Genomic DNA, 70,959 nt, shown 5'->3' with positions numbered 1-70,959 from the left:
GGAGTCACAGCTGGTCAGTGGCCGAGCTGGGCCTGGAACCCCCTGCCCAGGGCTCTCATCCTCATCCCCCAAAGGTTTGCTCAGACCTGGTGGGGTCAGGGGGGTGAGGGGGCAGAGTCTAAGCCCTGGGCCCTTGGAGGCTGCTGGCCTCCGCCTCCTGGCCTCGGCCGGCGGGCCACCGATCCAGCCTCACCTGCTGACAGCCGGTCTCTTCACCCAGGCCGCAGCTATGACGAGAAGGTGGATGTGTTTTCCTTTGGAATCGTCCTGTGCGAGGTAGGTCCAGGGGCGGGCGGCAGTTGGCATGAGGCTTGGTGGCTCCTGTCCACTCCCGGGCTGCAGGCTGCAAGTCTGCAGGGGCCCCAGGTTGGGGGGGGAGCTCCTGGGAACAGGGCTGCCCACAGCAACCTGCACCCCTGGGGGACGTGGTGGTCAGGCGGGTGCCAGATCAAGTGTGACCTGTTCCCAGCCCCAGGGACCCCTCCCCCGCCCCCCACCCCCGTGGGTAACTGCTGGGCCTTGTGCGGGACAGATCATTGGGCGGGTGAATGCGGATCCCGACTACCTGCCCCGCACCATGGACTTTGGCCTCAATGTGCGAGGCTTCCTGGACCGTTACTGCCCCCCAAACTGTCCACCGAGCTTTTTCCCCATCACCGTGCACTGCTGTGATCTGGACCCTGAGAAGAGGTAAGTGCGGTCGGGGCTCCGCCGGGAGCAGCCCTAGGGGTGGGGCCGGTCCCCCCCCCGCGGAGCAGAACCCACCACCCCACCCACGCGTCACCCCAGGCCCTCCTTCGTGAAGCTGGAGCAGTGGCTGGAGACCCTCCGCATGCACTTGGCCGGCCACCTGCCACTGGGCCCGCAGCTAGAGCAGCTGGACAGGGGCTTCTGGGAGACCTACCGGCGCGGCGAGAGCGGACTGCCTGCCCACCCCGAGGTCCCCGACTGAGCCCCGGCCGCCCCCGTCCCCACCGCCGGCACCCACTCTTCTGCGGGTCGTGGCCGGCTGTGGAGCCCTCGGCCAGGCAGCAGGCGCCCAGACTCCTCCCCCAGTGCCAGGCCCCGACTGGCCTCCTCCGTCCCAGGGGCCATGGCCCCTGCCCCATCTCTGCCCCTGGCCCCAGAGCTGGCCTGGCTGCATACACACCATCACCTCGCCCTGCCTTACCTCTGTCTTGGTGGGGCCAACCCCTCTCGCTTCTCCTCGCATGAGCTGGAGGGCCCGCGTGAGTCCCGCCCCATCCTGCACCCCGCCACCCCCAGCCGTCCCATGCACACCCCATTTGTCCGCAGCCCCTCTGAGGCCGGGCTGGTAGACAGCCTTGGCCCGGGCCCACTGACGGCTGGGTACGTAGGGGAGGGCGCGGGGTGGGGGAGAGGCCGCATTGCTGGGGTGCGTCAGCCCCCCGGCGGGGTGTCTCAGTAGCCACAGGTATTGATAATTACCCAAACCCCCAAACACAGAGAGGTCTGCCCCTGTGGAACGGAAGTCCCCGGTCGCTTAGCCACAGGCCTCTCTTGCTTTGGGTCTCCATTTCTTTCTTGAAGCCACTTTAGTGAGAAGCAGGTACCAGGCCTCAGGGTGAAGGGAGGGTCCGCTGGGGGAGAAGGGAGTCGCGTCCCTGGGTCAGAGCTGCCGGGAGGAGCCACAGAGGGACGCTGGGCCGAGCGACGAGGCAGGTGTCCACCAGCATCCCAACCCCCGCAGTTCATCTCAGTACCCCTCCCGGGCTTCTCCCCCAGGCTCCCCCCGCCACCCATGGCCCTCTGTCCTCTGGGTTCTTTCTGTGTAATCTATTTTTTAAGAAGAATTTGTATTATTTTTTCATACGGCTGCAGCAGCTGCTGTCGGGGGGCTTGGGGTTTTATTTTTCTGGCGGGCGGGGGTGGGGGGGCCATTTTGTCACTTTGCCTCAGTTGAGCGTCTAGGAAGTATTAAAACTGTGAAGCCTTCTCAGTGCACTTTGAACCTGGAAAACAATCCAAACAGGCCCATGGGACTACGAGTCCGGGAGGTGGGACGCGTCCCCTCCGTCCAGGAGTCGTGATGTCTAAAGAACAAAACCCAGACTCAGAACAATAAAGTAAATTCCATACTCCCCACCCAGATTCCCCGTTGCCATGTGTGTCTGGGGCCCCCGAGGATCCAGGAACGAGAGCGGCACTTTGTGACTAGAAGCCCGATGGGAAGACAAGAGTGGAGGGCAGGTGGGGACAGGCGCAGGGCGGCGGGGGTGGGGGACCGCCCAGCCACTCGAGTGGAGACTTCTCCAAGGCTGGGCTTGGGAGCGGGGAGATACTAGGGAATGTATTGCTTTCATATAATAGTAAATGTTCTCTTCTTTCTAAAACTTAAGGGATCCAGTCAGGAAAACAAATCGCACTAGCTCTTTGAAATAGAGAGCGTTTGATACAGGGGATTGTTTAACGCAGTGACTGAAAGACCGTGGAAGGGTAGAAAGCAGATACTGGGCTAACCAGAGATGGTGAACTTCGGGAAGCAGCTACCGCGCCCCTGGCAGGGGCATTTAGGAAAAGAGGGGGTTACTTTAGCCATCTGGGGTTGGCATATCAAATCACCCCTTAAACTCAGTGGCTTGAAAGAACAGTGATCGCCCATGACTTTGTCAAGAATTTGGGAGCAGCTTGGGTGAGTGGTTTTGGTCACATACTGTCTGGGCTGCAGTCCTCTGAGGATGTGCCTGGAGCTGGAGGGTCCACTTCCTCCCATGGCTGCAGGTTGATGCTGGCTGCTGACCAGAGGCCTCAGTGCCTGTCAGGGCCTCTCCACAGGGCTCCCTGAGTGTCCCTGCAGCATCCTCTAGAGCAAGCATCCCAACAGAGCCAAGCAGAAGCTCCACTGCCTAGTCTCAGAAGTCCCAGCATTACTTCCACCATATTCCACTGGTCACACGGGCCAACCCTGATTCAGTGTGGGAGGGGACCACACAAGGCCACGAATACCTGTACCAGAAGGGATCATTGGGGCTCATCTGGGAAGCTGGCTAGGACCTTGGAGGGAGGAGCCCTGTGAGACCAGTGCTCGAATTTTTTAAGGTTTTTTTTTTTTTGAGGGGCACCAGGGTGGCTCAGTCGTTAAGCGTCTGCCTTTGGCTCAGGTCATGATTTCAGGGTCCTGGGATCGAGCCCCGCATCGGGCTCCCTGCTCAGCAGGGAGCCTGCTTCTCCCTCTCCCTCTGCCCCCACCCCCCATGCACTCTCTCAAATAATCTTTATTTAAAAAAAAAATTTTTTTTGAGAGGGAGAGCACACACAAGCAGGGGAGGGGCAGAGGGAGAGAGAATCTTAAGCAGGCTCCACACCCAGCAGGGAGCTCACGACCCCGAGATCATGACCTGAGCCAAAATCAAAGAGTCTGACGTTTACCCGACGGAGCCACCCAGGCGCCCCTGCAGTGCTTGGATCTTTGGTGTGTGTTGGGGGGGGAAAGGCTGGATTCTAAGCAGTTGATGCTGGAACTTCTAAGAAGGTGGGTGCAAGAATGGTCATTGCTGGAGCCACAATCTGCCACTGCTGACTAGTGTGGGAGAGCACAAGAACGAGAAAGTCCCTTCGCTTGTTTCACTTCCAGGTCTCCCCCAGCTGCCAGGGAAGCCTGGGAAATGTAGTTTTCAGCTGTCCAGCAACAGCATCACAGAGAATGGAGTAGGTGTGGGCCTGAGACAGAGTAACCAGCACAGTCCACCTCTTTGGCTGCTCGTCACTTGTACACATCTTTCTCCTGTATTCGATTTCCATATGACTCTAACAGCTTTGTGCTTCCCCCCAACTAGGAGTGGGGATTCTTTGTGCACCCATCATTCTCTTCCTAAAAGGGAGGGACAGCAACATGCTTGGGGTCACCATATCCACCACTCGGATTCCCCTTGAGTGTTGTGTAACTTAAATAATGAAGTTCACCATCCTCATCAATACGTTTACATCAAATAAGGGAAGTGGCGGGGTGGGGGGGAAGTTAGTTGATGGACACACAAGCAAAGAAGAAAATATCCAGAGCTGCTGTGTTCCTCACTTCCCCAAACCGGTTCTCATGTCATAATTCGATTTTTTAACCCTTATAATGAGATACAATTCACATGCAAGTCACCTACTTACAAGATAGTTTCTAATATCTTCACAGAGTTCTGCGACCACACCACAGTTTAATTTTAGAACATTTTCATCACTGTCTTGACAGTGTCCTTTGATGCACAGAAGTTTTAAATGGTGATGAGGTGGGCAGATGGCTTAAAAGACACAAATAACCAAAACTCACCAAAGAAAAAATAGAAAATGTGATCGATCGTTTATTTACCAAATGAACTGAATTTATAGTTCAAAACGTTCAGAAAAAGAAACCTTCAGGCCCAGAAGGTGTTACTGGCAAATTTAAAGGAGGAATTCTACACAAGTTCTTCTAGAAAATAGAAGAGAAGGGAGCACTCCTTAATTCATCTTATGAGCTCAGAATTACCCTGACACCAAAATCAGATACAGGATAAAAAGAGAACAATTTCACATCAATATCATTCAGGAATAGAAAAGCAAAAGTCTTCGGCGAAGTATTAGCAAAGAGAATCTAGGGCTGTCTAAAAACAATATACTATGACCACACAGGCTTTATGCCAGGAATGTACTAGCAGTCCCAATATTTTAATCAATCCATGGAAAAACCACAGCGATACACCACTTCACACCCACCAGGATGACCATAATCTTGAAAGAAAGAAAAGGAGTGTGGGAGAGGATGTGGAGAAATTGGAACACATGCTGATGTGAATATAAAATAACGCAGCTACAATGTATAACAATTTGGCAGTTGCTCAAAATGTTAAACACAGAGTTACCATTTGATTCTGCAATTCTCTCAGGTATATGAACAGGAGAAATGAGAACATACGTACACACGGAAACTCGCAGGTGGATGTTCCTAGGAGCCAAAAAGTGGGAACAACCCAAATGTCCATCGGTGGATGAATGCGTAAACATCTGGCATGTCCACACAATGGAATATTACTCTGCCTTAAGAAGGAGTGAAGTACTAATGCACACTACAACAAGGATGAAAACACTAGGCTAAGAGAAAGAAGCCAGACAGAAGAGCTCACATGTTGATTCTGTGTACATGAAGGGTCCAGGCAAATCCACGGAGACAGGAAGTAGATTCATGGGGGAAGACAGGATGGGGAGTGACTGCTAATGCGTATGGCGTTTATTTGGGGGATGAAGAAAATGTTCCAGAATTCGATAGTGGTGATGGTTGCACAACCCTGCAAACATACTAAAAACCACTGAATTATACACTTAAAATGGTAAATTTTAAGGTGTGTGAATTATGTCGCAATTTTTAAAATCATAATATTAGATGATACCAAGTGACGCTGAAAGCATCTGGCAAAAATTCAACATCCGTTCCTGGTTTGGTTTTTTTTTTTAAGATTTTATTTATGTTTTCAACAGAGAACGATCGAGCGGGAGGGAGAGGGAGAAGCAGGCTCCCCGCTGAGCAGGGAGCCCAATGCAGGGCTTGATCCCAGGACCCTGGGATCATGACCTGAGCTGAAGGCAGACGCTTAACCAACTGAGCCACCCAGGCGCCCCCATTCCTGGTTTAAAAAAAAAAAATCTCAGCAAATCAAAAATACGAGGTAACGTCCTTAAATTGATTTAAAGGCTACAGAAAAACCCACAGCTAACATTATACTTAATGGTGAAAGAATGTGTGCTTTCTTTCTGAGATCAGGAAAAAGGCAAGGACGTCCATCCAGCCTCACCACTCCTAGTCACCATTGTTCTGGAAGTCCTGGTCATTGCAGGAAGACAAGGAAGTGAACAAGAAGTAAATGTGTACAGGGCACCTGGCTGGCTCAGTCGGTAGAGCATGTGACTCTTGATCTCAGGGGGTTATGAGTTCAAACCCCACATTTGGTATAGCGATTACTTAAAAATAAAATCTTTTAAAAAATAAGTAAAGGGGGCGCCTGGGTGGCTCAGTCGGTTAAGCGTCTGCCTTCGGCTCAGGTCATGATTTCAGGGTCCTGGGATTGAGTCCCGCATCGGGCTCCCTGCTCAACGGGGGGTCTGCTTCTCCCTCTGCCTGCCACTCCCCCTGCTTGTGCTCTCTCTGTGTGTCAAATAAATAAAATCTTAAAAAAAAAAAAAATAAGGGGCGCCTGGGTGGCTCAGTCGTTAAGCATCTGCCTTCGGCTCAGGTCATGATCTCAAGATCCTAGGATCGAGCCCCGCATCGGGCTCCCTGCTCGGCGGGGAGTCTGCTTCTCCCTCTCCCACTCCCCCTGCTTGTGTTCCCTCTCTCACTGTGTCTCTCCCTGTCAAATAAATAAAATCTTCTAAAAAAATAAGTAAAACTTAAAAAGATGCTTCACATCACTAGTCACAGAGATATGCAAATTAAAGCTGTAATGAAGGGCGCCTGGGTGGCTCAGTCGTTAAGCGCCTGCCTTCGGCTCAGGTCATGATCCTAGGGTCCTGGGATCAAGCCCCGCATCAGGCTCCCTGCTCGGCAGGAAGCCTGCTTCTCCCTCTCCCACTCCCCCTGCTTGTGTTCCCTCTCTCGCTGTGTCTCTCTCTGTCAAATAAATAAAATCTTTAAAAAAAAAAAAAAAAAGCTGTAATGAGGTGCAACTCACACCTGTTAGAATGGCTAGCATTTTTAGAACTGACAATACCAAGTGTCGGTGACTATGTGAAGCAACTGGAACTCTCGCATACTGGTAGCAAGAATGCCAAATAACATGGTCACTCTGTATGCCCACAAAGATTTTTTTTTTAATTTATTTCTTTGACAGAAAGATAGCAAGAGCAGGAACACAAGCAGGGGGAGTGGGAGAGGGAGAGGGAGAAGCAGGCTCCCTGCCGAGCAGGGAGGCCGATGTGGGGATCAATCCCTGGACCCGGATCATGACTTGAGTGGAAGGCAGATGCTTAACGACCGAGCCACCCAGGTGCCCCTATTCCCACAAAGTTAAACATACACTTACCATATACTTCCCATGCAACGCTGCAATCCCACTCCTAGGTATTTACCCTAGAGAAATTAAAAGTTATGTTCACACACTCCCTGTAAGTACATGGATGTTTCTAAAAGCTCTATTCATAATTGCCAAAATCTGGTAACAACCCAACTTCCCTTTAACAAGAAAACGAAGACTGTAATTGGTACATGCAGTAACATGGATAAATCTCAAAAGAACTGTGCTGAGTGAAAGAAGCCAGTCTCAAAAGATCACATACAGTAGACTTCCCTTTATACGACTTTCTAAAGACGATAGGGATGGAAATCAATAGGGGCCAGGGATGAAGGTGAAGCAAGGATTTGACTACAAGGGGCAGCAAGAGGAAGTTTTTTGAGGATGACTGAACTGTTTTGTATCCTATTGCGGTGGTGGTTATATGAATCTAAATGTGTTAAAAACACATAGAGCTGGGGGAGCCTCGCTGGTTCAGTCGGTAGAGCATGTGATTCTTAATCTCAGGATCATGAGTTTGAGCCCCACATTGGGGGTAGAGTTTACCTTAAAAAAAAAAAACACAAAAAAACACACATTGAGCTGTAAGCAGAAAAAGAAGTCAATTTTACTCTATGTAAAGTTTTTAAATAATAGTTTTTAAAAATCTAACCAGAGCAGATGGAAGCCAGAAGAAAATATTTGCAACATATAGAAAATATTTGCAAACAGTGTGACAAAGAATTCTATAATATATAAAGTGTTCCTACCAAAAAAGAGAGAGACTGTCAAACTGGATTTTTAAAAAAATTTATACGCTGTTTATTTTTTTATTTTTTAAAGATTTTATTTATTTATTTGACAGAGAGACACAGTGAGAGAGGGAACACAAGCGGGGTGTGGGGGAGAGGGAGAAGCAGGCTTGCCACTGAGCAGGGAGCCCGATGCGGGGCTCGATCCTAGGATCTTGAGATCATGACCTGAGCCAAAGGCAGACGCTTAACAACTGAGCCACCCAGGTGCCCCTTATATGCTGTTTATAAGAAACAAACTTGAAATTTAATGATAGAGTACGTTAAAAGTAAAAGGATGGAAAAAGACATACCACACAAACACTAATTTTTTTAAGCTGGCTTGGCTATATTTAGATTTGATTCACTTCGATTAATATCAAAGTAGTCTAAAGAACCGTGAAAATGAAAAAAAAAGAACTGTGAAAATGATTAAGGATAAAGAGCGATTTACATAATAATAAGAGCGCCAACTAACCAAGAGGGCATAACTATCTAAAATGTGTGTGCACCTATGGGCACCTGGGTAGCACAGTAGGTTAAGCGACTGACTCTTGGTTTTGGCTCAAGTTGTGATCTCAGGGTCGTGAGATCAAGCCCCACAACCAGCTCCGCACCCCAAGACAGGCATCGGGTTCTGCGCCTCCGCATCAGGCTCCGTGCTGAGCACAGAGTCCACTTCGGGCTTCTCCCTCTCCCTCTGTCCCCCCCTTCAAAAAAATGCGTATGCATCTAAAAACATTTTTTTGAAATACATGAAGCGAAAACTAGAACTAAGAGGAAAAATCAACATCACACCCACTTTCCAGCCATGTGAAGTAGTACCTTTAAATGGATCCTCCAGCCTAGTGAAGCCCTCAGTGGACTGTGAGCCCAGCCAGTCTCGTGACTGCAAACTTAGGAGAGACCCAGAGCCAGAACTGTCCGGATAAGCCACTTCTGAATTCTAGGCCCGATGAAACTGTGAGACAGAAACGTTTAATTATTATGTTCAGCCACTAAATTCTAGAGTCATTTGTTACACAGCAATAGACAACTGATAGAGCCACCAAAAAACCTGTCTGGTTCTTTGACCAGGACTTGAGCTGAGAATTTAAAGCCCCAAGCTAATCCTTTTCTTTCCGAACGGTTTTCCTTAGCCATTTTTTTTTTTTTTAAGATTTTATTTATTTATTTGACAAAGACAGAGACAGCGAGAGCAGGAACACAAGCAGGGGGAGTGGGAGAGGGAGAAGCAGGCCTCCCGCCGAGCAGGGAGCCCGATGTGGGACTCGATCCTAGGACCCTGGGATCATGACCTGAGCCGAAGGCAGTCGCTTAACCAACTGAGCCACCCAGGCGCCCCTTCCTTAGCCATTTGTTTCCACACTACATTGGGTTATCGAACTAGGTTATCTAATTCATTGGGTAGATTATCCGGGCTCTTTATGGTCTCTCTATGCCAGCAGATACCAGAATCCCATTTAAATTGGCAAGATGCTCTGTGTTCAAGGTCGAAAATCTAACCAAATCAATTTCACAATCCCACTTTGAAGGTCCATTTCTCTTTCCTGCTGGTTTCCTTCTAACTTCTGACAGTGGGAGGCACTAAAGGGACCTTGCAAAATGGACAAAGAGGAGAAAGGACTTCCTTCCAGTTTTCCAGGGGTTGTCTGTATTTCTCAAATAGCAGCAACCACTTGGTTCCTGCCCCCAACCACCTGCAGGATGCACAGCCCAAGCTGCCCATAGTTCTCTCTTTAGTGGTCCGAGCACCAGCTGCAGGACACACCACCTCCTCTGTAGTCTGGGCACCAGTCAAGGGCATCCTTTCCTTAGGGTCCTGAATACCACTTAGAGCTCTTAGCCCTGGTAAATCATAAGTTTTTGTTTCCCTTATCCTGACTGGTCCCTGATTGCTACAGTACTTGGTACTGGAATGGGGTTGAAATATTTGCTGGATAAATTAATGAATAAAATAATGTGTAATTGAACTTGAGCAAGATCTAGGACTCTCAGCTGCCATCTTACCTTCAGGATGAAGAGCTGAATTATTCATTCAGTAATTACATCATTCAACATTCACTGTCTACGCTAACCTCTCGACCACTCCATCAAACAAGTCCATCAGCCCCTTTCTATTTCTACTTCTTAGCACTGTAAATTTCAATAAGACTCAGACTTCACAACCCTCTGTTTGAATAAGAAATCCAATAGATTTGGAGTTTTATTAATTTTTTTTGCAGGTGGGGAAAGGAAAAAAAGTGTCAATGATCCTGTCCTGACTTAACAAAAAGAACCTTAATTATTTGTATTTTTATATACATCAAAAGTACATACATCAAATTAACCATCATTACAAGGGCAACAAGTTATTAAATAACTAGAATGCCGACATTTGGGGATTACTGGTTAGAGTTCACAGAATATAGCAAAACACCCTGAAGTCTGCATGTCTTAAAAGACTCATTCAAACAAACTGCACTACTAGAAGGGGATTATACATTTGCGTACTCTCATGTCAGTCAGGAGTGCAGAAATGATACTTTGTGAATGCTCTCAATTTACTACTTTATCAGAAACACTCAATGTCTGCATTTGTGCAGCTGAAGGACAACAGCACATGTTTTATACCTAAGATTTTGTTCTAAGATTTATTTATTTGAGAGAGAAAGGGGGCACAGGGAGGGGCAGAGGGAGAGGGAGAGAAATCCTCAAGCAGACTCCCTGCTGACCACAGAGCCTGAGGCAGGGCTCGATCCCAGGACCCCGAGATCATGACCTGAGCTGAAATCAGGAGTTGGACATTTAACCGACTGAGCCACCCAGGTGCCCCAGATTTTCTTGATTGGCAGCATCTTCAAGCCTACTCCTTAAAATTCTATTAATTAGCACTGGGGAAAAAAAGACCTAATAAGCCTAAAATATAAAATATGGAAAACAAACTGCCAAGATAATTCTTAGGCAAAATTTACACACAGTGACATGCACAAATCTTAAGTGCCCAATTTGAAGAATACATGTATAATAAATGTATACACCCATGTAGCCACCATGCCAATCAAGATAGAGAACATTTCCATAGCTCCAGAAAGTTCCCTTGGGGCTTTTCCTATCAAGCCCCACCATTACCACCCCAGAGGCAACCACTGTTAGGATTTTTATCACCCTAGAACACATTTGCCCGTTCTTGAACTTCAAATAAATGAAAGCAGACAGCATGTACTCTTTTATGTCTGGCCCCTTTTGTTCAACCTAATTCTTTCCAGGTGTATCCATGCTGTTGAGTCCAGTTGTATTTTATTCTTTGCATTGCTTATTTGGATCCCATTGAATGAATATACTACTATTTGTTTCTGCATTCTTCTGTTAGTGGACATGGTGGTTGTTCCTGGGCTTTGGCTATTACACATTCATACACGAATCATTGTAAGGACATATGTTTTCATTTCTATGGAATAAATACCCGGGAGTAGAATTGCTGGGTCCTGTGGTTAAGTGTATGCTTCACTTTATAAGAAACTGCCAAAATGGCTGTAGCCTTGTTTAACTTCCACCAGCAACGTCAGAGTTCTTGTTTCTCTACAATGGCAGGAGGTATCATCCGTCTTTCTAATTTTAGCCACTGGCATCTCATTGTGAATTTAATATGCATTGCTCCAGTGACCCAATTATTTTAAGCATCTTCTTCTTTGCTTATTTGCCACCTATATATTTCATTTGGCCAAGTACCTGTTCAAAAGTTTGCCATTTCCTGTTGGTTTTGTTCTTTGTATTATTGAGTTGTAGGAGTTCTTTAGATATTCTGGGTCCAAGTCCTTAATCCATCTGTTGAAAAGCTACCCTTTCCCTGCTTCTTACATTTTGAAGCTCTGTTATTGGGGACCTACAGATTTAGGATAGCTGTGTCTTCTTAATGAATCGACCTTTTTATCATCATGAAATGTCCTTTATCTCTGATATTAATGTAGCCATTTCCACCTTTCTTGGGATTGGTGGTTACATGGTGTATCTTTCTGTATGCTTTTACTTTCAACCTGTGTCTTTACATTTAAACTGCATCTCTTGCGAACAGCATATGATTTGCTCTTCTTTTGTTACCCAACTTTTCAAACTCTGCCTTTAGTAACATTTTATCCACTTACATTTGATATCTTTATTAATGTGATAGTTATTGCTTTTATTTTCTATTTGTCCATCTGATCTTCGTTCCTGTATTTCTGCCTTTTTCAGATCAATTAAGTTCTTTGGCTTTTTTTACAATTGCATTTTATCTCCTTCTTTGGCTTTTTAGTTCTCCCTCTCTGTATGTTATTGTTTTTTAAATACTTTGTTTATTTACTTTTAAAGAGAGAGAGAACACATGCACATGAGCAGGGGGGAGGGGCAGAGGGAGAGGGAGAGAAAGAATCCCAAGCAGGCTCCACGCTCAGCATGGAGCCAATGCAGGGCTCGATCCCACGACCCCGAGATCATGACCTGAGTCAAAATCAAGAATCAGATGCTCAACCAACTGGGCACCACCCAGGCACCCCCACTCTCTGTATGTTTTATTGATTGCTCTAAAAATTACAAAACTAACCCTTAACTCAGTTTACCTTGAATTAATGTTTATCGCTTCACACATAATATAAGGACCTCCCACCAGTGTAACTCCCCTACCTATTCCCATCCTTTGGGCAATTATTACAGTATGTTTTACTTCTACATATGCTATAAACCTCACCATACAATGTTAGTATTTTTTTTTTTTTGCTTTACCACCAATTTCCTTAAATAAATCAAGAAAAGTTAAAAAAATAATCTTTTACCTACAGAGTTACAATTTTTGGTTCTCTTCATCCCTTTCCTTTAGAGCTGAGTTTCCATCTGGTATCATTTCCCCTCTGATAAACAGCCTATTACAATTTCTTTTTTTTTTAGATTTTATTTATTTGACAGAGAGAGAGACAGCGAGAGAGGGAACACAAGCAGTGGGAGTGGGAGAGCGAGAAGCAGGCTTCCAGCAGAGCAGGGAGCCCGATGCAGGGCTCGATCCCAGGACTCTGGGATCATGACCTGAGCCGAAGGCAGACGCTTACCGACTGAGCCACCCAGGCGCCCCTGGCCTATTACAATTTCATACTGCATGTCTGCTAGAGACAAAATTCCTCTCCTTTCATTGTAAAAGTCTTTATTTTACCTCAGTTTTTCTTTTTTTAGAGACAGAAAGCATGCACATGAGCGAAGGGTGAGGGAGAGGGAGAGAGAATTTTAAGCAGGCTCAACACCCAGTGTGGAGCCCAACTCGGGGCTGATCTCACGACCCTGAGATTATGACCTGAGCCAAAATCAAGTCAGACACTTAACCGATTGAACCACCCAGGTGCCCCTGACCTTCATTTTTGAAAGCTATTTCACTGGGCATAGAATTCTAGGCTGACAGGTTGTATGTTCAGCCTTTATACACGTCTTCCTATTGTCTTCTGGCTTCCACTATTTCTAATTAGGTGTTAGCCATTATTCTTATTGTTCTCTTGAATGTTCTGTCTTTTTCCTTTGTCTCTTTTTCAGATTTTCTCTTTACCTTTGGTTTTCAGCAGCTTAGGTGTGATTTTCTGTGTATTTATTCAGTTTGGGCTTCATGAAGTTTTTTAAATCAATGGATTAATGTTTTTCATCGAAGTTGGAAAATTTGGTTCACTTCCAGGATAGCCAAGTAAGCACTTAACAAACCTGACATTCCCACAGATAACAACTGAAAACTCTAGACAAATATTTGTAAATAGCACAAAGGCACCTGAAGGGTGAACAAAGGCAGGTTCTGAAGAGGAGTTAAAAATTTTAAGAGGACACTGGTACAATGTGTCTCCCATATTTACAGCTTTTAGTCTGAGGTCAAGACAGTGTCATATAGTAAGTGCTCTATCCAATCTAAAATTAATCTTTCTGGCTTGAAGAACCTGAAGACAATATTTGGGACAAACACAGCTGATGGAAAGTAAAGGAGCATCGTGAAAAGAAAAGATCCAGGGAAGTCCCAGATTCTGGTATAAATCTTCCCAAATCTCTGGCAGATCCCTACACTGTGCACACAAGGGCAGAGTCAAGGCAGATAAAAGAACTGAACTGACTAGACGCCTGGGTGGCTCAGTCGTTAAGTGTCTGCCTTTGGCTCGGGTCATGGTCTCAGGGTCCTGGGATTGAGCCCCGTATCGGGCTCCCTGCTTGGTGGGAAGCCTGCTTCTCCCTCTCCCACTCCCCCTGCTTGTGTTCCCTCTCTCACTGTCTCTCTCCCTGTCAAATAATAAATAAATAAAAATCTTTTTAAAATTTTTTTTATTTATTTGAGAGAGAGAGCACAAGTGGGAGGAGGGGCAGAGGGAGAAGGAGAAGCAGACTCCCCACTGAGTGCAGAGCCCAACGTGGGGCTTGATCCCAGGATCCTGAGATCATGACCTGAGCCAAAGTCAGACTGAGCCACCCAGGTGCCCCTGTAGACAATCTTTTTTTTTTTTTTTAAGATTCTATTTATTTATTTTGACAGAGAGAGAGAGAGAGACAGTGAGAGAGGGAACACAAGCAGGGGGAATGGGAGAGGGAGAAGCAGGCTTCCCGCTGAGCAGGGAGCCCGATGCGGGGCTCGATCCCAGGACCCTGGGATCATGACCTGAGCCGAAGGCAGACGCTTAACGACTGAGCCACCCAGGCGCCCCAGTTTTCCTTCATTTTAAAGAAACTCCTAACCCATACTTAAAACTCACAAAATTGTTAAATGAGGAAATTAATATGTAGCCCGAAGTTTCACAATTAAGGCCTTTTCTTTTTTTTCTTTTTTTTTTTTTTAAGATTTTACTTATTTATTTGGCAGAGAGAGACACAGCAAGAGAGGGAACACAAGCAGGGGGAGAGGGAGAGGGAGAGGAAGAGGGAGAAGCAGGCTCTCCGTGGAGCAGGGAGCCCGATGCGGGGCTCATTCCCAGGACCCTGAGATCATGACCTGAGCCGAAGGCAGACGCTTAACGACTGAGCCACCCAGGCGCCCCTAGACAATCTTTTAAATGGAAAAAAACCCACTAATTTTCAAATAGTTTAGTATACTATTTCTATGGCTCACATACATATTAACTTCCTCTTTCATAGGAAACCTGACAAGTTGGTCGCTTACATGAAGCATTATAAAATAAAGGCAAAAGCTAATAGTCTTTCAGCAGGATATACACAATTGCCAGTATCAGAAATGCTATTTAGCGGTTGTTAATTACATGCGCTGAACCATGAAACAAAATTCAGGTACCGTGCTGTTTTCCAGATGGCACCTGGCCTTTGGTAATCAGAAATAAGGATTTCCCATAAATAAAAACCACGGCAGGGCACTTAGTGGTTAATTTAAGTCAATCGGTCTTTCCCGTCTGTGGCACCGTATTATTAAACGTATTAAGGACCTGGGATTTATGCTGGAATTGATTTAGAAGTCAAAGGATGCACAAGTCTCCTTTTAAAAAGAAGGCTTCGTGGCCACAATTACTTCAAAGCGCAACTACATTCAAATAATCTGACATATCATGCTTCAGCAATTACGGAAGTGTGATTTTTGACACTGGCAATTTTGTAAGTTAGGCAAATCATGCTAAAAGATGGGCACAACTGTTCCTCTGTTGGAGCTTAGAGTGCTGCAAAATGTAAGTAATGGTGGGGCGCCTGGGTGGCTCAGTCGTTAAGCGTCTGCCTTCGGCTCAGGTCATGATCCCAGGGTCCTGGGATCGAGCCCCGCATCGGGCTCCCTGCTCCACGGAGAGCCTGCTTCTCCCTCTTCCTCTTCCTCTCCCTCTCCCTCTCCCCCTGCTTGTGTTCCCTCTCTCGTTGTGTCTCTCTCTGTCAAATAAATAAATGAAATCTTAAAAAAAATAAAATGTAAGTAATGGTTTTCAATGAACATGATCAGCGTCTAATACAGCATTCTAAATCAGAGAGACTCTTTGGAAATACAAATCTAAAGAAGGCAATTCCTTCTCCAAATTACAAAATTTTGGCAAATCCATACAATACTTTTTTTTCAGTCCTTTGTAATCCAATAAAACTATGTTGCAATTGTTGGAATCACATTTCACTTCAATGATCATTTCGACTACAAAAATAACCATTTAAGCATGAAATCAAATTACTGTCCTTTCAACAGTTTAATCACAGAGCCAGTTGTTTTATACAAATTAGGATGGTTTTTAAATTTATGTAATTTCCTTCTTTTAGACTGCATTCCACCTTGTTAGCTGCTGAGTTAACACAGTAGAGCAATTATGTATATATAAAATGTGCTCCGTTTCCCGCCGAGGTTGGCCCCAAACCACTCATGAAAGGCTTTAAAATTCTACTTTAAGAAGCTCAAACATGCCAATAACAAATTAATGTTTTCAAATATTGGTAAGTCTTCCATAAACAGGGTAACCCTCAATGTAGATGATCACATATGTAGTTTGTTGTGGTTTTTTTTGAACCAACATAATCTATTCCAATTCAAATATCATTGGCTTATTTTTCTTGCTTTTCTGTACTGCCTAGAGAATGTTGAACTGAAGTGGCAATGGTGAGCATGCTTTTCTTGTCCCTAATTTTAAAGGGGTGCTTTCAATATTTCTCTTTTGAGGGGCGCCTGGGTGGCTCAGTTGGTTAAGCAGCTGCCTTCGGCTCAGGTCATGATCCTGGAGTCCCGGGATCGAGTCCCGCATGGGGCTCCCTGCTCAGCGGGGAGTCTGCTTCTCCCTCTGACCCTCCCCACTCTCATGTGCTCTCTCTCTCTCATTCTCTTTCAAATAAATAAATAAATAAAATCTTTAAAAAAAATTTCTCTTTTGAAAATTATATTTATTAAAGTTTTTCAGTAGATACTCTATCAGGTTAAAGCAGTTCCCTTCTATTTATTATTTGCTAGGAGCTCATAGCATGGATAGATTTTGAAAAGTATGGAACATTTCTTGTTTCATCTATTGAGGCACTCAGGTGCTGTTTCTTTTTTAAAGGTTTATTTTTTAATTTTATTTTTAAGCAATCTCCACACCCAACGTGGGGCTCGATCTCACAAGCCCGAGATCAAGAGTCACTTGTCCAGCCAGGGGTCCCTGGTGTTTCTTCTTTAAACTGATGATGTGAGGGGCGCCTGGATGGCTCAGTCGGTTGGGCATCTGCCTTCAGCTCGGGTCATGGTCCTGGGGTCCTGGGATCAAGCCCTGAGTTGGGCTCCCTGCTCGGCGAGAAGCCTGCTTCTCCCTCTCCTCCCTGCTTGTGCTCTTTGTCACTATCTGTCTCTTTCAAATAAATAAAAAAATAAAACCTTAAAAAAAAAATTAGGAAAGAGAAAGTTGACAGTTCGTTAAAAAAATAAATAAAAAAAACTGATGATGTGATGAATTAGATTAACATTTTTTCAATGTTAAAAACCTTGCATTCTTAAAAAAAAAAAAAAACCCTGCACTCTTGGAACAAGCCCAGTTTTGCTCTAACGTATTCATTTTTAAAAATATTTTTTAAAGATTTTATTTATTTATTTATTTATCTATTTATTTGACAGAGAGCAAGAGAGCACAAGCAGGGGGAGAGGCAGAGGGAGAGGGAGAAGCAGGCTCCCTGTTAAGCAGGGAGCCTGAAGCAGGGCTCGATCCCAGGACCCTGAGATCATGACCTGAGCCGAAGGCAGAGGCTTAACTGACTGAGACACCCAGGAGCCCCTAATGTATTCATTTTTATGCATGCAGTTGGATTCTGTTGGTGGAGATGTTTTTTATGATACCTACACCCATAATTCGGAAGAAGATGGTCCTCTGCCTTTATCCTGTGGTCCTTGCTTTGTTTTGCATTGAGTTATACTAACCTAATAGAATCTATGCATACTGTTCCTTTTCCTTTTTCTCTATTTTCTGGAAGCGTATGTATTACACTTTTGTGTAATTCCACAAATGTTTAGCAGAAGTCATCCGTAAAGCTGTTGTGAGTGTTGTCATTTTTTTTTTTTAAAGATTTTATTTATTTATTTGAGAGAGAGAATGAGAGAGAGAGAGCACATGAGAGGGGGGAGGGTCAGAGGGAGAAGCAGACCCCCTGCTGAGCAAGGAGCCCGATATGGGACTCGATCCCGGGACTCCAGGATCATGACCTGAGCCGAAGGCAGTCGCTTAACCAACTGAGCCACCCAGGCGCCCGAGTGTTGTCATTTTAGGAAGATTTAAAATGCCGTTCAAGAACAAGACAGTGAACTAGAAACAGTCCCTCTCTTTAAAGTGGATTTCCATCTCCCATTGAAAAGGACAGATGGGGGGCGGGGCACTTGGGTGGCTCAGTCGGTTAAGCATTTAACTTTGGGTTTCGTCTCAGGTCATGATCTCCAGGTCCTGGGATTAAGCCTCGCATGGGGCTCCGCGCTCAGCGCCAAGTCTGCTTCTAATTCTCTCTCCCTCTCCTTCTCCTTCTCCCGCTCCCCCTGCTCACACACTCTCTCTCTCTCAAAATAACTAAATAAAATCTTAAAAAAAAAAAAAAAGGACGCATGGGTAAATAGTCAACAGCTCTGGTGGAATGAGCCCAGAGGACCACAGCACATAAAGGAGGAACCCCTAACCCAGATTCAGCAGAGGAAATACCTAAAAGAAACCTAAAAGGAGTGTAGATGAAATAAAAGAGGGAGGTGGTCCTATAGAGAAAGTGGCAAAGACCTAGATACGAGAGAATAGGACTCATCCTCTGAAGCAGGGGTCATTTTGTCTGGCGGAAGAGAGGAGATGACAGAGAAGTCTGCATCCTAAAACACTTGGCGAGTAAGGAACCGAGCGTGCCGAGAACAATGAGGAGCCCTCGAACTGAAGGGTTTTGAGCAGGGCGATGACATAAACAAATGTGCCAGTTACTAAAACCGCTCTGACTACTAAGTGGAGAATGTGTTGGAAACTGGCAAAGAGTGAAACTTCAGGCAGGGAAATCAAGTAGGAGACTTTTACCATAATCCGTGAGAAACGCAGTGGTGACTTAAGCCAAGATGATGGCAGTAGGCGGTAGGATAAAGAGAAATATAGCATACCTTTTATTACTTTGTTGTTGCTGTGTTAACCAGTCAAATATTACATGTAATAATGGATCTTTGGGCATTTATCATTAAAGGTAGATATTGAATTAAAAAAAAAACACACACACATGGGGCACCTGGTTGGCTCAGTCAGAAGAGCATGTGACTCTTGATCTTGGGGTTGTGAGTTCGAGTCCCACATTGGGTGTAAAGATTACTAAAGAAAAAATAAGCTTCTTAAAGAAAAAAAAAATTGCAATGAAATACCACTTCATCCCCACACTAGGATGGCTATAATTCAAAAGACAGGCAATAACAAGCATTGGTGAGGTTGTCAAGAAAAGACAGACCCTTCATACACTGATGGCTGGAATGCTAAATGATGCAGCTACCTTGGAAAAAATTTGGCAGCTCCTCAGAATGAACTGAAAACATGTCTACACAAAATCTTTTTTTTAAGACTTTATTTGAGAGAGAAAGTGAACTAGAGAGAGTGCACATGAGAGGGGCAAAGGGAGAGGGAGAAGCAGGCTCCCCGATGAGCAGGGAGCCTGATGAGGAGTTCGATCCCGAGACCCCGAGATCCCGACCTGAGCCGAAGGTAGATGCTTAACCGAGTGAGCCACCGAGGGGCCCCCTACACGAAATCTTGTATGCAAATGTTTATGGCACAATTATTCATAATAGCCAAAAAGTGGAAATAACCCAGCTAAGCCATCAACCGGTGAAGAGATAAACAGGTGGTATACCCATACAAATAGACTATTATTTGACAACGTAACAAGTGATCGCACACTTGGTGGCTTAAAACAACAGAAATTTTTTTCTCTCGAAGTTCTGAAAAACCAAATCAGGATCTCTTTTTTGATATTCTCTACTTGATGAGTATTTCCTTTAATTCTTTATAAACACGTGTTTCTTTTGTTCTTTGAACATATTTGTAATAGCTGATTTAAAGTCTTTGTCTAGCATCTGGGCCCCCTCTGACAGTTTCTAGTTACTGCTTTTCTCCTGTGTTTCGGCTACTCTCCTGTTTCTCTGCATGTCATGCACACCAGAGTTGGTGTATCAGCTCCGCCATGTATTAGCTGTGTGACCTAGAGCAAGTTACTTTACCTCTCTGAGCCTCATTTTTCCCAAATGGGAGCTAGAAACTCCTCTGTGGGAAGGATTAAATGAGATCTGTCTTGGGGTGCCTGGGTGGCTCAGTCAGCTGAGCGTCCAACTCTTGATTATATGCTGGAGCTTCCCAAATTCCCCCATGGCTATCTTGTGCCCTAGATCTCCTCAAAATTGCAGCGAGTCACTTGCTTGCCCCAAACGGCATTGAAGCCTTAGGCGGCCATGACATTGGCCTTCCTCCATTTGTTTGCCACTAATTGATACTATTTTCAACACTGCCTCTCACCATGAGTTTTTTTGCAGAGCTCCAAATCAGGTCAGCCCCTCCAGTGGCCAGGAGGCTGCCAGTTTTCAATGGCCACCATGTCCTGGCCTTTGGGGGCGGGGGGTGGGAAGGGGGAGTCACCTAGAGATAAAATGTCACGGACACCACCATTATTAATGAGGCTGTCGAGTTTTTGTCGAATAAATGCCTTTCAATTTGCTGTCTGCCTCTGGTTAACTTCCAGGGTACTGAAATGATTGTTTTTGATAATTTTACCAGCTTTTACCATTGCTTTTTTGAGCCAAGACCTTCACCAAGGTCTTGCCTGGGTCACCTGCCCTCCTTGTTCCTCATTCCTTCTTAAAATACTCTAAACGCAAGTTTCTTCTTCCTCAAGTATCGTTAACAACTCTTTCAGAAAGGATCTGAGAGAAAATCTTTTTTTATACATTTTTCTGCATATTTCTACTGCAGAAATCTACACGGACCTATCTTTCATTATGTTCAGGATTCACAGTGTTTCCTCATTTCTTGAGAAATCAGGACTCAACAATTCCAGAAAACTCTTAGTCATTCTATCTTCGAATATTACCTCTACCTTGTCCTCTGAATCATACTTTTTCTGGAAACTCTATTAGATGCTGAATATTCTGATCCTACTGTCTGTGTCTCCTAACTTCTTTTTCATATTTCTTTCATCACTTCAGCTCTCTGTACTCCTTGAAATCTCTTATCACAGCTCACTCATCCTCTCTTCCACGGTGTTCAGGCTGCTATTCAATCCACGTGTTGAAGGTTTCACTGTGATCTTTGTTTCAGTGACTACATATTTCATTTTTAGAAACTCTGGTTCTTTGTCAAATCCGGGGGGGGTTAAGGTGTTTGTTTTCTTAGGATTTGGATTTCTTATTTTATGTCTTTAATCATAATCAACATGTTGAACTTTACGTTCCCTTTCATATTGTTATTGTATAATCTCAAGATGGGGGTGGGGGGGCTCTGATTGTCCTAATTGTTGTGCCTCTGAGTCATGTGGGAAATTATCTCCTCAAGGCTCTGACTTTTTAAAAAATTTTTTTAATTTAAAATCAATTAATTAACATATAGTGTATTATTAGTTTCAGAGGTAGAGGTCAGTGACTCATCAGTTGTGTATAACACCCAGTGCTCCTCACATCAAGTGCCCTCCTCAATGCCCATCACCCACTTACCCCATCTCCCTGCCCACCTCCCCTCCAGCAACCCTTAGTTTGTTTCCTAGAACTAAGAGTCTCTTACGGTTTGTCTCCCTCTCTGATTTCATATTATTTTGACATTTTTAAACTGTAAACTCATCATTTGTGTTTGTTTTCATTTTATTTGGAGAATCACTTACAGTCTAGGGGCACATGTTCAGGGCCCCCATCAAGCCCCATCCTTACTTTTTTTTTTTCTTCTTCAGGAGTATCTTTATTTCTGTTGGTTTCTTGGCTTGCAAGTGACTGAACCATTCCCGTGGAGTGATCTGGAATCCCGCACATGTGAAACCAGGTCAAGGGTTTTGAATTCTCTCACCGAGGTGGACAAGCTTGCTTGTCACCCCCCACCCTGACACATTATCTCTACTTAGTCCTTTCACTGACAGTGGCTTTTCATGATTCAACTCAACAGGGCTCTTGGGTACAATGTCCATTTTTGGGGGGGCTCGCTAGGCGTGGAGCCCAACACAGGGCTCGATCTCATGACCCTGAGATCAAGACCTGAGCTGAGATCATGAGTCAGACACTCAAACAACTGAACCACCCAGGAGCCCCTACAATTTCCATTTTAGGTGGGTCCAGGCTGCCATATTTAGCCAAAAAAAAAAATGTATTTACGTATATGTGTGTTTATGCATGTAATGCATCTATCTGTCTGTATACACACACACAAATGGGCATCCTGTATTATCCTGTACTTTTCTTCTAGCAACCCTAGCGCGGGGTCTATCTCCCGTCACTCCTCGCTAATGACCTTCACTGACATCTAAGGGAATTACCAACATTATCAACTCATTGGCTATCATCTACTATGTCTAGTCCTCTCTTTGTTCCTAGACTCCTGGGATTTCTGTCATGGGAGCTCAGCTGTGCATTTAAAATAAATTTTATGAAACATTTCAAAGAATTTCACTAGCAGAGTTCTCTGGTTATCTTAGCCTGCCAAATCAGAGACATATGGGGAGGTTTTTCAGAACAAGCTTCATAGCCCCTCTTGTCCTGCCAAAATTCTGATACAGCCTGCTAGGGAGTATGCCAAAATCTGGGTGGAGCTGGGGCCAGAATTGGGGTGGGGGTGGGGATCGTTTCTGTGTAATCTGAAAGCAACACACAACTTGATTCCTGATCCAATTCCTAGTGTCTTAGATTTTTGTATCCCCAACACCCAGTGCAGTTTAATGGCCCACAGGAGATACTGGATAAATGTATGTTGAATGAATGAATGTCTGACACTTTGGCCGACACGTGTGGTCAGCATAATGCCCATTGTTCAGATCTGATATGCGATCAAACCAGGTCCTACCTGACAGCCCAAAAGGCCATTTTCCCTTCCCCTAAAACAGGAAGGAGTTGCTCCCCAAGGCCCCATGGGCTGGGCAGACTCAGGTCAGACTAATCCCAGGGTGTGGACTGCCTGCATTCCAGTCTTGGTCCATGCCTCCGACCATCTTGATGGAGCTCAAGTGGGAATCACGTGGGTTGGCCTAGATTCCATTCTGTGGATTTGGACCTGCAAGTCCCTGATGAATGGGCCAGTCTGCCTGGAGGAGCCTAGGTGGTGCCCCAGGGATCTGTATTAGGCCCCACCTGTTTATCTGTTGAGGGTGTGGTACAGAATTGAGAAGGATTAGGAATACCTTGAGTGACAGTCAGGACCCCGTGTCCTCTTTTGCCCCTTAAAGCCTTGGCTTTCTTTCTCCACTCCCTCCCACCTCCCCCATTCTGTCCTCAGACTTTCAGACTCTTTCCTGACTCTAAGACTCTCCCTGGAGGGCTCCTTCTCCGGGAGGGCCGCCCTCCCCAGGGCCTCAGGCTCGCTCTCCAGGTCTCCAGCCCAGACACCGACTTCCCCTACCCCCAGCATCCTGCCCTCCTCCTGTGACTGCCTCTGGAGTGTCCTCCCCGCCCAGCAGCGGCCCATGCTGGACACTTGGGAGTCGCCCTGGACTCCGCCCTCCTCTTCCTGAATCTGCTTAGTCACCAGGTCTCCTGGATGGAGTCCACCTCTGGGTGCCTCTGTAGTCTGGCCTCCCCATCATCACCTGAGGTCAGACCCAGCACCCCACCTTGGACTGTCACACCTCCTCACTCCCCCAGGGATGTGGCCCCAGAACCTGACCAGGGCTTTGTCTGCTTCCAACAGGGTTTTGTTTTGCTTCTACTTTTAAATGTGCCTACGCTATAAACTAGAAGATTCTCATACAGTGAAAGAATTCTGGATGCTCTTGAGAAGTTCTCTGGACCCACATGCATTTTGCCCCCTTGGAGGGACTTTCAGCTGTCCCCAAGTAGCAGCTGTTCCCTTCAGAGGGGACTCCTATCTCTCCTGATGATCACAGACCCCACCCAGGCTGCCTTGCCCCTCAAGGCACTTAGACTAAGGCTCCTTTCTCCAGCCCATCAGCGCCCTCACTCTCCCACTGACATGCCAACATTGTCCCAGGTTGTCCCCGCGGTTTGGTGGCTTGCTCAAGCCCCTGCGGACAAAATCAGCCTCCCTAACCTGGCACTCAAGGCCCTTCCTCATTCCACCCAGGCCCCCTCAGTGCTTCTGAAACCCTCCCAGATCCCAGAAATCCCAAGCCCACCCTACTGTCCCAGGGCCCTTATGATTATCACCTGGGTTTTTGGTTCTGCTTAGTTTACAAATGACTGTACACAGAAGTGAATACACTGAGTATAAAATGCTGTGCCAATGGGCTGTCGTTGAGATTTCCCCCAAACTTTGTATCATGATAAATTTCAAAATTTTTTTTTTTAAAGATTTTATTTATTTGACAGAGAGAGATACAGCGAGAGAGGGAACACAAGCAGGGGGAGTGGGAGAGGGAGAAGCAGGCTTCCCGCCGAGCGGGGAGCCCGATGCGGGGCTCAATCCCAGGATCCTGGGATCATGACCTGAGCCGAAGGCAGACGCCCAACGACTGAGCCACCCAGGCGCCCCGATAAATTTCAAATATTAAGAAAAGTTGAAATAATGGGTTCATGAGCCCCTTAGGCCCACCATCTATATTCAATGATTGTCAACATTTGCCTGGGTGTGTATAGGCTTGGTTGGTTGGTTGGTTGGTTGGTTGGTTTTGCTGAGCCAGTCGAAATTAATTCCCAAAGATCGTAATATTTCACTTCTTGAACACACTGAATACTTCAAAATGCATGACCCAAAACTACGTCCTCTTCAAAACCACAATCCCGGGGCGCCTGGGTGGCTTAGTCAGTTAAGCATCTGCCTTCGGCTCAGGTCATGATCCCAGGGTCCTGGGATTGAGCCCCACATCGGGCTCCCTGCTCAGTGGGAAGCCTGCTTCTCCCTCTCCTTCTGCCCCCCACTCTCCCTGCTTGTGCTCTCTCTCTGTCAAATAAATAAACAAAATCTTTAGAAACAAAAACCCACAACCCCAGGGCACCTAGCTGGCTCAGTCGGTAGAGCATGTGACTCTTGATCTTGGGGTCATGAGTTCGAGCCCCATGTTGGGTGTAGAGATTACTTTAAAAAAATAAAATAAAATCTTAAAAAAAAAAACTTACAATTCCATTATCAGACTCAAGAGAACAGTAACTCCCAGTATTATCTGATATCTAATCCCTAGTTAAGTTTCCCCAATTGTCTCAGAAAAGTATTTTATAGCTGTTTTGTTTTGTTGGTCCCATAAGGAACCAGTCAGAGCTCTGGGGCTACTTTGCCTGCTGGGGTTTTTAATTCTCTGTGAACTCTGAAACATGGCCCCACCAATCCTTTTCTCCCTGACTTTTTTTTTTCTTCTAAGATTTTATTTATTTGTCAGAGAGAGAGAGAGAGAGCACAACAGGGGGAGCAGCAGACAGAGGGAGAAGCAGGCTCCCCGCTGAGCAGTGGGCCTGATGCGGGGCTCGATCCCAGGACCCTGGGATCATGACCTGAGCCGAAGGCAGAGTCTTAACTGACTGAGCCACTCAGGCGCCTCCTGCCTCTCCGTATTCTTGATTTCTATTCCATCTCTGTTGGAATACCTCCAGTGACGGGGATCTCACTATCTCACATGGCAGTGCCTCCATTGTCAGACAGCTGTGGTCACTGTCTGGTTGCCCCTCCTCTCGTATCTTTCAGCTATTACCCAAGTCCAGTCCTCTCGGCATGCCTCTCTGCAGCCACGGGAGCCTTTCCTTCTCCTGGCTAAAAGTCCCCAGGTCTTTCTCATTTTACATATAGGACGCAGTCTCCAGACCTCTCTCCACTCTGGGAACGAGCGGCGTTTTATTTCCCTACCTCTAAAACCGCACTGCTCAGGCCTGATACGCCTCTCTGACCAGTCAGAAGCATGCACTTGCCCTGACGTGGCCTTTTGTGGTTTCTAGCGATGCAAACCAACTCAAACTGGCTTAAGAAAAATGAAGCAAAGCACGAATCAAATCCAGTGGCTCACCAAGCAGTTCCAGCTGAGCAACCACGGCAAGGGAGGGTTTGCCTCCTGCAAATGGGCATCGATCACGAGGAAGGCGACTGATTGACCTGCTGGGTCGTGTGCACGCCATCTGGACCGATCGCCGTCCCCCGGAAGCTGGGGACCATGCCTGTGCAGGCATGGATGCTCTGTCCTCGCTGACGGCGGGGGGGGGGGGGGGCAGATGGGTGTGTGCACGAGAAACCGCAATGCTGGTAGAGCAGAGCCAGTGGATGTCTGTTGACATTACCTAAAGATGGGTGGCATTTGCTTCCCCACCTCTCAGAACGACTTTTCCAGCTGAGTACAAATTCCACATCAGCTCAGTTTAAAGCCACGCACCTCACTTATCCAGAAGTAATGCTACAAGCTTTTCAAAAATTCATTTCTTCAGCAAGCATGAGCGGCCCAGCCATTTGCCTGCGCTTCAGGGGATGAATGGGCTAGAAATGAACCCCATGGGGCCCTCAGACCGGACGACCCACAGCACAGTTGGGGAGGCAGACATGCCAACAGACCATGCTGGGAGGGGCTCGCCGGAGGAAGCAGCATGTGCAGGGAGCATAGAAAAGGGGTAGGGGGTTATCTGGTGGGCATGTGGGAGCAACGGGGACACAGAGGGAGGGGCGTTCTGGGAAGCGGGAACAGCATAGGAAAAGGCACAGAGGTGAGCAAGGACTTGGGAGTGCCTGGCACCGGAGGAGGACTCAGTGTGGGGGACAGGCTGGGGATGGGGCTGGTCAGGTAGGACCAGATGGTGACCTCCAACCAAGCACAGTGACACCTGTGGCCCCGGGGTCACCAAGCTCCCCCAGCTTTTACGACACAAGTAGCCATCCAGCACCTGGGCCAGGAGACTCAGGAAGCTCAGTGTCTCCCCCCCCCAAGTGCCACTGAGGTCTCCCGGGGAGGGCTTCCAATTAGCAATAATCACCCCTCACATAAACCTCATTGGCAGCGACACTGCCACCGCCCAGAGCTCCAGGGAGGGGTTCCATCCCAACCTCGTCCCTTGTCACCACTGCTTCAGATGATCTTCTAGCTCTCCCCATTTTTTCTGGCTCTCTGATCCTCTTCACCCCCCACAATGTGTACCTTCCCTTTCTTCCCATGGCTTGAGCTGTCAGAGCAGAATCCAGGGGTCAAAAAGAAAAACCGGAAGTGCATACAGAGGGTCTCCCCCTGGCATGGATCCTCACCCATCATCCCGTACCTTTCAGGACCCCACCCCTCAACAACCTGCCACCTCTCCCTTCCCTTTGGCCTCAGTTCTTTGCTAGAAAAACAAATTTAGGATAAAAAACAAGTTCAGCAGTGCTCTGAGTGGGGCAGCTTTTGCAGGAGTCTGCCCCATTCTGTGTGTACCACCCCGACGCTTGCTCTTCTGTGCGTTCGGAAACCTCTGAGCCAGTCCCAAGAGGAACAAAAGCAAAATTCATCCCCACGCCCCTGGATATGGAAACCGTCCATCTTTCAAATAATCGTCCAACCCCTACTTGCCGAGGAGTGGACGGTGTTCCTTGCACAGCTTTCCCCATTCAGTTCTATATCTGGTTGTTGTAGGGACGCGGCGAGAGCATCCATGTCCTTCCCTGGCCTGGCGCCCCGAAATGTGCTGCCCTTGAATCGAAATCTTCCTTGATCAGACAGTCAGAATATTCTTGGAAAGGAGAAGTTGGCACCTGATTTCCAAGCTGATGGTTTCTGTGGGCCTCCCCCTCTCCCACCTCCCTCCCCTCGAGCCTTGCTGGGTCTCCCTGATGCCTTACCAAAGGAGTTGCATTTCCAAGGGTAGGCCAGAGAAAGTGGGAACATCCCAACCCAAAACATCTGCACTGAGCCACGTCACTTTCGTGCAAGGCGGTGGCAGGAGCTGGGGCTATAGTTTGTGATGCCCGTGCTGCCCAGGACCAAGCTCCAGCTCCCACCCTGTGCCCTTGGGAAGCTAGTGGGGGGGAGTTTCACAGTGGTGCTCTGGTCCACTCTTCGATCAGGGGCTCACAGACCCCCATTAAGGCTCCGTTATTCTCCGTCTTACTGCCCTGGAAACTTGTCTGCAGATGGCTGTGGTTTGCCCAAGCATCAACGCCTTGCGGTGCCCAGAGAGCCTGCAGAAAATGGACAAGATCAGCCCTGCCCTCCACGCACTTGCTGACTGTTGGCAGGTCAAAAGAAATCCCGAGGCTCTTCTTGAGGAAGGGTGTTCCTGGTGTTGAGGGACAGCAGTTGCCCTGGGAAAGGGGAACTGGGTGGGCTGGAATCCAGGGTGTGGGAGAGACAAACCTCGCTGTCTACTCATGGATAAGGTCGAATCTTGTCCATTGTGCACATCAAGTATGCTTTTATAAACGCTTTATATATACGTGAACGTGTACACATCTATACATACACTTACCTGTCAGAAAAGTATATGCGTCAGGAGTGTTTGGGGAGTATAGAAATTGGGCTTTCTGGGGGAGGTGACATTTGAGATTGGTTTTGAAAGTGAATGAGGGGCGCCTCAGTGGCTCAGTCAGTTAAGCAGCTGCCTTTGGCTCAGGTCATGATCCCAGGGTCCTGGGATCGAGCCCCGCATCGGGCTCCCTGCTCGGCGGGAAGCAGGCTTCTCCCTCTGCTTCTCCCCCTACTCCTGCTCTATCTTGCTTGCTCTCTCTCAAATAAATAAATAACATCTTTTTTTTTTTAAAGATTTTATTTACTTATTTGAGAGAGAATGAGAGAGAGAGAGCATGGGGGGGGAGGGTCAGAGGGAGAAGCAGACTCCCCGCCGAGCAAGGAGCCTGATGTGGGACTCCATCCCAGGACCCCAGGATCATGACCTGAGCCGAAGGCAGTCGCTTAACCAACTGAGTTACCCAGGCACCCAATAAATAACACCTTAAGAAAGAAAAGAAAAGAGAAAAGAAGAAAGAAAATGAGCCCATCAAGAAGCGGGGGAGGGTGACAGAGGGACAGCTCAGAAGGAGGAAGGGCATGGGTACAGACACACAGGCAGGAAAAAGCGGGATGTGTCTGGGGGATCCTGCACTGCGTAAGGCTGTCACCGAGGCTCCCCAGGGAGCTAGAGCCCCTCGGGTGGGCAGCCCTGCCAGAGGAGGAGTCCTGCAGGGAAAGCCTGAGGGTCAGAAAGGGCTGTAAACAGAATGGGGGGGGGGAGGACGGAGGATGAAGAAAGAAAACCAAGGCTTTAAGGAGCAAAAGAGGCCATCAGGGTCCTGACTGTCACTCAAGGTGTTCCTAAACCTTCTCAATTCTGTGCCACACCCTCAACAGATAAACAGGTGGGGCCTAATACAGATCCCTGGGGCACCACCTAGGCCTCCTGTCCTCCAGGCCGACTGGCCCATTCATCAGGCACTTGCAGGTCCAAATCCACAGAATGGAATCTAAGCCAAGATGGTCAGAGACATGGACCAAGGCCGGAATGCAGGCTGTCCACACCCTGGGATTAGTCTGACCCGAGCCTGCCCAGCCCATGGGGCCTTGGGGAGCAACTCCTTCCTTTCTAAGGCTGCGCTGCCCAATATGGGAGCCACCAGCTACCTGTCACTATTTATATTTCAGTGTCCATTAATGAAAATTAAAAATCAGCTCCACAGCCACATTACTATCTTTCAAGTGCTGGACAGCTCAGTGAATACCCCCTGAGGTGTTTCTGATTTTGCACACCAAAGTGACCTGAAATTTTTCTCATCACAAACTCCTTCAAATGGTCAGTGAAACAAATTATTTCAAATGCACAGCTGCATTCGCACAAAAGAAAGAGAAATCCCCAGATGCCAGAAACAAGAGGGCCCTGTCCCCCGCAGAAGACAGCTAATGAGCTCACCCTGCTTCTGCCCTGCGCTGAGGAAGGGGTGAGCAGCAGGGGTTGGGCTTAGAGCCCAGGTGGGGACAGGAGACAGCCTTGGGGCACACCCACGGCCAGAGGGGGTCCTGAGATCTCTGAGAAGTGAATGGGGGACCTTGAGAAAATCTATAGGGAGGTAACAAGCACTTTGTCTGTTTCAGCCTGAGAATCCAAAACTCCCAACCCAGCATCACGTGATTGGAGATGTCAATTTACCGGACTAGGATGGTCCAGAAACTCCCAGGCCAAACATTGACATAAATACTGAGCCCAGTCTGGTGGTTCTCCTGGGGCATAATAAGCAAAGGGGAAAAGCTCGGAAGCCATGCTCCATTCTATCCAGGCCACAGCAGATTCTACTGGAGGAAAGGATCATTAAGAACCAGCCACCCTAAGGCTGAGCTCACACTAAGAAATGTCAAAATCCCTGGGGGGACAACGCCCTAGGATTGAAACTCAGAGAACACAACAAACAGAAGATGAGAAGCCTAAGCTCTCCTGAACACACAACAATCTGAAGGACAACATCAAATGAGTCCTAAAAAGGACTATAAGAAGTGTTGGCCTTTAGAGGGAAGAAGAAACTGGGAGTGGGCACTGGGGTGGCTTCTGTGGGTTCTGGAATGTTCTGAGTCCTAACCCTGGCATTGATTCCAAGGGTTGGTTTACTTTGGGAAATTTAGTGAGGGGTACACCTATAATTTGCATACTTCTCCAGATGTACATTATAATTCAATTAAAATGATTTAAGGGGTGCCTGGGTGGCTCAGTCTGTTAAACATCTGACTCTTTTTTTTTTTTTTAAAGATTTTATTTATATATTTGACAGAGAGAATGAGAGACAGAGCACATGAGAGGGGGGAGGGTCAGAGGGAGAAGCAGACTCCCTGCCGAGCAGGGAGCCCGATGTGGGACTCGATCCAGGGACTCCAGGATCATGACCTGAGCCGAAAGCAGTCGCTTAACCAACTGAGCCACCCAGGCGCCCGTAAACATCTGACTCTTGATTTCGGCTCAGGTCATGATCTCAGGGTGGTGGGATTGAGATCCACATCGGGCTCCACGCTCAGCAGGGAGTCCCTTCAGATCCTCTCTCCCTCTGCCCCTTGCCCCACTTGGTGTCTCTCTCTCCTCTCTTTCTAAAATAGATAAATTTAAAAAAATTTTTTTTTGGTGGCACCTGGGTGGCTCAGTCGTTAAGCGCCTGCCTTCAGCTCAGGTCATGATCCCAGGGTCCTGGGATCGAGCCCCGCATCGGGCTTCCTGCTCTGCAGGAGGCCTGCTTCTCCCTCTCCCACTCCCCCTGCTTGTGTTCTCTCTCTCGCTGTGTATCTCGCTCTGTCAAATAAATAAAATCTTTAAAAAAAAAAAAATTTTTTTTAAATGAATTAACAAATGATTAAAGGAAAAATGTTAGGAATCAGAACTCCAAAGAATAAGACATTATGGGGGGTAGATGTGTAGAAGAACCAAGTAGAACTTTTAAAAATGAAACATGCACTCCATGAAACAAACTTTTTTTTCTTTGAGAGAGAGAGCGCGCAAGAGAGCGAGGGGGGAGGAGGGGGCGAGGGAGAGGAGAGAGAGAATCTTAAGCAGGCTCCACTCTCAGCACAGAGCGTGACACAGGGCTCGATCTCACAATGCTGAGATCAAAATCAAGAGTCGAAATCAAGAGTCGGATGCTTAACTGACTGAGCCACCCAGATGCCTCGAAACAAACTTTTAAAAAGGAAATGAGTTACATAGCAGGTTAAAATAGCTAAAATCAAAACTAGCCAGCTGGGAGACATGTCTGTGGAACAGATTCTCTATGCCCATAATGCACAGAGAGCTAAAATGAGGGGAAGTTAGAAGGCATCGAAGAGAGAATAACAGAAGTGAACACAGGTCTAGGAGGATCCTCTAAGGAGAAAGAAAGAACAGGGGAAGGGCAATATTTAAAGACATAACAATGACTATATTTTCAGAACTGTCAAAAGACACAAGTTTAAAGACTCAAGAAGCACAAACCCGACCCATGCTTAGAAATGGTAAGGCTTCATTTTGAAACCATCACAGTGGGGCGCCTGGGTGGCTCAGTCATTAAGGGTCTGCCTTCGGCTCAGGTCATGATCCCAGTGTCCTGGGATTGAGCCCCGTATCGAGCCCCGCATCGGGCTCCCTGCTCCGCGGGAAGCCTGCTTCTCCCTCTCCCCTCCCCCTGCTTGTGTTCCCTCTCTCACTCTGTCTCTCTCTGTCAAATAAATAAATAAAATCTTTTAGGGGCGCCTGGGTGGCTCAGTCGTTAAGCGTCTGCCTTCGGCTCAGGTCATGGTCCCAGGGTCCTGGGATTGAGCCCCGCATCGGGCTTCCTGCTCAGCGGGAAGTCTGCTTCTCCCTCTCCCACTCCCCCTGCTTGTGTTCCTTCTCTCACTCTGTCTCTGTCAAATAAATAAATAAAATCTTTAAAAAATAAATAAATACATGAAATCTTAAAAAAAAAAAAAACCATCACAGTGAATGTGCAAAACAAAAGCAAAAACGGAAAAAAAAAAAAAAGTTTAAAGCTACCAGAGGGGAAAAAATACTGATTATCTAACCATAATGATGAGGGAGCAGAAGGCAAGCTGAGGACAAATCACAGCTGACACCCCACAACCACCCTCCAGCCCCCCAGCCCCTCCACACCCAACTCCTGGGTGGGATATGTGTGACATTCCTCCAGGAAACTCCCAACTGTCTTTTTTTAATTCATTTGAGAGAGAGAGACAGAGAGAGCACAAGCAGGGGGAGAGGCACAGGGGGAGGGAGAGGGAGAAGCAGACCCCCAGTTAAGGTGGACCTCAATCCCAGGAATTAGACATCAGGACCTGAGCCACCCAGGGGACCCTCCAGGCTGTCTTAATGTTAATGCTTTGTTAGAGGGAAAAACAACCTTAGCTTGACAATAGCAAGGCCTCCAGTGTCCTCAGGGTCTTCTTTAGCAAATGAAAGTCCTTTTGGGGGCTCCTGGGTGGCTGTCGTTAAGTGTCTGCCTTCGGCTCAGGTCATGATCCCAGGGTCCTGGGATGGAGTCCCACATCGGGCTCCCTGCTCGGCAGGAAGCCCGCTTCTCCCTCTCCCACTCCCCCTGCTTGTGTTCCTGCTCTCGCTATCTCTCTGTCAAATAAATAAATAAAATCTTTAAAAAAAATAATAAAAATTAAAAAAAAATTTTTTTTTCCTTACCTCCCCCAACTCCCAGGTATATAATCAGCCATTACTCACAACCCCAGGGTGGCAGCTTTTTCTGCCCGCAGGTCTTTAATAAAAATCACCTTTTTGCACCAAAGATGTCTCAAGAATTCTTTCTTGGCCATTGGCTCGGGACCTCACCAATATTCCAAAACTACATCAGTAAGACTGACAGCAGAGGGGTGCCTCCTGGCTGGCTCAGACAGAGGAGTGTGCAACTCTTTTTTTTTTTTTTAAAGATTTTATTTATTTATCTGAGAGAGAGAGAATGGGAGACAGAGAGCATGAGAGGGGGAGGGTCAGAGGGAGAAGCAGACCCCCCGCTGAGCAGGGAGCCCGATGTGGGACTCGATCCAGGGACTCCAGGATCATGAACCGAGCCAAAGGCAGTTGCTTAACCAACTGAGCCACCCAGCTGCCCCATGGAGCATGCAACTCTTGATCTCGGGGTCATGAGTTTGAGCTAACTTAAAAAATAAAAAGAGTTCTAGGGTCCTTATCTTGTTTGGGATTAATTTTAGGCTTTGTTGAATCAAAAATGCATGCTGGATACTGAATGACAATTTCTAAAATACTTTAAATAGAATTATTATAAGAAAGGTTGGGGGAAGGAATAAAAGGTATTGACCAATTTAATACAATGACATATATAATTCAAATACATCAGTAATCACAATAAATGCAAATGGACTAACCTGCCAATTAAAGGGTTATATGATTATATGCTATTAATAATATTCAACCATCTGCTATTCGCAAGAGGCTCACCTAAAAATACAAAGATTCAGAAAGGCTAAATGTAAGGAAATGAGGGAAAAACATGCAAGGAAAAGAAAGCTGGTGTGCAGGTGTGTCCCACACATTAGTATGGACATAGTCAAGCAGATTTTAAGTCAAAAACAGAACAAAACAAAACACTAGTAGGAATAAAGAGGGTCACTACATGATGTTAAAAGGATCAGTTGACCAAGAAGATAAAAGAATTTAAACATGTATGCCTGTAACAACAGTCTCCAAATACACAATGCAAAAATTTACAGACTTATGAAAATAAATTTGACAAATCCACAATCACAGTGAAAGACATTAAAATACCTCCCCCACCAGTTGAGAGCTAGATCAAGCAGACAAAAATTGGTATGGACAAAAAAGATTTAAACGACCTTCATGGGGCGCCTGACTGGCTCAGTCGGAAGAGCGTGGGATCCTCAATCTTAGGGTCGTGAGTTGGACCCCAATGTTGAGTGTAAAGATTACTTAAACAAAAAATCCTGGGGCACCTGGGTGGCTCAGTCAGTTAAGCATCTGATTTTGGCTCAGGTCATGATCTCAGCTCAGGTCATGATCTCAGTGTCCTGGGATGGAGCCTGACGGTGGGCTCTGTACTCTGCAGGGTGTCTGCTTTTCCCTTTCACTCTCGCTCTGCCCCTCCCCTTGCTCAGGCTCTCAATCTCCCCCCACCCTCTAATAAATAAATAAATAAAATATTTTAAAAAATAAAAAAATCTAAAAAACAAAATAGAAATAAACTACCCTCATAAAGCTCCATATGTGATAATTACAGAATACACATGGACCAGTTTCAAAAACTGACCACATGCTAAGTTGGAAACAAGTCTTAATAAATACCAAAAATTGGGCACCTGGGTGGCTCAGTTGTTTAGGCGACTGCCTTCGGCTCAGGTCATGATCCTGGAGTCCCGGGATCGAGTCCCACATCAGGCTCCCTGCTCGGCAGGGAGTCTGCTTCTCCCTCTGACTCTCCCCCTCTCATGCTCTCTATCACTATCTCTCTCAATAAATAAATAAAAAACCTTTAAAAACAAATAAGTAAATAAATAAATAAATACCAAAAAATTACTATCATGCGTATCATATTCTCTGGCTACATTACAATATAGAGAGAACTCAGTGAGACAAAACATAAGCAAATCCCCATGCATTCAAAACTTGAAAATAGGGGCACCTGGGTGGCTCAGTTGGTTAGGCAGCTGCCTTCGGTTCAGGTCATGATCCCAGGGTCCTGGGATTGGGTCCTGCATCGGGCTCCCTGCCCAGCGGGGAGTCTGCTTCTCCCTCTCCCTCTGATCTCTCCCGCTCTCACTCTCTCGAATAAATAAATTAAAAAAAAAAAACAAAACTTGAAAATACACTTCTCAGCATTTACTAGTCAAAGAAGAAATGAAAACGCCATATAACAAAACTGGGAGGATATGGCTACAGGAATACGTAAGGCAAAATTCATAACCTTAAATACACATGTTAGAAATAAAGACCAAAAGTCAGTGAGCTGGGCAGTCAACTCAGAAAGTTAGAGGGGGATAAAACAAAACAGAAAAATCCCAAAGAAAGAATAAAAGAAACAATAAAATTGAGAACAAATGAAAGAGAGGCCTCTAACCCAAAATTGGGTCTTTTAAAAGCCTAATAAATCCTTTGGCAAAAGATGTAAAGAGAGAGAATAGAAATAAAAACTATTGGAAGGAAAAAGGACCATATTATAGATACAGGAGAGGTTGCACTATGAACCACTTCAGGATAGTAAATTTTAAATCTTACACAGAATAGGTAATATGTCTTTTTTTTTTAATTTAAATTCCATTAGCCAATTTATAGTACATCATTAGCTTCAGATGGAATAGGTAGGTAATATGTCTTAAAAATATAACTTACCAGGGCGCCTGGGTGGCTCAGTCAGTTAAGCATCTGCCTTCAGCTCAGGTCATGATCCCAGGGTCCTGGGATCAAGTCCCTCCTCAGGCTCACTGCTCAGTGGGGAGCCTGCTTCTCCTCTTCTCTGCCGCTCCATCCTGCTCGTGCTCTGTCTCTCCCTCTCAAATAAATAAACGAAGTCTTTAAAAAAAAAAAAGAAAACTCTGATAAGTGAATGTTTAAAAAAAAAATAACTTATCAAAATGTATTTAAGAACCTGAAAAACCACGGGCACCTGGATGGCTCAGTTGGTTGAGCGTCAGACTTTGGCTTCAGCTCAAGTCATGGTCTCAGGGACCATCGAGCCCCACGTCGGGCTCCAAGCTCAGCGGGGAGCCTGCTTGAGATTCTCTCCCTCTGCCCCTGTTTGCTCTTTCTCTCTCTCTAAAATAAATAAATAAATCTTTAAGAAAAAAAGGAATCGAAAACTCAAATAAATCTGTAACCACTTCTGAAATGGGTAGTTTAATACCCAACCACCCACTGGTTCTAGTGAGGGAATGGTTAAGTACATTGTGGTTTATTCATACAATGGAATGGAATACCATATAGCTGTTCAAAAGAACGAACTTGTGCCACAAACATCAACATGAGTCAATCCGAGAAATATACTTTGGGAAGTGTACAAAAGGAACCAAAAAGGAATGGTACAGTCTGATACCACTGTATAAAATGGTAGCATACAAACCCAGTGGCCATCCTGGTTCCTTAGAGAGGAAAAGGCTGTATGTAAGTCAGCAGGGAGAGGTGGGGGCCATGGAGACCAGCATGGCCTGAGGGGGTTGATACTCCGCTCCAGTGCCTGGTGCCACAAACAAATAAAAGCCCACAGTCATGAGATCTTCCCAGTGTTTGAAGACAAACAAGAAATCAAGACATTTGAGCGAATTATGTTCCAATTCTTTGAAAGACTTATGTCGGGGGTGGAGAGTCTTCTGTAGGAGGGTAAATTTGGTCCATGGATCCCCAGGTTGTGACTTTGGCCCAAGCCACAAGAAGTCAGGTCTAGGTTTGAGAAGCAGCTCTGGGGAGGACCGGCCGATCAGCGAGCCTGGGAGCAACCTCGATTCTGCCCAGTGAGTAAATGACTCCACCCCTGTGACCTCAGGCGTCACGAGACCATACTACACCACCACAGGTTCCTTGGCTAGGGTCCTCAGAGCCAAGGGGCCCCCAGCTACGGCCCTGGGCATCCCTTCCTTCTTCTCCCTGCTCCATCCCCCTCTTGTGACCCAGAGGCCTAGGGAGCCAGACCTCAGGTGTCCAGAGGCCAAAAGGCTAAAATCAGTCTTGTGCTAAAGGAGACAACTGTCCAGTGGGGAAGGGAGGTAACGTAAATGACCAGATGCCACAGTACTGCCTGACGACGCGATCAAGGGGGCACACCTGGGAGAAACAAGGAAGTTTTCATATTGTAATAATCACAGTAATAAGTTCTTTTCTTTTTTTTAAAGATTTTATTTATTTATTTGACAGAGAGATAGAGAGAGAGCACAAGGAGGCAAAGAAGCAGGAAGATGGAGAGGGAGAAGCAGGCTCCCCGCCGAGCAGGGAGCCCGATGCGGGGCTCGATCCCAGGACCCCGGGATCATGACCTGAGCCGAAGGCAGACGCTCAACGACTGAGCCACGCAGGCACCCCCAAAATCTACAATACTTAAAAAAAAAAGAGTCACATGCTCTTTCAATGGAGCCAGTCAGGCGCCCCACTTTTACTGATTGATTTATCTATTTTATTTTATTTTTTAAAGACTTGTTTATTTATTTATGTATGTATGTATGTATGTATTTGACAGAGAGAGAAAGAACAGCAGGGGGAGCAGCAGAGGGAGAGGGAGAAGCAGGCTTCCCGCCGAGCAGGGAGCCCGATGCGGGGCTCGATCCCAGGACCCCGGGATCATGACCTGAGCCGAAGGCAGACGCTTAATGACTGAGCCACCCAGGTGCCCCAATTTTTTTATTTTTTAATTTAAATTCAATTAATTAACATATAGTGTATTATTAGTTTCAGAGGTAGAGTTCAGTGATTCATCAGTCCTATATATTAATACCCAGTGCTCACTACATCATGTACCTTCCTTAATGTCCATCACCCACTTACCACATCCCCCCACCCCTCCAGCAAAGGCATTTCGCATTTATTTCACAAAATTTCTTTTTTTTTTTTAAGATTTTATTTATTTATTTGAGAGAGAGAGAGAGTGTGCACACAGGGGAGAGGCAGAAGGAGAGGGAAAGTCTTTAAGCAGACTCTACCCTATGCGCAGAGCCCCACATAGGGCTCAATCTCATGACCCAGAGATCATGACCTAAGCTGAAACCAAGAGTTGTACGCTTCATCAACTGAGCCACCGAGGTGCCCCCACAAAATTTATTTCTAAAAAGTGTTTAGGATGCACGAGCTAAGGTCAGTGAAATTAAACATTTAATGTATTGCAAATACAAATATTTTAACAAAATATTAAGTTAAAACTTACATTTATAAAAAACATTAATGTTTAACAGATTAAAAAGGATAAAAATTGGGGCACCTGGGTGGCTCCACCGTTAAGCGTCTGCCTTCGGCTCAGGTCATGGTCCCAGGGTCCTGGGATCGAGCCCCGCATCAGGCTCCCTGCTCCACGGGAAGCCTGCTTCTCCCTCTCCCACTCCCCCTGCTTGTGTTCCCTCTCTCGCTGTTTCTCTGTCAAATAAATAAATAAAATCTTAAAAAAAAAAAAAAAAGAGTCCTTTTAAAAAATAAAGCATATTGGGGTGCCTGGCTGGCTGGGTGGCTAAAGCATGCAACTTTTGATCTCAGGGTTGTAAGTTTCAGCCCCACTATGGGTGTACAGATTACTTAAAAACAAAATCTTGAGGGGGCCTGGGTGACTCAGTCAGTTAAGCGTCTGCCTTCAGCTCAGGTCATGATCCCGGGGCCCTGGGATTAAGTCCCGTGTGGAGCTCTGTGCTTAGCGGAGAGCCTGCTTCTCCCTCTCCCTCTGCTGCTCCCCCTGCTTGCGCTCTCCCTGTGTCAGATAAATAAATAAAATCTTTAAAAAAAAATCTTGAAAATAAATAAAGCATATGAAACCAAAGATATAAGAAAACCATAGATCAATATCCTTTATGATTACAGATACAAAAATCCTCGACAAAGTACTAGCAAATCAAACCCAGCAATAAATAAAAAGGATTCTACACCATGACCAAGTGGGATTTATCCCCAGAATACAAGGTTGCTTTAACATCCAAAAATCTATTAATATAATATACTACATCAATAGAATATGGACAAAACCTCAAAAAAAAAAAAACCACACACACAGAAAAAGCATTTGACAAAATTCAATATCCCTTCATGATAAGTCACTCAAAAGCCAGCAACATGAGGTAAAAGCATGGCTGGCTCAGTTGGTAAAAGCATGAGACTCCTGATCTTGGGGTCTTGAGTTTAGCCCCACATTAGACATAGAGTCTACTTAAAAACAAACAAACAATAACAACAATAACAAAACCATCAACAAAAGAGAACGGTCTTTCTGATACAGGGCATTTATGAAAAACCCACAGCTAATGTCATACTCAATGGTGAGAGATTGGATGTTTTCCTCCTAAGATCAGGAACAAAAGAAGGATGCCTACTCTCACCACTTCTGTTCAAATCTTTTTCCAGAGCAATGAGGCTAGAAAATGAAATAAAAATGAATCCAGATTGGAAAGGAAGAAGTAAAATGACCTCTATTTGCAGATGACATGATCTTATACAGGGAAAACCCTAAGGAATCCACTTCAAAGCTATTAAAACTCCAAGTGGGATTCAGCAAGGTTGCAGTTTACAAGATCGACACATGAAAGTCAATGGTATTTCTATACATTAACAATGAGCAAACTAAAAGAGAACTTCCATTTTACAATGGCATCAAAAACTACTTGGGAATAAATTTAACAAAAGAAGTACAAAACTCATATAATTGACCCTTGAGCAACACAGATTGAACCGTATCGGTTCACTTACACGTGGATTTTTTTTTTTTGATACAGTGCAATGATGTAAATATATTTTCCTTATGATTTTCCCAATAACATTTTCTTTTCTCTGGCTTACCCTAAGAATACAGTCTATAATATGTATATTAAAATATGTTAATCGACTATTTATGTTATCAGTAAGGCTTCTAGTCAACAGTAAGCTACTAGTAGTTAAGTTTTGAGGAAGCCAAAAGTTATACACAGGCTCTCAAATGCGCAGGGGGCCGGGACCTCTAGCCCCCGTGTTGTTTCAGCATCAACTGTACTCCGAAAACTGCAAAACGTTGGTGAAAGAAATAAATGGTAACCTAAATAAATGTTCACAGATCTGAAGACTTAAGCTGGCAATATTCCCAAATCAATCTGCAGGCTCAGTGCCATGCCTACTGATATCCTAGCTGACTTCTCTCAAGAGAATGACAAATTGATCCTAAAATTCAAATGGAGGGGCACCTGGGTGGCTCAGTCATTAAGCGTCTGCCTTTGGCTCAGGTCATGATCCCAGGGTCCTGGGATCGAGCCCCGCATCGGGCTCCCTGCTCAGCGGGAAGCCTGCTTCTCCCTCTCCCACTCCCCCTGCTTGTGTTCCCTCTCTCGCTGTGTCTCTCTCTGTCAAATAAATAAAATCTTTAAAAAATAAAAAAAATAATTAAATTAAATTAAAAAAAATTAACTCAGGGCATCTGGGTGGCTCAGTTTGTTAAGCGTTTGCCTTCGGCTCAGTTCATGATCCCAGGGTCCTGGGATCAAGCCCCACATCAGGCTCCCTGCTCAGCAGTAGAGTCTGCTTCTCCCTCTCCCTCTGCCTGCCATTCCGCCTGCTTGTTCTCTCTCTCTCTGTCAGATAAATAAAGAAAATCTTAAAAAAAAAAGAACTGAAACTATAAAACTCCAGAAGAAAACACAGGCATGAATCTTTGTGACCAGATTAGGCAATGGTTTCTTAGACACGATATTTAAAGCATAAGCAACTAAATAAAACATACATAAATTGGACAGGATTAAAATTTAAAAATTTTATGCTTCAGATGACACCATTAAAAAAGTGAAAAAACAAGAAACAAAATGGGAGAATTCTGTAAACCATATGTCTGATAAGGGTCTTGTATCTAGATTCTATAAAATACTCTTACAATTAAATAATAATAAGATAAACAACCCAATTTAAAAATGGGCAAAGGACCTGAATACACATTTCCCCAAATAAGATCTATAAACAGCCAATAAGCACATGCAAAGATGTTCCCGGCCATCAGGGAAATGCACATCGAAACCACGAGATACCACTTTGTATCCATGAGATGGTTATAATCAAAAAGACAGTTAACAACCAGTGTTGGCGAGGATGGGGAGACACAGAACCCTTACACGCTGCTGGTGGGAATGTAAAATGGCACAGCCACTTAGGAAAACAGTCTGGAAGTTCCTCAAAAAGTTAAACACAGAATTACCAAATGACCCAGCATTTCCACCTCTAGGTGTATACCCACGAGAAGGGAAAATGAGTCCACACAAAGACTTGTACACAAATGTTCACAGCAGCATTGTTCATACGTGGCCAAAAATGGAAACAACCCAAATGTGCATCAACTGCAGAATGGATAAATAAAATGGGGTCTACTCATACAATGAAATTTTATTTGGCAATAAAAAGAACAAGACACTGATAACATGCTACAGGATGGAGGAACCCTGAAAACATTATGCTGAGTGAAAGAAGCCAGTCCCAAAGGACCACATAATGTAGGACTCCATTTATATGGAATGTCCAGAATAGGCAAATCTGTAAAGATAGAAGGTAGATTAGTTGGGCCCTAGCTCTGGGGAGGAGGTGGGGATTTGGGAGTTAAGACTAAGGGGAGCATTGCCCATTCTTTCAGTAATGAAAATGTTCTGGGGCACCTGGATGGCTCAGTTGGTTAAGTGTTCTACTCTTGATCTCAGCTCAGGTCTGGATCTCAGGGTCAGGAGTTCAAGCCCCACATTGAGCTCCACACTGGATCTGGCGAGAGAGAGAGAGAGAGAGAGAGAGAGAGAGAGAGAAGGGGGAGAGAGGGAGGGTGAGAAGGAGAGGGAAAGGAAGGAAGGAAGGAAGAAAGAAAGAGAGAGAGAAAGAGAAAGAAAGAAAGAAAGGAAGAAAGAAAGAAAGGAAGAAAGAAAGAAAGACGGGAGGGAAGGAGGAGGGAAGGAAGGGAGGGAGGAAATGTTTTAAAATTGTGTTGATGGTTACACAACTCTGTAATACTACAAACCACTGAATCATATACTTTAATGGGTGAATTATATAGTATATGAATTACATCTCAATAAAACTGTCAAAAACAATCCTAATAGAGCACATGAGTGGTGCTATTATCGAATCACAGGGTCTTTGGGTCCACGGAGCTCCAGTGGCTGCGGAAGCTCTTTGCAATGCTACCCAAGTTGACGGACGGGAGGAAATGGGATGATGAAGAAAGGCTTTTAATCTAATTTTCATCAGATTCCTGTCTCCATAGAAGCAACCAGTATTTCCTGAGCATCCTCTATGAGGCAGGCCCTGCTGCAGGTGCTAAGACTTTATCAGCAAGCAAAACAAACAAACAAACAAACAAAAACTCCCTGCTCTCAGGACAGACAGACCTTAAATATGGAAACGATAGATGGTATCTCAGGTGAGAGAAGAGCTGGCGGGAACTGGGGACTGCTGCTATTTCCAGTAGAGCAGTTAGGGAGGGCTTCTCTGAGCAGAAGCCTAAAGGAAGCGAAGGTGGACGCCATGTGGGTATTAAGGGGACAGCAGGTGCAAAGGCTGGAGGGTTGGGGCGTTAGGCGCACGGAGCAAAGAAACCAGCATGGCTGGGCTGAGAGCTGTAGGAGAGACAGAGAGCTGGGAGGGGAGCAGACCACAGGAGGGGCTCTGGCTCCTATTCAGGATGGGCGGGTGGGAGCAGAGACGATGGCACAACCTGTTCTCAGTTTTCCAAGAAACGCTAAACCGACTGAGCCACCCAGGCATCCCGAGATCTTTTTAAACAGGTGTTTTTTTTTTCAGTAATTTTGCCAAGTCCGCAAGCTTCTAGTGTTAGTGGGCTATAGTTTTGGTTACAAAGACAGCATATTCAGTGCTTTGTTTTGTTCTTTACGTTCATCATGTATAGATGGAGCACTCCACGAGTCAATTTCCATTTTTCTCATCCTCAGATTCACTTGTTTGGAAAGTCTCTGACCCAGAGTAACATGCTTGTAACGGAAACTTTGCAGTAGCTGAACATAGATGCTCACTGAGATTCACACAGGAGCGGATCTGTACAAATCTGCAGAGTATCAGTACGTCTTTTCACAGAAATTGACTATTTAAATCACTGATCTCAATCTCAACGTAAAAATGATTCATACTCGGGTTATTTTAAATAAGGTAACAATATCACATCAACAAAACAATATTTCAGAACTTAAAAATAGCCGAATGCTAAAAACTGAGATCACAATGACTATTATTCCTGTTTTAGAGACAAAGACCTGACAGTTGACATAATTTGCCTGATGTCACACCACTAGTAGTTAGTGGCTTGGCCAAGATTAAACACAAGCAGTTTGAAATGCAATGCACAGGCCTCACCAGTAACACAAAAGGTTCCCAGGGAAAGTGGCATCTGGGTTGGGCCTTCAGGGACAGCCCCCACCCCCAGGACTCCCGGGAACTGGTAAAGACTGGGATATGCACTCTGTAGAAGGAGTTAGGGAGCAAATTAGGACCAAACTCATGAGGACAACCTCAAGAGAGACTGTGCGTCTAACTTTGCCAGGGAGGCATGTGCCATGTGGATGGAACTTTCTAGGGCTGGCTTCCATCCTCTGGATCCTGGGTGGGAGGCAGGCTGTGTGCTGGAGACCCAAAAAGAAGGGAAAGGGTTTCAGCTAGCAGTAGTGTGGCCCGAGACTGGCCCTGGGTGCTGGCTGGATAGAGAAAGGAGGATTAAGCCTGAAGTAAGGGGATGACCCCTGGATGGTCCCAGTCCTGGGAGAGGCCCAGCCATCGGCCTTTCTAGAAGTCTTCCCTCTTTTTATTTCATTAATGATAGATTACCCCCCTTCTCCCTCATGTAGGGCCCTATGGGAGATGACAGAGAACTCCCAATATAGGTTCCTGTCCCCCAGGATTTCACACTGGGAGACTTCATAATAAAAAGATGTAAGGCCACTCGAGAATAAATATTAAGGTCTCAGTAAAACTGCAAGAAAATAAATAAAAATAATAAGGTTTCCATTTAGTCAAGTGCATTTAGGTACGTTTTAAGAGTAATGGAGTTATGGGGCAGAGAGGTGGAGGGAAGGTCCAAGTTCAAACTCTGCAAGGAGAGAAGAAACCAAGTAGCCATAAGGATGCCAGGCACATAGGAGATGAGGGCTCAATACAAATTACTGTGCACCAGGAATCTTCCCAACATTTCCTCATCTAATCTTTACAACGCTTAGGAAGTGGGCGATATCCTCCCCTTTAACAGATGATAAAATTGAGACACTAAAGAGGCTAACTTGCTCAAAGTCACACAGCTAGTAAGAGGCAGAGCCCAAGTAACTTGGGGTCTATCGCACAGTAAAGTGGTTTTATCACTTGGAGATAAAAAGAGATGAAAGCAAAAAATGACTTAATAGCTGCTGTCAATCCCAGCACCGGGATAAAGTAGCAAAAAACTGCCTAAATATAAAAGTACTGAGCATACAGTGCAAAAATCCCGAGGTTCTTTTAAATTGTGTCTAGACACAATCTCGATCACAAACCTGAGAAAGCACCAGTGTAATGAATTCTCATTGCATATCCACGCTGTGCTACAGCTAGATGAAATTCAAGTCAGTGTTGAATTCTTTCCCAGCGCGATGACCTCTGCAAAAGGGAGATGCGCCGACTCTTGCTAGTTCAGCAAACTATGCTCTAATCTCAACACCGCCACCCACCACCAACACCGAAGCCGCGCGTAGACAGGCCCCAGAAGGCGGGATTCCTAGCTGCACCCCCATCGCCTTGCACGCTCGGATCCTCACCCCTTCCGGGCCTTTCATCCCTGTGCATTCTCAGCAAGTGCCCAACTCGGGGGGGGGGAGGTGCGCTCCCTGTAGGAGGTGGCCCTTACTTTGGTGTAGGCGGGCGACCCTTTGCCCAGGAAGAGGGTGTCGGAGTGGGGCCAAGCGAAGCAGGCCTCCGGGGGCCCTGCCAGGTCTGGAGTACAAAATGCTAAGCGACAGCAGGCAGCGCAGCGAGCCGGGCGCAGGGTCCCGGGCCAGCCCCAGGAGGGGCCGTCGGAGCGTGCCGAGGCAGCCACCCGAGCTTCCCGAGGGAGAGCACAGCCCGCGCGCACGGGCGGGGCGGGGCGGGGGCAGCCGGCGGCCGCGGGTGAAGCCCCGGGGCCAGCACACAATGGGCTGGGGCGCGAGGCCAGGCGCCCGGCCAACTCGCCGCCGCACCACGTGGGCCGCAGAGCGCGCCGGGCCAGAAGCGGCCTGTCGGCCCAGGCCGGGCGCGGCGCGGCGTACGTGCGCGCGCGCGCGCGTGCGTGCGTGCGATTTGCGATCAGGCGGCGCGGCGGACAGCCCCGGCGGCGGGGCGGGGGGGAGTTATATTGCGGGGTCCTTCCTCGCTCACCCTGGTTCCTCTCGGAGCGGAGACGGCAAATGGCGGACTTTGATACCTACGACGATCGGGCCTACAGCAGCTTCGGCGGCGGCAGAGGGTGAGGCGGGCGTGCGCGGGCCCCGGCCGGGCGCGGGGCGCGGGCGGAGTCAGGGGCCCCGGGGCGGCGGCCTTCCCGCGCTCACCCGGGGTGGCGGGCGGTAGGGGGCCCGGCTGGGCCCGCGGAGGCCTGGGAGAGGCGCCTGGAGGGCCGGGGCCTGGAAATGGCGCGCTCCGGGAGGGGGCGGCGGCGGTTAGGCTCCCCGGTGTCTTGCTTGCGGCGCAAATGCGTCCTTGTGTCTCCTGCCGCCGACGACGTGTCGTCTTTGCCCTGCCTCGGCCGCAGGGCCAGGCCGCAGCGGCACTGAGCGCCCCGGAGGACGAGCTCCCGCTTCCAACCCCATCCCCCAGTACGGCAGGGCCAGCGCGGGGCTCTGCTGCAACGCGGGGTGGGGGCCGCGGCCTGCCCCGCTCGGGTCTCTGTCGGGGTCCCGGCCTCCTGTGGTCCGCCTGACCTGCAGGTTCCCTGGCCTGCTTCGCCGGGAGGCTAGCGGACTGGGTAAGGTCGGGAGGGCGAGAGAGGGGTGAGTCCCTTCCCTTACGTGTGAAGCAGGGATTTGGCGGCTAGAGCTCGGGAATGGTCCGAAAAGGAAATACATAATAGCATTTTTTATTTTGCTGTCTCTTGGGTCAGAGTGCCTTATTGACAGGTGCTGCGTGCTTGCCGGCAGAAAATTTTTTATTTCTCCCTAGTTTCTCCTTCTCACCTGGGGAAGGAATCGCAGTTAGCCTCGTTCTGATTTTGGTCTTATACAGACTATATATAATTGAGACACCTCGTTTAAAAGAGAAATTCTTGACTGGTGAATAAGAAGCTTATAGTGTTTAATTTCAGGAATCCGTACTAGGTTTTTGGTGTTTTTAATACAAGTTCCCTCATACAGAATTGAGAAGATAGGCTATAAACATCTTGCTGTTTGTCAAGGACACACTTGGCCATTGTGTACTTTTAACAGAAAGGATTACTTTCCCAGGATAACACCACAATAGTACCTACTGAGGTGTCCAGTCTCCTGGGTTTCAATCCCAAACGTATCTTTGTTTGGTGAAGAATGATCTTTTAATACCTTGGTTTGGGACTGGCTCAAACAAAGGCTTGTTTGGGTACGGGAATGTACCTAATATTAATGACACTAGAACGTGGAAGTTGGGGAAGGTGGAGCCACCTGTTATTTCAAAGAATATTTTATTTGCTAATAAAAAAGAAATAGATGTTGGATGACATGTGAAAGTATTGCCTTTGGGGTAGGTTTCTAGACATCAAATTTGCAGTTCAGTCATCTTGAAATTTAATAACCGGGATTTTTTTTTTCCAGTTTCAAGAAACATTTGGAAGTGCCCAGGAAAACGCTTGAACACTGGTTTGATTTAAGGCAGATCCAAGGAGTTTTAGTTGGTTTGGGACTACAATAAGTTAGTCATATTATACTGAATCTGGGGTTTGGAGTTTGGTTTGAGTTTTTTTCCTTATTCTGCCTTTTGACAGATTCGCGAAGTGTTCTGGTGACTTGAGGTGTTTGAGTCAGACTTTTAGTGGATGTCACATTTTGACAGTTGGGATGCTTTGAACAATAGCAAGTGGTCAAAATTCTCTCACGATGCTCTTCATTTCAAACATCAAAAGACAAAAAATGTTAGCCATGTGTCCAGATGTCCTCCAACAACTGGTGTGAGAAAATAAGCTAGCCACTCTGCATCTCCTAAGCTTTCTGATAAAAAGTCACTTTACTGTTAAAAATCTTCTACATCTGATCTTGTTGTTTTCCATTTGACTTCAAATCCCTGTAAAACTACATGGGAAATAACTACTCAGATTCCTAAAAGTAGTTCTAAAAACCTATTGGTGAGTTTGTGTGTTCATGTAAACAGTGTCTGGAGTGGGTCCAGAAACTTCACAGAGGACCAGGCATGCAGTTTGGTCCGGGCCAAAGCTTTCCTATTCCAGCATCAATGTTAATTTTAATTTCGTTAGATCTGGAGTTATCAGTTACTGGTTTCTCTGAAATTTAGCAAGATGGTAGGCTAGTTGATAACCTTCAGTGATCATTTCTGCTGTTACGTGAATTATGTTTTACGTCAACAGATGTCTCAGTGCTGTTTGCTTATGTTCAGATATAATGCTTAGGCATTTTAGAAGATTGTCACTTCCAGAAAGCCAGTCTTGCATTGCTGTGTTTGGTACTTTTGTACCAAGAGATCTTCCCTCTAGTCTAAAACACCTTAGCTAAGTAAGAGATCTCAACTCTAAGCCACTTGGGTCACAGACGAAAGAAATAGGAGGTTTGAAATGCACGGTCATAATCTAAAAACTTGGTTTTAATAATTATACGTTCCCTGTAAGTTTATTTTGTAGTTGTATGTAGTAACCAATGCTGTTGTCAGGAAGCAATGTTAAGCTACTGCTTTACTTTCTCAACATATAGAGGCATGACCCGGCAGCCAAAGAGAGACCTGGGGACTGCGTTGTTGCCCAAAAAACAAGTCCAATCAGAATTCCAAATTATGTAGTTGATTGTACTAGATCTGGAGTGTATTTGTTCTGCAGTTTGCTGAATTTTCTTTCCTGGGTTTTAATTTTTCATTTGCCATTGGCGATTAAGTGGAGAGTAACAGTGATTTTTACATTTCTAACTACAACATGCTTTTGAGTGCTCCACCTAAAACTTTACATCAATTCTGAGAATCAGATTGGAACTTGGAGGTAGCAAGAATTGAGATTGCTGAGAATGGTACCAACTGAAAAGTAGTACTACACATTTAAGTATTCATCAAGTTCCAGTTCGGGGCGGTGGGGTGGGGATTGGAATTCTAACTTTTGAGTCTTTTTTTAAGACTTAAGCTTGGCATCTCTGTCTAAATCTCTAAGCATATTTTAAGACTAATAAGGGGAAAGCAGTGTATAAAAACAGTAGCTATTTGCACTGATCATGGTAGAATTCATAAAAGTATTAAAAAGCTTATTTTAAAATCCTGTTTGCCTACCAAATGACAAGTAGTTTGGGGTTATTGTCATCTTCCTCTCCACTCCCTAATCTCCCAGTGCTTGATTCTAAATCATTATCTTCTATGAAATACATGGTTTTACCAAGAACCTCTGACACAGTTTGGGGAAAAGGCCTAGCTTTGGATTGGAATCAGGCAGACAGTACAGAGGTCAAGTGTCAGCTGAGCTTTGAGCCACGAATTAGCTGTGGGATCTGGAACAAGTTCCTTTACCTCTCTGAGCCTCATTTTCCCCACATGTAAGATAAAAACTCCTCTAAGGCTATTGGGAGTATTCAGTGAAATGTCTCAAGTATGCAGCACAGTGTCTGGTACACTTAATAATTTGTAGCTCTTGATTTATAATTTTTTAGTTCTTAAAATATTTCCCTTGCATCAGTAAGAATGGGAAAAGTTCTGTTGAGTTAACGAGTGAGTTTTTACTTTCTTGGCTGTATTTCTAAAGCCAAGTAAGCGAAATCTATTCAGTTTATAGGTATAAAGTATTTGTTCTTGAAGGTTATTGGTTTGTTGCAGAATTTATGCTTGGAATATTCAGTGTAAGTGCTTCTGAGATTTCTAAAAACTTTCTTAATATTTCTATTTGAAATTAACCTTTAGTGTTCTGGGAGGACATCACGCAAATTCAAGTAGTCTTCCCAGAAACTTGGAACATGTAAAACATTGGCGCGGGAGGGGTATCAGTCCTAGTTTAGACTCCCATCATCCAGTTTCCAGCTCCCCCTAGAAATAGAAGAGAGGGTTGGGTAGGAGAGCATGTCATGCCTCTGCATTTCATTTGTACAGCTGGTTAGACCTGCATACTCAGGCCACGAAATAAGTGATTGCTCGATTTTGATAGAACCTAACAGCTGTAAGACCTAAGTTGTCTTTTTTAATTGAATGTCCTTGGTTCTTTGAAGTTTTTCCCACGTCATGATTTCTAAAATGTTCTTGATGGGACCCTCTGGATATGCTCCAGTATGTTGATACTCCATTGAAAACATGGCACCTCCAGTTAAGCCTTGTATTCCAGTATGGGGTACATGGTACCTATAGAGTACAGGGTACATAGTTCAAACGGATTCTTTACCAGTGCATGATCTTGTAACATGATGGATTGGTTATTGTTATTATTATTGAGTTATGCAGATCTTCCAAATGTTGGCACATTTCGTTATACAGTATCAAAAATCATGTTTATTAACATCACCATTGATTTTATCAGAAAAATTTCAAAATAAGTCAAACAGAGAAAGACATGTATCATATGATCTCACTGATATGAGGAATTCTTAATCTCAGGAAACAAACTGAGGGTTGCTGGAGTGGGGGGTGGGGTGGGAAGGATGGGGTGACTGGGTGATAGACACTGGGGAGGGTATGTGCTCTGGTAAGCGCTGTGAATTGTGCAAGACTGTTGAATCTCAGATCTCTACCTCTGAAACAAATAATGCAATATATGTTAAGAAAAAAAAAGAAGAAGAAGAAGGTAGCGGGAGGGGAAGAATGAAGCGGGGGAAATCGGAGGGGTAGACGAACCATGAGAGACGATGGACTCTGAAAAACAAACAGGGTTCTAGAGGGGAGGGGGGTAGGAGGATGGGTTAGCCTGGTGGTGGGTATTGAGGAGGGCACATTCTGCATGGAGCACTGGGTGTTATGCACAAACAATGAATCATGGAACACTTCATCTAAAACTAATGATGTAATGTATGGGGATTAACATAAGAATAAAAAAAATAAAAAATAAAATTATTTAAAAAAAAGAAAAATTTCAGGTATTGTGAGTCTGTCAAGCTCATGTTGATGGAGACAAGTTTTCTAAAATTTTATTTTTTGCTTAAAAGCCCAGTCTGCATTTTATCATTGGTAACAGATACTGTTAGTTTTCCTTTTTTTAAGGATTTTATTTATTCATTTGAGACACAGGCAGGGAGAGAGACAGAGGGAGAGGAAGAAGCAGGCTCCCCGCTGAGCCAGGAGCCAGATGCGGGGCTCGATCCCAGGACCCTGGGATCCAGACCTGAGCAGAAAGCAGATGCTTAACCATCTGAGCCACCTGGGGCTCCCACTGTTTTCCTTGAAGTGACAGGCTCATTTCATTTTCAAGAAAATGTCTGCCAAGGGGGCACATGGGTGGCTCAGTCTGTTGGGCATCTGGTCATGGTCTCAGGGTCCTGGTATCCAGCCCCAGGTCGGCCTCCCGAGATCAGTGGGGAGTCTGCTTGTCCCTCTCCCTCTGCTGCTCCCCCTGCTTGTGCTCTCTCAAATAAATCTTTTTTTTAAGATTTTATTTATTAACAAAGAGAGACAGCGAGAGAGGGAACACAAGTAGGGGGAAGTGGGAGAAGGAGAAGCAGGCTCCCCACTGAGCAGGGAGCCCAAAGCGGTGCTCCATCCCAGGACTCTGGGATCATGACCTGAGCCGAAGGCCGATGCTTAATGACTGAGCCACCCAGATGCCCCTCAAATAAATCTTTTAAAGAAAAGGAAATGTCTGCCTAATACTTAAGTCTGAATAACCATAGTTTGTCAGTTCTTCAGGTAAAAATGGTGTTCCATGAAAAGAATAGCTAGTTCAGCTTGTAACTCACTTGCTCAAGTGTTTTCCTAGAGATAACCATCACATTTCTTTTTTTTTTTTTTTAAGATTTTATGTATTTGAGAGAGAGAACGAGCGGAGGGGAGGGGCAGACGGAGGGAGGGGGAGAGAGAGAGAGAAGCAGACTCCCCGATAAGCAGGGAGCCCGACCCCAGGACCCTGAGATCATGACCCGAGCTGAAGGCAGACGCTTCACCGACTGAGTCACCCAGGTGCCCCTAACCATCACATTTCTATAAGCCACAGAAGTGTTTGGCCCTATTTTGAAACATGGGATATTAAAAAGTGGGTCAAGATTTAATAAAATTAATCATTTTTACTGCTTTATCAACATTGTTTTTTGAAGCTTGTTGGCTTACTTCTCTGTCTTAGCAAATACTGCATGATGAAGCATGAGTAATAGTGCAGTTTGGTGCCCCTGCCTTGATTTATGCTGGGATCAAGTGCAAGATCAGTCAGGTCTCAGGATATGGCTGCTAGTCAGGGACTGAGGGACTGTTCAATGAGGGGTGTGTCTCTGCAAGGCAGAGCTAGAACCAGAGGAAAGTACATGTGAGTGTGCTTTCACAGACTGGAAATACAGAGCAGTTCTCCTTGAGCTGAGCAACTTTCTGTGTACGGAGGAACATCAATGTGGTCTAGATTAGGCTGGAATTACCAGTTGCTTGTTTTATGTGACATTTAAAAATGAATCTGAACATTTTCATACATAAACAGAGGCAGAGACTAGTATATTGAACCCATGTAGCCATTCCCCGGTTTCATTTTTTTTTCAGGGTGTGTGTGTTAAAATAAATCCATAAAATTTATCACTTTGACCATTTTTTTTTTTTTTAAGATTTTTTATTCATTTATTTTAGAGAGAGTGCACTAGAGCAAGCAGGGGGAGGGGAGCCAGACTCCCCACTGGGCACCTGAGCCCAGTGTGAGGTTCAATCTCATGGCCCTGGTATCAGTACTTGAACAGAAATCAATCAAGAGTTGGATGCCCGACCGACTGAGCCACCCAGACGCTCCTGACCATTTTCTAAGTGTACAGTTTGGTGACACTCACCATGTTGTGTCCTCGCCACCACTGTCTTGTTTCCAGAACTTTTTCGTCATTCCCAAACAAACCCATTAAGCAACTCTTACTCATTTCCATTCATTTAATAACTTTATAAACCTTTTTTGCTGTTCCTCTTCTCATCTGTCTTCCCCATTGTGGGGAGGGGATAGAATATTTTAAAGCCAATTGCAGCCATCCTTTCATTCTTTCTTAAAACACTTAAACTTGAGTATGTGTTTCAAACTGATCAGGGGTTTCTTGCTAACCACCGGTTTTTCTATCACCCGGTTCATGTTCAGTTTTGCGCAGTTGCCTCAAGGATTACTTCATAGAGTTGGCCTATTTGAATCTGCAAAAAATTTGATTACAGAACATTTAAAGCACAAAAGTAGAGTCTGGTATAATGACACACCTCACGTGCCCATGACCCACTTTTTCAAGTGACCACTTTTATTTCATCTGTACCTCCTTGCGCCACCTTCCTCCCGTACACTTCTGGATTATTTTAAAGCACATCTTAGATGTCACATTTCATTTCATTTCACTGTAAGTACTTCAGTATGAGTTTCAAAGGTACAGACTCTAAAAAGTGTGACCACAATATTATCACATCTGAAAACCTCCCAATAAATATTTTGATTTCTCTAATTAGCTCGTGCATTTTGATGTACAACTGATTTGTTTGAATCAAAACCAGAGTTTGCACATGGCATTTGGTTGACATGCCCACTAAATCTCCTGATAGGTTCCTCCTCTCTTTCTTGGTTGGTTGTTGTTAAGTAGGGGGGGGAGTGTAGCTTCTTTCCAGGTACTTTTAAAGCATTTAATTCTTGCAACTACCATGTGTAGGGAAGCTAGAAGTTGAATTTGATATTAGCAAAAATACTTATTAGTAAATATTAAGTATTCATCTTAATACATATGTGTTTTAGTATAAATAACTTAAATTTTTATGATATTTCAAATATTTTTAATTTTATTGAAGTGTAATTAACATACAGTTTATATTCATGGTTTTTCAGATATTAAGTGAAGAAGAGAAGAACTGTTAGCTTTGTATGCCTTTGAATTCTAGATTTTAACTGGTAGTCTATCTGTGGCACTTTGTACTTCTCTAAATAATTGAAACTTGTAGGTTATTTGTAGGTCATATGAAATTGACCATCGCATGAAAATGTGAAGTTTCCTTTAAAATGAATTGGAGCTGGGGCGCCTGGGTGGGTCAGTCGTTAAGCGTCTGCCTTGGGCTCGGGTCATGATCCCAGGGTCCTGGGATCGAGCCCGGCATCGGGCTCCCTGCTCGGCGGGAAGCCTGCTTCTCCATCTCCCACCGCCCCCCGCTTGTGTTCCCTCTCTCGCTGTGTCTCTGTCAAATAAATAAATAAAATCTTTAAAAAAAATAAAATGAATTGGAGCTGATAGGATGTGGAATGTCAAATCTCAAATAATAAGCATTCTAATTTAGAAAAAAAGAACCCTTGGCTTATAAAGTTGAAAACTAATCCATAGAAATAGTTTTCTTCATAGCTTCAAGACAGATGTCTTTCGTGGCAGTATTCTCTGAGGACCAATAAACAGCTTGAGGTTTAAGTTTTTATTTCCTCTGAAAAATCTGGAACTTTGGATTGAATAACCTTTTGCACCATGTGAAGTTACTAAATTAATAACCCATTTATTTGCTTTCATTAACGTGTGGGAGTCCAAAATCTTAGTACATTATAAATGCCTTTTTGCCTAGTAAGACAAATTTTCTAAAAGACCATGTAAAGCAGAAGTCCCCCTTGTGTTTGCTGATCTCCTATAACAAGGCTTTCAAAATGCCTGTCCTGTCCTGTTGGTAGATAATGAAGTCAGTTTATTAGGGGTCCTGACAGACTTTCTTAAAGATGAAATAGAATAGAGAATCGTGTGTGTTACGAGTTTATAGCCTTACTGTTGGGCAAGCTTTTTGTTATTTGTATAGTTATTATGCAGTCAGATATATATATGTGTATGTGTTTTTAGTCATGTTGGTCACAGCCAAAAATGTTTTCATCTGCCTTCCACTCGGGTCATGATCTCATGGTCGTGGGATCGAGCCCCATGTAGGGCTCCCTGCTCTGCAGAGGGTCTGCTTCTCACTCTCCTCTGTGCTTTCTTTCTCTCTTTCAAATAAATGGATAAAATCTAGGAAGGAAGGAAAGAAACAAGGAAGACACTTAAGTACCTAATTGAAGAGGTCATCTAAATATATGTAACTTTCATATTTTCTTTTTCCAAATATAATACCCGTATTAGTGGAAGAAGTTATTTGTGATCCTAAGAGTAGTTGCTAGGTCTTTGTCTTCATTCCTTCCACCCCTGCTAATGTAATAGTTCTGAAGATAAGACCAGATTCCTGCCTGAGAACTACTTTGCATTTCCCTGCAAGGCTTTTTTTTTTTTTTTTTTTTAATTCTACAGATGAGATTGGTTTCTGAAGATATCATTCACAGCAGAAAAGAGCTCCTTGAAATAGGGTTCATTGAAGAATTCACTATTGATCCTGTCCCCGCCCCCAGGGTTGATCAGAAACATTCAGAGGCTTTCTTGCCTATCCTATAGTAATGCCGGGTATCAAGATAAAGGGGTTTAATTCTGAATGCTGATTGGAGGCCTTGGAGAATGCGTACATTTAGCAGAGGGAGATCCACATGGAAATAAAATGCTTTTAATCCATGCTGCACCGGGCTAATGTTTAAAAAAAACCTAAGATACAACTAAAATGTCACGTGGCCTTGGATGGGGACCTGGAAAAGAAAAAGAACATAAGGTAAAAAGGAGATCTGAATAAACAACTTTAGTTAGTAAAGTATTGATCTGGGTTCAGTGATTTTAATCAGTGTATTTTACTAATGTAAGATGTTAGTAATAGGTAAGATAAATCAGTGTATGTGAAATGAGGGCTTGGCTTTCGAGAGTTCAACCTTTTGGTTATTTTCTAGAAACCAAATAGGTTTCTCATTACGACTATTAACTTTTTTTTTCTCTTTTTATGCATGTTTAGTGGACTTTGTTGCTTACTTGCAGTCTTTTTGTGATTTTTCTTTTTTTAAGCCCAACTAGGGGCTGGAACTCAAGACTCTGGGATCGAGATCTGAGCTGAAATCGAGTCGGATGTTTAGGCAACTGAGCCACACAGGCTTATGACTTTTATATAAGATCCAGCATGTTGAACAACATAATCTACCCTAGTAAGCGTTTCTGGATGGCACATGAAAGACCAGAATTGTTGATCAGCCTTAACACTGCTATGTCCCTAACCTAGAAGTAATAGAACACCTGATGTTGCAAATACCAGAGAGAGGTTAATGCTCTGTACAGGGTATCTTGGCATTGGTCTTGAATTTTCATGAGTGGCAGGAACAGGGCTTAAATTCTGTGTAGCTTCTGATGGCACCTAGAGATCTCCCAGAAAATAGCTTAGCATGAGTCCTCCCTTTTTCCTTATCTTTTATACTTGGGAAGTAAGTCTGGGGCACTTACTGGATCTAATCCCAGCCCTAATACCCTCTACTCTTAACTTGTTTCTTTTTCTTTTTTTTTTTTTTTTTTTAAAGATTTTATTTATTCATGAGAGACAGAGAGAGAGAAGCAGGCTCCCAAGGAGCAGGGAGTCCGATGCGGGACTCGATCCCAGGACCCTGGGATCATGACCTGAGCCGAAGGCAGACGCTTAACCATCTGAGCCACCCAGGCGCCCTCTTAACTTGTTTCTTACAGTCCCCCTCCCTCCAGGCTCCTTTCCTCCTACTGGTCCCAGTTACTGTCTGGTTAAGAGCTCAGGGTTTCCCTGTGTGCTGTGGAGACGTGGAGCTGCGGTTCCTGTCGCTCCACCCTGCAGAGACTGCTCTCGTGGCCGTCTTCCGAATTGTCTGCAGTCCTTGGCTTGGGATGTGGTCTCTCCTTTCCAGATGCCTGGACCCCCTCAGTTGAATTATCGGCTCCTTAAGGGCAGGGACTGGGTCTGAGGTGTGAGCCCTCTGTACTGTGCTCTGTACTTCATAGACCTTACATATATTTAGTCGATTCGAGTGAAGAAAAGTGATTTGTCTCTAAAGGATTTTGGTCATCCTTGGAGTTCAAAGATTTCCTGAGTTACTGAGAATGTAATGTATTACTTTAAAACTTGCATATGTTTTGAAAATCAGTGGACTGTTCCCTAAGGGATAGTCCAAAGCAGCAATCAGTGGGCAGGGAGGATCATTGCGGGGGGGTGGGGGGGGACTGCTGTGGCCTGATGCCTTGTTCATCTCTTCCTGCCGCAGCAGCATAACCTTGAGCATGTTTAGACTTCCCTGTAACGTTTTAGAATTCTTATTAAACTTTTATAAAGCAATCAGGATTTATGAGGTGTTTTTATGGTCAGTTTAAACTTTATAAAGATTTGAAGTATTTGTGCAGTTACAGACAAGAAAACTGAGGCACAGAGATAATTTGGAAGAGGTCCTACACCAAGCTAAGGCATCAAATGAGTCTTCTCTCCATTATTTTTAACCTTTTCTAGAAAGTGTTTTTGTGTAACACAGCTTGTTCAAGTAGAGGATAGTCCCCTGTAAACTGTAGCGTCAGAGGTATCCAAGGACTTTTAGCTCAGAATTTCCTGGCATTGGGGGTTTTTTTATTCGGTGGGCTGCTAACAGGATGGATCATTTTATGACATGCACGTGTGCTTGGAGCCAGTAAATTGGAATCTACCTAGAGGGCCCCTGTCCCACTGCACTGGCCGCCCTGGCGTGTCTTCAGTGAAAAGCTGAAACACACTTACGTCCCATAGAACTGACGACGTCAGAGCAGGTAGTATTTAGGGAGACTGCAGTGATTCTTGGACAAAGTCTGGAATAGTAAGCCACTGGCAGTTTTGTGAGGCTCAGGTGAAGTGAGCAGGTTAATGGGCTGGGTTAGCTGTTCCCACATCTCTGGCTTTTAAAATACTGCTTGCCTGGGACGCCTGAGGGGCTCAGCAAGGAACCTGCTTCTCCCTCTGCTTGTGCGCACACGCGCTCTTGCTCTTGCTTGCTGACAAACAAAATCTTTAAAAAAATAAAATCCTGCTTGCCTGAAAAGGGATTCTTCCATCTTCCCAAAGCCAGGGCTGTCTTCTTATCCTGCTGCGTTCTTCTCAGTGTCCCTGTCATCTGATTAACACAGCCACCCCGGGCAGCCGTCGTTATCTAGGCTCACCTGGCTCCTGGAACTCAGCCCGGACCCTGCCTTCTCGGGCCTGCATCCAGCATCCTATGGAAGAGCTTGTGTAAATGTTTCATGCGCCCTTTGAGCAAGCCTTCTTACCTCCATTTTCCTGATTCCTCAAACATACACCTGCTGAATTTATCAGTTTTCCATCCTCACCTTCACCTTAAATTTTTAAAAAAATCATTGTAGCTTTTTGCCGTGTGTGTGTACATATATACACAAACATGCATGCATGAGTGCTTATAGAGTTATTTGTGTTTATATGTACTGCTAACTTGTGAACTGCTTGAGGACAGGGGACTGTTTCCTGCCAGATGTTTAGTAAATGTTGAATAAATGAATTTAAGGTTATTAAAATTGTAATTCATCCTGTGTTTTGACAGTTTTCCAAATGTTTATACTTATGCCATATCTTACATATTCAGTGTTCAGTCTCAAAGAGTATCTTATTGAAAATATTTTAGGGTTTAGGGGCGCCTGGGTGGCTCAGTAGGTTAAGCAGCCGGCTCTTGATTTCAGCTCAGATCATGATCTCAGGGTCATGGGATCGAGCCCCACTTTGGGCTCCTCACTCAGTGGGGAGTCTGCTTGAGATTCCCTGCCCTTCCCTCTGCTCTTGGGTGCACGCGCACACACACACTCTCTCTCTAGTAAATAAATCTTTTTAAAAAAGAAAATATAGGAGCACCTGGGTGGCTCAGCAGGGAGCCTGCTTCTGCCCCCCCCCAAATAAATAAAATCTTTAAAAAATATATTTTAGGGTTTAAGGTTATTGAGATAAGAACAGTGGTGTTGCAAAGAGTATTGAAGTGCAAAAATAAGTCTGTTTACTAAACCTTGTGGGGCAGGGGGTGGAGAGTGGGAGCAAGTGGAATGCAATTCTGGAAAACAAAACAGGAGTTCTTTTTTTTTTTTTCTTTTAAGATTATTTATTTGACAGAGAGAGAGAGACACACACACACACAGCGAGAGAGGCAACACAAGCAGGGGGAGTGGAGGAGGGAGAAGCAGGCTTCCTGCCAAGCAGGGAGCCCGATGCAGGGCTCAATCCCAGGGCCCCGGGATCATGACCTGAGCCGAAGGCAGACACTTAACCACTGAGCCACCCAGGCACCCCTGTCTTTCGTGATTTTTTTTTTTCTTTTTCTTTTTTTTTTCTTTTTTTAAAGATTTTATTTATTTGACAGAGAGAGATAGCGAGAGCAGGAACACAAGCAGGGGGAGTGGGAGAGGGAGAAGCAGGCTTCCTGCCGAGCAGGGAGCCCGATGTGGGACTCGATCCCAGGACCCTGGGATCATGACCTGAGCCGAAGGCAGACACTTAATGACAGCCACCCAGGCGCCCTCTTTCGTGATTTTTTGATATGTTTGAAGAATCCGTGCCAAAACACAAGGCACGTGGTGTGAGTTTGTCAGTTACCTGGTTAACATGGTGACTGTTGGGTCCATTGATGAGCCTTGCCTGAAACAGCCCCTGCTTCTTTGATGGGTACAGAGTAGTGATTTTCTTTCTTTCTTTTAAGATTTATTATTTGAGAGCGAGTGAGCACAAGAAAGGGGGAGGGCGGAGGGCGAGGGACAAGCAGACTCACCACTGAGCGCAGAGCCTGCTGCAGGGCTCGATCCCAGGACCCTGAGATCACTACCTTAGCCGAAGTCAGACACTTAAGAGTAGCGCCCCAAGAGTAGTGATTTTCTACTTAATATGATTCCTTCTACATTTATTAGTTGACATTCTTATTAATGTAAAGAAGAGCACCCCTTCCCATTCATTCATTTTAATAGACTATTTTTTAGAGCAATTTTAAGTTCACAGCAAAATTGATCAGAAAATAGTTTCCAGGGTCGCCTGGGTGGCTCAGTTGCTTGAGTCTCCGACACTTGGTTTCCCCTCGGGTCATGATCTCAGGGTCAGGAGATGGAGCCCTGCAGGGAGTCTCTTTCTCTTCTTCTCTCTCCCCCTCCCCCCCTCGCTAGAACTCGCTCGCTCTCTCAAATAAATAAATAAATAGTCTGGGGGGGGGGGTTCAGTTCCTGTATTCGCTTCGCCCTGCCTTCTGTCTCACACACACACAGCACAGGTGGCCCTGCTGTCAGCACGCACGCCAGAGGAGTCCGTTTGTTACAGTCCCTGAACCTACGCTGACAGTGTCTTGGTATTACACATTCTGTGGATTTTGACAAATATATAATGGCCCCAAATTATTTCTTAATTATCTCTAAAACATTTTGAGCCTCGATTGTAAGTGTGATGATACTGGTAATTGTTACTCCACCCATGTGTACTGTGTGTCAGTGTATTAGGCGCCTTCTCAGTAGCTCAAGCTCTGTGTTTATTAACTCAGTTTTACAAATAAATAAAGCTTAGAGAAATTGGGTAACTCCTCAAGGTCGTATGGTGGAGTAAGTTTGCAGCTGAGCTGGAATTCAAACCAGAACCTCTACATATTAGCAATGAGATGTGGTAGAGTCAAGGTCCTGCCTTTGCCACTTTTGAGCCCCGTAACCGTAGACACATAACCACCTCTTGTTACCCGGGAGGACTTGACATTGTGGTTTAAATGGATTTGTAATACGCATTTGAGGACAGGTGAAGTTGTGCGTGGGCAGTGATGGAAAGTAGTACGTACATAGCACTTGCTGTACAAAATCTAAAATTTTTATTAGAGCATCCGTATTAGCAAGAAGCAGGTGTGTTATGAATGGGTTAACTTCAGCAGCTTTAGAAGGCCTTCCTGAATACAGTGTGCTAACTCTGGATAGTCCATTTCGGCATGTATGAGGATGACCAGGCATGAGGGGGGAGGGTGTTTGTTAAGGTTTTAGGATATAAACATTTTGCAGATATGGAGTCTACGTAAATAGGTAACCAGCTGTACAAGGAGGGTATGTTCTGTTTGGATTTGAGTTGCAAGGGAAATGAATGTTTACATCGATTCTGTGTTTCCGTGGACATTTCTGTCACCAAAAAATAGGCACCCTACCCTGGTCATGAATATTTTAGAATACTCTTGATAATTTCAAGATGTTATCATACATTCAAGTGGAGTAACACATGGGTGGTGTGGCTGAGCAGAAGACATTTTCCTCGTCTCTGCTCTAGGGCGAGTAGACTTGAATCCTGTCTGTTTCCCCTCCAGGTCCCGCGGCAGTGCTGGTGGCCATGGTTCCCGCAGCCAGAAGGAGCTGCCCACAGAGCCCCCCTACACGGCATATGTAGGAAATCTACCTTTTAATACAGTTCAGGGCGACATAGATGCTATCTTTAAGGATCTCAGCATAAGGAGTGTACGGCTAGTCAGAGACAAAGACACAGACAAATTTAAAGGTGAGTTTGGGAGAATTCTTACTGTGTATTATTGTAGAGGGAGGGTCGAAACCAAAATGTCAGGGAACCAGAAGGCTCCAGTTATGAAAGTGTTTTAAATATTTGTCTGTCCAAGTAGCTGAAATAAACATGGCCCTTTAACCCATAGGCTTTCGGTTCTACTTGGGGGAAAATGTTTTACACATGATCTAATTTGTAGAAATATGCAGTATAAATATGCCCAAGTCAGTCTGCTGTTTGCCTGACCCATCTATCCTGTCTGTGCCAGTCAGGGAGTTCCCTGGGAGAGAAATGAACAGATAAAACGGAGGACTTTGCAGGTGCATTTCACCTTGGCCCGACTCCTGGCATTTTTCTTTGTTTTCCTGTAATCTAGATATTTGTATAGAATTCAAAAGAGAACCTAATACATATTGTCACTATACCTTGGTGACTTTAGAGTGTGTGGGGGAGAGGATTGGCTCAAATTTCAGATAAAGTTAGTGTCTGTAGATTAGTCTCTTTAGGGCACTTGAGCAGGGAAGCCTAAGAAAGAAGAATCCTGCCAGCATTATCTCCTGGGTTTCAAGATTCCCTGAGGGGAAGTGTGCTCCCTTTCTGAGGGCATGGTGCAAGGTACAAGAGCATTTGGTTTACATTATTTATCCAGAAGCACATCCAGGGAAAGTACAGAGTGACGTCCGGTGAGGAGAGGTATGAGAAGCCGAGGTTTCGCTCATCTGAACAGTTCTGTGTATAGGTGGTACTTTTCTCACTGTGAAAGTTTTTTGGCTTTAGAACCTGAAGCCTTGTTATAATAAGTGCCCAAACAATGAAAACAAACATATCCGTTCAGCTTGTGAAAGTAAGGCCCACCCAGTGTCCCTGCTTGAGGCACCAGGAGTTCCAGGCTTCAGGGGAAATTGGGGGTGGGGGGGGTGGGGCAGCCTTTGGGCTGAGTCCGTAGAAGCAAGTTTTAATTTATCTCCTAGAGGGTCATCCTCAGTTTCGGCAGCTCTGAAGGGTGAGGTGGGTGAGTGGGCTTTTGTTGGCCTCTTTGAACCTGCAGGGTGGTTTCCTCAAATACTCTAGACATTGAATCCACTTAGTGGGGAAGGTGGGGGCTTTCCAGCCAAGCAGTGCGTTCTTTTTGTAAGTAGTTGGTGAGCAGATGGTGAACAGGACAAGTTTGGACCCAGGCCTTCGGAGCACTTGCGGTCTAGTGGGCTTTGAAGGTGAAGTGTAATCACCACACAGGATGGGGATATGCGGGGTGGAAGGGTGTAATACAGGGTGCGGTGTAAGCATATCTGGGCAGGGGGAGTGCTTAACCCAGATTTGGTCTCCAGGCGACAAGGAAGGGGTGTGGAAAGAGTGTTGGAGGTAGAGGGAGAAGCTAACGCAGAGGTTCGAGGTGAGAGAAGGTGTGGTTTCCTCTGCCTCTGGAATGTTCTCCCGTTTGCAAGCCTGTGTCAGAATCCAGCATCAGGGACACAGGTTGTCGGTAACATGTGCTTGGGCCTAGCTATTTGTCTTTTAATTAGCCTCCCAAGGAGGATGCTCTTGTTACTGAGGGTGTATTTTTTAGCTTTATAAAGCAGATTTTATACCAACTACCTGAGTAGTAAGTAGTAGGCACCTTCAGCCGGTTCCTTCAAAGCATGTTTGGTACTGAATTTGAAATCTGTGTCTTAAAGCCCCAGTTGGGTGATATTAAAGTTATTCAAAAGTCAGAACTAACAGCTCTTCACAATGACCCAGAAAAGGTTTTAATATTATGGTTAAAACTCATAAAAAGAAAGCTTTATAAAAACACAGCTGCCAAATATTTCAATGCCTGTTTGGCACATTCTGACAGAGTATAATTGAGAGGAAGGAATGCCAGTCAGGTCTTTTCTATTTATCACAAAATACAGTCTCTCTTTTAGGCTCTACCAATCTACTGTCCCCTAGATGCAACAAGAGTGGGAAGATGGACCAGACAGGGATCCCACCGTGTCTTAACCCAGAATTCCTTGAGGAAATTGGGGTTTGTTTCTCTTACAGGATTCTGCTATGTAGAATTTGATGAGGTGGATTCACTTAAGGAAGCCTTGACATACGATGGTGCAGTAAGTATCTTCAGGTTTTCTGTGTCATGTTAGAAGTTGAGATGTTTTTTTCTTGCCAATACTTACACTATTTTCCCCTTATCATTAGCTGTTGGGTGATCGGTCACTTCGTGTGGACATTGCAGAAGGCAGAAAACAAGATAAAGGTGGCTTTGGATTCAGGAAAGGTGGACCAGATGACAGAGGTGATTGGTTCTTCTAAAACTGAACATAAAATTTGCTGTACGCCCACTAATTACAACTCTTCGAAGGTTATTAGTAGAACTGTCTCACAGGTCTGATAGGTTTTTGTGAGCTTTTAAAACACATGTAAAAATCTTGAGAGAGAATGGATAGTGCTTCTGTAAGCCTGGGGTTTTTTTGTTTGGTTTGGGGGTTTTTTTGTTTTGTTTTGTTTTTTCTATTGGCAGCAAGAACTCTTTAACGATTCCTGTGAACTTCTCATGAGTTGTCCATCTTTCCAATGAATTTTTCCATGTTTGTGCAGCAAGGTAATGGTACGACCTCAACTTTATCTTTTTTGTGTATCCTCAGGAATGGGTGGCCCTGGAGAATCTAGAGGTGGATGGGATTCCCGGGATGACTTCAATTCCGGTATCAGCATTTAAAATATTGCCACTTAACCTTTTTCAGTGGCCTTGGTGCTGTTGTCCGTTTGTTGTGAGTAGCCTGGCCGGACCGCTCCTTTAGTTCATTGCACAGATGAAACTGTCCTGGAAGGTCCCCAGGCATGCACTAAGCCTCTGTTGGGACCTGAGTGGGGTAGGACTTGAGGGGCTCCCTACTGTGGGCAAGGTAGGCTCATCCACCGTCTCGTCTTACCTTGCCTCGGCCTACAGTTCTCATCTGGGCCTTGAGCTCAGGAATCCCCTTGGCGGCGCTGGTGTGCACGGTACACGTGGAAGCACTGCTACTTCTAGAAATAGCGTGGAGGTTTTGGAAGCTTACAAAAATCCTCATCACTGTGGTTCTTGGTGGCTCCCTCTTGCATGGTTGAAGTCCTGGTGACCAGGGTTTGTTTCTTTCTTTCTTTGTTTTTTTTTAAAAGATTTTCTTTATTTATTTGACAGAGAGAAACGCAGCAAGGGAGGGAACACAGGCAGGGGGAGTGGGAGAGGGAGAAGCAGGCTTCCTGCCGAGCAGGGAGCCCGATTCGGGGCTCGATCCCAGGACCCTGGGATCATGACCTGAGCCCAAGGCAGACGCTTAACGACTCAGCCACCCAGGCGCCCCCCAGGGTTTCTTTCTTGAAGGGCATGGAACTCCTATCCCTTCATGGTGGACATGATGCACTTTACTGTTCCTTTTCTTAACTGACCAAGGCAGCCTGTCAGGTGCCTCCCTGTCTCACCTCTGGGGTCAGTTTGCATGTCAGGCCTCTGCTTTGAAGGGTTGATCTCCTAAACAGTTCTTAAACTCTTTACATTGTTTTTTTGTTGTTGTTTCGTTTGGGTTTTTTGTTGTTGTTGTTTTTTAAGTAAAAGTAGTTCATATATGTTACAAAAATGGCCATTGTAACAGAAAGGTAAAACCATGAAAAACAAGTCTTTATCTTTCCTATGAACTCTGCACTCTCCATATTGTATAAGACGATACCATCAGCAGCCCCACCCACCCTGTCACCCTCCCCCCATCAAACCAAACTCAGCATAAAGTATTTGGTAAGTATGGGAAGTAGGACAAGCTGTTGTAGACCAAAATTCTTAAAAACTCTTTTCAGTACTATTTAGCTAAACAGATGACTGCTTATGTCTGTTGAATAACTGAGTTCCTTAGAGTCCTATAGCCAATCAGAAATGAGCTTATTCATAAAAGTACAGTATGATCCAGTAAACCTGTAATTTTATGTATAAGCTGGTCTCTGATTGAAACATGCAGCAGATGTCTTCTCAGAGTCAGTCCAGGTGCAGCTGTTAGCGGCCTGAGGAGTGGCGGTCTCGGACCTGCCAGTTTTGAATTCCCGGTACTGGAGGAATGGCCCTTGAGCTTACAGCTCTGGAAATGTGGAAGTAACCTGAGGAGCGGTTGCCTTACTTGGGCTTTTACTCTCCGGAGCTGAGCACACAGCCAGAGGCTACCTCGACTCCTGCCAGTTCTGGTGTCCCCTGCAGGATCTTGGTGGTTTCTAAAATCACAAGTGCCCACGTGGTGGGGTTAATGCCTATATACATTATTTGTGAAAATAGATCTTTTTTGCTTTTTAAAAGAATGATGCTATTCTTAAAGTGATACACGCTCGTTATAAAAAAAAAAAGACTCAAGCAGTAACAAAAAATACAAAGAAAGCAAATAAAGTCCCACCACCAGAAGTAGCCTGTGTTTGTTAAACTAAACTTTGTGAAAAAATGACCAAAAAAACCCAAAAAACAAAAAACCTTAGAAGGTTCTCATGAATGCTGTGCCTCCTAAAAAGTCTCAGACCTTGCTTTTCCCTCATCATCTTCCCCTGCTCCGCTCATAAGAGATTACGCAATGAGGTTGTCACTTGCTATTAATGTGCACTGTTTTTTTCCTCCACCAAACTCTGCGTCGTGCACCTGGACAGGGCAGCAGCTGTGTTTATCTGCCTTGTCAGTGTGAGTGTGAGCTGATCTATGTTACACACTGGTAGCAAGAATTATTCCCTTGGGGAAGTAACTTCTATACCCACATGGAAAAGTACACTTCTTAGTTTATTGGGGGAAAATGTCAGGTTAAATGTTTGAATACCAGTTAAGCTCATTTAACGAACGGTGTGGGCTCTGGTTCAAAAGATTCTGTAAAGAACCTTACACCCGACTGTATGCCTCCCAGTGTGTTTTCCCCAACTGTGTGCTTCTCTTGGCCTGGATCTTTTTGAAATTGTTTTCATTACTTGTTTTGTTAAAATCGGTATTGTCCAGCTCCATTTCTGAGCTGGGTTTCAGATAACTTGATCTCTTCCCAAATTCTTTGGCCACCCTTGAAGAACAGAAAAATACCACCCTTGCAAACAGAGCGCATTCTCCATATTCAAGGGAGTTAAGTTTAAAAGCACTGAGAACACCAGATGAGCAGACACCACAAACCATTGCTCCTAGGGGGAAACAGCAAGGTCAGAGTCTTGTGAGTCTCTGGTCACGTTTTTGTCAGCCGATCAGTACATACCTTCTTGGGTGGATTTCTGTTCTAAAGACACTTTATTTCATGTATACTGTTGATTCAGCTGACCGGAAACTCAGGGCCAACCGCACTAGACCCGGATGGAGCTTAACTAATGCGCGTTTCCTGGATAAGGTACAGGACCGCCTTGCACTTAGGAAGACCTGGCGACTCTTCAGTGCTCCGTTCTGGGGCCATTTTAAACAGTGCAGTCGCCAAGGAAAAGCACAAAAGCAAAAAACCTGGCACCTAATAGATTGAAAAGACACTCACAGTCTGAGCTGAAACAAGAAGCTGAGTGTTGCTTTGTTCAACCTTAGCTGCAAAACACGCATGTCAGGCGACTCCCGTCTTCCGCTGCTCTGTGCATGTCTGGAAAAGCAGATGTGCTAAAAGTACTGATTTTAGGGTCACGTAGAGATGCTGGCGAGTAGACAAAATTGGCAGGTAGGAAATCTGTGAGTAATGGGGGTCAGACCACATATAAAGTATTCCGCGGGCTCACGATTCTTCTTAAAGATAGATTCCTCTGGAGCTTTGAACGATGGCACCATCCTTGGAGTAAAAAGTAGCCAGCCACCTTTGGGGGCTGAGAGGGGGCAGGCTCATTTGTTTGACTACAATTTTATTTCTTAAATTTTTTCTAAGAGTAAACTCCCACTTCAATGGTCTGTACTGTTAAAAGGCTTGAACCCTCTCTAAATGGAAGTCTTTTCAGTGAAATACAAAACTAAAGAAAACTTAAGGTTCTTAAATTAAAGCCTATGGAGAAAATCTTCTTCACCACCCAGACGAGCATCGTCACACTCTTCAGCACTCGTAATGAGGCGCAGTTTACTCTGGTAACGGTTTTAGCAGGGACCCTAGGAACGGGGAGAAAGCCCTTCCTTTCCTTCACAGTGGAAGAGGTGATGCGGGTTGGGGGTGAGGCGTGCCCCCCCCCACCCCCGAAGGGAGTGAGCCCAGCCACATACACACGGGTGCTTGACTCTTAGACCCACACCTGAGACCCAGCAGAGACACAGACGGGGGATGTCACCCAGAGGTGGCGTCGTGTTTTTATTTTGTCGTCATGTCTGGTTTTCTGTTAGGTTTTGCTGGAACTTTTCAATTTCAGGTTTATCCTTTTAATAATTAGAGGTTTATATTAGGAGATGGAATAAAATGGGCTTTGAGGATTTTTGTTTTGTTGTAAACAAGCCTTATTCTAGTCTTATGTAATGTTTTCCTCCTCCCTTTTTCTGCAAAGTTTAAACGGCTCATTTTATTTTTCTTTCCTAAGAAATGTTAAAAGTCTGTTATAACTGAGATTACCCAGCACATTCACATTGGACTCCTTGCAGTGCACTTGATTTCGCAAAAGCTTCCAATGTCGGACGAACTAAAGAATTTCAGATCAAACTGTCTACACCGGCTGCATGGTCAGCTTTGAGACAGTGGCTTAAAAAGTAATCCAGTGTCCTCTTCCTTCTTCAGGCTTCAGGGATGACTTCTTAGGAGGCAGGGGAGGGAGTCGCCCCGGTGACCGGCGAACAGGCCCCCCAATGGGGAGTCGGTTCAGAGATGGCCCTCCCCTTCGAGGGTCCAATATGGACTTCAGAGAACCAACAGAAGGTATGGCGCTACTTTCTCACTGCAGGGGGTCCTGTCCTGGTCCGCCAGCTGTACCCACCCCCCATGCCTTCTCATGCCCTGGACAGTGGCTGCTGTGGACCACCCCTTAGTCTTAACTAGGACGTTTACCTTTGTTAGAGTGTTTGGGGGTGGGGTAGGTCTTCGAGGCTGGCTTGCTAGTTAGAAAGCGGGCTGGGTTACAGGGGCCGCCATCAGTTTGGTCATTTCACCCAGATGGGGAAGGGGGTCCATTCTTTATAAACCACACTGGTTTTTCTCCCGCAGAGGAAAGAGCACAGAGGCCACGGCTCCAGCTGAAGCCTCGAACAGTTGCAACGCCCCTCAATCAAGTAGCCAATCCCAACTCTGCCATCTTCGGGGGAGCCAGGCCCAGAGAGGAAGTCGTTCAGAAGGAGCAAGAATGAGCTTGCGGTTGGGAGGGAATGGGGTGTGGGGGAGTTAGCGCGAGACCACAGCCTGGCCAGCCCCCTGGGCCGGTGGTCCTGCAGCCACCATTCCTGCGCCTGACCTTTGTCCTCCTTTCTTACAACGGAAACACAGAGCTTGTGAGCGCATGTCAGCAGTTAACAAGTGGTTTTTAGTACATTCTTGGCTTTGCTGAACCTATCTAGTGCCTGTCTCGTGCTTTTTTTTTTTTCCTGCCACTCCTTCCCCTTTTTCCTTCTGTCCTTTCTCCTTCCTGCTCCTTGTTTCCTTCCAGTACATGAGTGTCTCCCGAGGGACAAAGGCAGCCACCTATGGGCGTTCTTTGGATGGAGGTGCTGCTCCATTTTTCTCCTTCGCTTTCTCTCTTTACTTTAGACGCACTGGCCAGACCCAGTTGTTTCTTTGATTTTTCTCAGCACTTCTCTTCCGACCTGCATGTTGAGTTCTGTATTGCTGTGGCTTCCAAGGGAGGGAAAAGAAGAAAGGGGGGGGGCGGGAAGAAAATGGGAAAGAAGTCACAAATTGGATAGCATCTTGTTTTTATTCCACTGTGATCAACATACAGAATTTGAGGCACCTTGTTTTCAAAGCAGGGGTAAGATATCTGTTGATCCTTGCCGATTCCTTCCTGTCCCTATTTATAAGCAGCCCTGTCTCTGCTACCCCCGCCCCGAATGGATTATTCAAGCAGAAGAGGCTCTCATTTCAAACGTGGAACCCGAAAGAAGGGGGTAGTAGTGTGAAGTGTCGGAGAAGACCAGCTGAGCACACCGCTGTGTTCACACCCACTAGTGTTGCTCTTTCAACACATCGCGCAGGCTGGTTCCCTCCTCCCTGGCCGTGGTAGAGGCGCCTCTGGGCTGCTGGGTGCAGAAAGCCTCCGTCTGGTCTCCTTTCTGCCAGCCAGGGTGCTCTGGGGGGGGACTGAAGGGCGGTGGTGGCAGAGCTGCGCCCAGGCTGCCCCGACTGCGTGGACGTGGCCGCTCCCCCAGTCCCTGCTGTGTGTGGATCCCACATCTGTCCCTTGGGTTTATCTCTCTGTTCCTTGGTATGAGTAACAGTGAGCTACTGTGCTTCCCACCTTCCCTGGATTTTATAATGAAAATGGGCCTACAACCTGGCACTTTACTGTTTCGCTTGATGAATTGAGGATTTTACTATGCAGAGCTGTCAGGGACCTCCAGGTAGCTGGCAGGTGGCTGTCAGTCACTGGGTCTCCTCTTTGGGCAGAGTTGCTCGTTGCCACACATCACGATCGGCGCTTCCCCGGGGGCGGGGTGGGGGGGTTGCCAGGCCGAGCCTTCTGAGCTGGAACACCCGTGTGCGAACAACTTCGTTTTGCCGCACCGCGCCCCGCTCCGGCCGCAGGGAGGAGAGCCCCGTGTGTGGGGGGGGTCTGCGGGGTGCGGCCCGGCCCGGGCAGTGCCGCATGCAGGGCCATTGCTCGTCCCTGGCCGGCCTCCCCGGCTCTGTGTCCCAGGGTCTCAGCAGTTATAGAACTCTGTCTCCTCTCCTTCCTTCCCCTGCTACCTCTGCTTCTGAAATAAGAACCATTTGTGTGACACCAATACTTAACTTAAGAAAGACATGCATTATGTGGTTGTAATCAAACCTGATGCTTTCAGATGACCTACTTACATCTTTAGTGGGGGAAAGATTAAGAACAAAACAAATTCATCTAAACTTCTGGGCCATCCAGTTGACTTTTAAACGTAAGAATGGAATTCCAAACACTTCACACATTCAGCTATATGACAGAAAGGAAATCTATGGATACGGTATTTTGTGAATGATCTTTTAAATAAAAGAAAACCTTACGTAATATTTAATGCTTGTCCTTATTTTTGAGTTCTTTTTTAGCTGCCCTCACTTGAAATTGTGCAATCTTAAAGTTGGGAAGCAGCACCCGAATCTCCCAGAAAGGCCTACAGCTGCAGTGAGACAAGCATCTTGCTTCTGGAACTTACAGGCCTCGTGAAATTATTTTCAGAGCCAGTGATGATTAGAAACAGCACGCCGGGGTCTTCCTGCCTTTTTTTTTCTCGTTTCCTAAAAATGTGATTTTCTAAACAGACCTTGCGTACACAGGTGTGGGGCCATAGTGTTCGGGGTTGGTTTTGTTTTGTTGTTTTTGACAGCGAGAGAGGGAACACAAGCAGGGGGAGTGGGAGAAGGAGAAGTAGGCTTCCTGTGGAGCAGGGAGCCCGATGCGGGGCTCGATCCCAGGACCCTGGGATCATGACCTGAGCCGAAGGCAGATGCTTAACGACTGAGCCACCCAGGCGCCCCGTGTTTGGGTTTTAAAGGCACTTTCCCCCTAGAATGAAAGGTGTGCGTGCTTTTAATAACTGCTTATTTTTAGCAGAAATCCAGGTGCTCTTGGGGACAGTGGTGGGTGCTCCTTCATGGCAAGCAGATCATGTGTTGTCGGGAGGCACTGCTGGGCAGTTCTGTGGCCCAGCAGACAAGGTGCAGGGCTTTGCCGTGTCTGGGAGAGGCCCAGCTGGCGGGGACGGTGGTGGCGGAGGACCTGGCACAGTGAGGGATTTGCTTACTGGGAGGTGAGCCTTGACTGCAGCTTACCCTGCAGGGGGAGGGTGGGGAGGGCAGGTGCTATTCTGGTGAGAGCACGCATGGCTGTTCACTTGGACCGCTCCCCTACCGAGCCTGGAGGAGAGGACTTGGTGCCTGCTGGTGTTTCCTTTAAGGGAGAGGGTCTGAGACCGAAAACTCTCTGCCCTATGTGGAGTCGGGCTGGAGGCCAGAGGCTTGAAGTCCAACTCAGTGAGGCTTCTTTTCAAAGGTCCCTTGGATCCCACCTTTGAAGGACCTGTGGCGTGTTCAGACCCTTGGAGGGGTCATCTGGGTCTCCAGAGGTTTCTCGGGATTGAAACACCACTCTTGCTCGGCTGTCTTCCTCCCTCTCCCTGCACGTCTTTCCTTGGGCCGTAGTGTTTGTGCAATGCTAAATATTACAGAAGGCATCCTAATACCTGCCTCCCATCATAAGTAACTGAATTAAGAGAGGAGAGCACATCTTTGCCCAGATAAGCACCTAAATGAATAGGTTCATTTTCCTAAAAGTTTGCACCCACTAGGAATGTTCCAGAGATAGGTTTAGATAGTTGATGCCTGGTTTCTGGTTTTTTTTGTCCCTGCTATTCTTGAACTGCCTTCAGAGAAACCAAATCTAATGG

At 45.7% G+C, this 70,959-nt stretch overlaps 2 protein-coding genes across 3 annotated transcripts in view; both read left to right on the top strand.

Moving 5' to 3' along the window:
• The window catches only part of LIMK1 (LIM domain kinase 1), a 22,756-nt gene extending 21,594 nt beyond the window's left edge, over positions 1 to 1,162 (top strand). Inside the window, exons 14-16 of the mRNA XM_021700410.1 lie at positions 221 to 276; positions 533 to 690; positions 790 to 1,162. Of these exons, the coding sequence (XP_021556085.1) occupies positions 221 to 276; positions 533 to 690; positions 790 to 952 (377 nt within the window). The 3' untranslated portion in view covers positions 953 to 1,162. The remainder of the gene's footprint in view (positions 1 to 220; positions 277 to 532; positions 691 to 789) is intronic.
• Positions 1,163 to 45,175: 44,013 nt separating this feature from the next.
• On the top strand, positions 45,176 to 69,591 carry EIF4H (eukaryotic translation initiation factor 4H). Of its 2 annotated transcripts, XM_021700492.2 has the most exons (7): positions 45,176 to 45,315; positions 60,304 to 60,491; positions 62,517 to 62,581; positions 62,670 to 62,766; positions 63,116 to 63,175; positions 67,178 to 67,315; positions 67,601 to 69,591. In XM_021700492.2, the coding sequence occupies exons 1-7, from the start codon at positions 45,257 to 45,259 to the stop codon at positions 67,738 to 67,740; spliced, it is 747 nt and encodes a 248-aa protein (XP_021556167.1). In that variant the 5' UTR covers positions 45,176 to 45,256; the 3' UTR covers positions 67,741 to 69,591. The 2 variants fall into 2 exon arrangements, with proteins under 2 accessions (XP_021556167.1, XP_021556168.1); XM_021700493.2 differs by lacking the exon at positions 63,116 to 63,175 and having other exon boundaries at positions 45,206 to 45,315.
• Positions 69,592 to 70,959: the final 1,368 nt, after the last annotated feature.

Source organism: Neomonachus schauinslandi, chromosome 5 (assembly GCF_002201575.2).
Source record: "Neomonachus schauinslandi chromosome 5, ASM220157v2, whole genome shotgun sequence".
NCBI classification, from domain to species: Eukaryota; Metazoa; Chordata; class Mammalia; order Carnivora; family Phocidae; genus Neomonachus; species Neomonachus schauinslandi.
The sequence above is the reverse complement of the archived record's forward strand: the minus strand, read 5'-3'. Positions and strand labels throughout refer to the sequence as shown.

What these genes read in the sequence shown, in the direction of transcription:
- EIF4H (XM_021700492.2), top strand. Translation starts at nt 45,257, where the DNA reads ATGGCGGACTTTGATACCTACGACGATCGGGCCTACAGCAGCTTCGGC. An exon ending in AGCTTCGGCGGCGGCAGAGG is followed by an intron (nt 45,316 to 60,303) that starts GTGAGGCGGGCG and finishes TTTCCCCTCCAG; the next exon opens with GTCCCGCGGCAGTGCTGGTG. An exon ending in CCTTGACATACGATGGTGCA is followed by an intron (nt 62,582 to 62,669) that starts GTAAGTATCTTC and finishes CCTTATCATTAG; the next exon opens with CTGTTGGGTGATCGGTCACT.